Raw genomic sequence first — 72089 nt, 5'->3', positions numbered from 1 at the left:
CTTCGGTTTCAGTGGTCACTGCATAGGCGGCCACTAATTCTCCTGTACTTGTTCTCATACATGAACCATCCACATAAAGTGTCAGGTCTGGATTTGTCAGTGGAACATCTGTTAAGTCTCGTCGGGGCTTTGTTACTGCATTAATGATTTCTATACAATCATGTGGGGCTGGATCTGTCATAATTGTAGGTAACAGTGTTGCGGGGTTCAGAATGCTGCAGCGTCTGATTTCTATGTGAGGCTGGAATAGCGTCAATTCATAACCTGTCAGTCGTGCTATAGTCAAGTGTTGAGTCTGGGTTCTGTTTAAAAGAACCTCTACAGAATGTGGAACTTGTACTGTTAACTGATGCCCTAGGACAATTGAATCACTCTGTCTGATTGCTAATGCTGTTGCTGCTACAGACTTTAAGCACGCAGGGAGCGCCTGGGCTACTGAATCCAATGTACTTGAAAAATAAGCGCAAGGCTTATATGAACCTGCTTGATCTTGGGTGAGGACAGACAATGCTGTACCATCACGTTCTGTAACAAAAAGTGTAAACGGCTTGCTGTAACATGGTGTTGCTAAAACTGGTGCTTGACATAATGCTTTCTTTAGTTCCTCAAAGGCTTGTGTATGTTCTTGAGTCCAAGGAAGGACAGTCGAAGTCGCTGCCTCCTGTGTCGTTAACTGGATGAGTGGTTTAGCTAGAAATGCATATTGAGGAATCCATTGTCTGCAGTACGAGGTGAGGCCTATGAAGGTCCGCACTTCCTTTTGTGTCTGGGGTCGTGCCATATTTACAATTAACTGAATGCGGTCGGGAGTGAGCTGTCTCCCCACTTTGGACAGCAAGTGACCCAAGTACACAACTTGCTGAACACAGAATTGCAGCTTCGAAGGAGACACCTTGTGTCCCTTGTCTGCCAGAAAATGTAAGACTGTCAGTGATGCTTGTTCACATTCGGGCTCACTTCGTGCGGTGATCAACAGATCATCGACGTATTGCAGTAAAGCAGTGTTAACTGGCATTTTAATACAATCTAGTTGTCTTTTCAGTGCTTGACTATAGATGCTGGGGCTTTCTGTGAATCCTTGAGGTGCGCGGGAAAATTTGAAACTTCGTCCATTTAAACTGAAACCGAAGAGATGTTGGCTCTCTGGATCAATCGGTACACTAAAGAAGGCGTTCTTGAGATCAATTACAGTAAAGAACGTTGCTTCTGAATCAATAGCAGTCAATAGAGAAGAGATATCGGGGACCACAGGGTACTGTGGTACAATACATTTATTCAGCTCTCGAAGATCAATCACCAGCCGATATACTGGCGGTGCATTGGGATCAGTACGTTTAAGAATTGGAATGATAGGGGAATTGCAGATATTGGAGTCGGTCTCCACGACCACTCCTTGGGCAATGAGCTCTTCAATGATTTTCAGTAAAGCCACTACAGCATCGGGTGGTAACTTGTATTGTCTGATTCGTGGTAGAACAACTCCTGTCTTGAGTGTAACACGGTATGGTGTGATGTGCATACAACCTACATCAGTTGGGCCTATTGCCCACAAGTGATCTGGTACATTTTTCAATCTGACATCGAATTCTCGCAAAACATAATGACCCTTGAAATCCCGCAGAAAGAGTCTAACTCCCTCCGGGGAACAGCATATTATAGCTCCTAGAGCTTTCAATGTTTTAATTCCTAACAGATTTTCTGGACATGATTTCGTAAGTAACAAGTCTGTAATACGTGATAATGGACCCACAGCCAGGGGAACTGGTTCTGATACTTCATTTATAATGGGCTGTCCTGAAAAACCAAGGGAAACATTCTGTGAGCCTGAGAGGGGTGCCCCTGGGACTTCGTCATGACTGATTGTGGTGCGGCTTGCCCCTGTGTCAATTAAAAACTTTCTATCTTTTCCCAATACTTGACTGTGTACATAAGGACCTTCTTGATCTACATGAATTTCAATAAGAGGCAAGCCAAATTCCCTCTCTAGGCTGTTTCATGTGTATCGCTGGTAATCGGGGTAAGCAGATTGGGCATATTGGTACATTTGTTGGGAAACTTGCTGAGTCGCGGCAAGAGGCTGTGGCTGCGATACCGCTACTGTCTGTGCTGTATGGGATGAAGCATGCATAGGCTGTGTGTTCTGTGAGGTCTGTACATTCTGTGGGGTCTGTTGCTGGACCTGATCTTGTCTTGGTGGATGCGGTCTCTCTTTAGTTTTACCTGTTGCTATATTGTGTTTCAGAACTGGGCATTCATGTACGTAGTGACCTGGCTGCTTGCAATAATTGCACGTCCCTTTAACAGGACCTGCGGAATGATTTGTCTGATTCGTACCTTTCCTATTTCCGTCGGTATGTACCGACTGGGCTACTAACATTTTCATTTTTGTGTCTTTCATACGTTTCTGTTCCTGATCTTGTTCTTCTCTAATTCTATTCTGATGGTATTGTAACATTTGTAACATCTGTGATGGCGTATTTGCTTGCCATGTACTCTCGACCTTGTATACACGGTTTTTAACTGCTAACAGGGAATTCTCGACTAGCTTTGATACAAAAAGATGCGGGTACGATTCGCTACTTGGTTTAAGACCACTATTAATAATGAAACATTTCTCGAATCTTGAATAAAAGTCACTAGTATCTTCGTCGGGTTTCTGTTTACATGCTGAGATGGCATCCCAGTCTTCTTTTCTAGTTGCTAGTAATCTTGGCAGAACCTGTACTATTAAACCTGGTAATGCTTTAGTTTTGTCCCCGAGGCCTACCCCTGGGACACGCTTGCTCTCTTCGTCTTCTATTTCTGCCCATACAATCTTTTTGTCTCCCACCTCCCATTCCTTTTCCTTGAGTTTCTCGTATATGCCCGTAGGCAGCAGTACCTTTAACATTTTCATGATATCTTCATATGTGTAATCCCCCATCAGTAACATGTCTTTAAGCTCTCTGTGGAAACCTGCAGGGTCTTTATCATGGCTCGGTACTAGTTTCTTCATTTCTAACAGTTCTAACTTAGTCAGTGGCGTGTGTACATACACGCGTTTCAAGAGATGATCCTCACCCATAACTGGGTGTACTTCTCGTAAGGGGTTCTGACTTTCAATGCCACTCAGGCATTCCATACGATACATTTTTCTTTCTGGGGGTGGAGCGGGAACATATTCAGAGCTTACAAAAGTGTCATATCTATGTCGTTGTTCTAGAATTATTTGTATTAACTTGGTACTTAGACCTCTCCATCTATCCATGAGTAGTGCTTCTAGAGTTTCGTGTAAGGGACCTGGATCGGAATGTTTATTTCTGTATTTCGTGAGGAGGTGCTGCATCATGTATACACCTGCTAATTTCTGCTCGTCTGGGGAGAGGTTCAGGAATGTCTGTGCTACGGTGTCATCATTATACATATCCGGATTTTCAGCCCATAATATAGCTGACCGGGCTAATTCCTGTTCATCCATTGAATTTAGTATGTGGTACCCCACTCGGTCTCGGAGTCTTTTATCAGTCTCCTGGAACTGGTGTTCAGAAGAATTCGGGTTGGTTAAGGCAGAGAGAAAAACTTTCTTGCTTTCCGGACGGATACCTTTCCTAAGGTAAGTTCCCTTACCTACATACGCTATAGTATCTGTAGTCCTTTCTGATTCTTCGAGTTCTTCCTCCTCCTCGGAGGAGGCCCTTTCTTTCTCTTTTTCGTGCATTTCTATCACTGCTTTTCTTATTTTCTTGTACATACTGGCTATGCAAGCCCCCTTATCATGTTTTCCTTCAGATATATTTTGACCCCACTTGTTTAGTGCATCTAACTCGCTCTGATCTGTCCCAGGCCTATCTCGTTCTCTTATTAGGCAATTTATAAAAAAACGTAGTATCTGTGCTTGAATGTCAACTTTCTGATGCTCCATGGCATCCTTAACACTGTCAGGGTCTTTACCAGTCTGAATGAACTGATATATTCTATCTAGGCGCTCCTTCATCCCTGCAAATAACAGCAGGAAATCAGTAGCAGATCTTAACCGTAGTGAGGCCATCATCATTCTGTCGTTTTTGCCGGGTACTGGATCATATCTGCAAACTGAAAGTTTTTCTTTGAGTATGTCAAGACGGGGTGACTTGAACGTGAGAGGACTCTGCATATCCCTAAGGTTTACTCTGTGTGTCAATGGTGGGGTGTGAAGACCCCCAGTCGCACCTCCTGAAGCGGAAGCTTGGGCATTATCTCTCTGTGGAGTCTGTATCTGAACTTGAATTTGTCCTTTGGTAGCGTCAGGTAGACGTGGTTTCGGTAGATCTATTTTAACTGCGGGAAGTGGTGGAGGTGGAGGAATCTGTTGTGGTACTGGCGGAATATGATCTTGGGGCGGGTTACCACCCCCATCCCTGTCGTTAGGCAGGGCGCGGACAGGCAGATTGGTATAAGCGGGTGCTACATCCTCTAGATAGGAATTCAGGAATATGTCTTTAGTGGTCCTATGATTTACTTTAGTTGGCACCAATGGTGGCGGCAGATTTTTCGGTATTTCTGAAATGGCCTCAGGCGAACCCTCGGCCGCGAGATACATACCGTTTACGAGGTTATTTCGTGCACGGTCTACTTGCTCTGTTTTTACTCGGATCCCTTCAGTAACTAATTCGTTTTCTTGGGCTTTATCTGATTCTCTAAGTCTGTCTTCTCTACGTAGTGCTTTTTCAGCACGCTTATGTGATTCCTTACGCCAAAACTCTATGGCGTCCTTCTGAGATTGTCTGGCTTTCTTTTTCCATAGTGCTTCCTCTACCTTCATGATGCACTCAGCATCCCATGTTCCAGTAACTGGCCATCTGTGTCTCTCGTCTAGATGTTTTGTATAATCGGCCCATAAATCTAGATACAATATGGCATCTAAGCCATGCTTGTGGTACATGAAGTTTCCTGGAGTGTCCCTAGGGGGAATAGGAATTTCTTCCTCCAGTATCCCTTTCCTAGTTCCTATCTGCTTTAACTTGTTGAAAAACGGCATCTTGTTTCTACTTAGTACTGAAAGCTCGATCTTACCTACTTAATACTGAATACAGCTATTTATACAAGAACACACAATAATGCACATTAAAAACAGTCACACTCATACCACGACATTAATCACATGAAAAACATTTAAAACATATATCACTACCCCTTTATACTGATGTACTGCTATACAGCACAGATACACTGTCTAAAAACAGTGCAGAAACTTGAAATAACGGATGTACTGCTAAACAGCACAGATACACTGTCTAAAAACAGTGCAGACCGGACTTGTGTACCCAAACCCGTCTTGATACGACCCAGCAATGGTACTCACCGGGAAGCACGGAAATCGGAAGGCCTCGGAAAACTCGACTGGACTGGACTCGGCTCAACTTCGGAAAACTTCGGAAAACTTCGGAAAACTTCGGAAAACTGGTGGGCCTCTTGACACCTCGGACCTTGCTTCTTTCGACTAGGCTCTGGTCGGGATCCTCCGCACTCCTCACCGCCTCGTCTGGGTACTGATCGCAGTCTTCGTCACCTCCGTGGGCCAGAGGGAGATGCAGGAAATCCTGCCAGTACGCGTAGTTTCCTTCTAACTGATGGCAGGGGACAGAGCTTGCAACGCACCAACCGGCGCGTGAGGTGGGGGAGGGGTCCCTGTTCGGGCGCCAAAATGTCGTAAATATTTAATTTACTATCATAATTTCTATGCAGGTAAGTACTTAATCAATAATAACTCAATCGGAAAGAAAGAGGCAGAGTCCGTGGTGTTAGAGTTCTTAGGGGTTTTATTCCTTATAAAGGAATGGTCATGACTTGGCTATCATGTTCCCGCAACCACACAGGGTTCAGGAAGGGATAGAATGAGTGCGCTCCCGCTACATTTTATTGACAGTACATAGCTTATATACTTAATTCATTGTCATGAAAAACGTATGGTAGGCGTAACAGCTGAGAGAAGACAAGATAACAGCATCCACGTGTTAGCAATACGTAATCAGAAGGCGTGAACTAGGCGTGAATTAGAGGTGTGTGCTAGAAACGTCACCAGGTAGGTGTCACAGAAGGGGTGGCACTAACAGAAATGTTGCAATGTCAGCAGAAATCGGAAGCTTGGATGCGCGCGCAGCTGCATGACGTGTGATTGACGTGAAACTGGAGGGTGCAGGGGACTTGACATTTACACTGACGGAAAGAGACAGAAGTCTGGCATGTCAGATCAACTTGTACTTCTATCATATCTGATATCTGATGTTTGGGAACCATACTATCTGGAGGGAAAGGTCTCTGGGGCAGAAGCTATTCTATACTGACTGTGAGTGCGTGTATAAACGCCTGAGTGTCTGCATGAGAAGCGTGGGGGCATGGGCCTTCCATGGGAGCATGGTAACAGAGGCTATGAATTACTTGCACGGAGACAGGTTAGCCCTCTGCTCTGCAGATGAGGGGGATGTTTACTGAAGCTAGTAGGCAGGAATGTATTTTCGAGGAGCGGAACAGATAACTCGAAGGTTATAGTCAGTCTTGGCAGGCAGCAGGCTGAGCTGAGCACGGTGGGCCGCGCTGGAAGTAAGTCAGAGTTCACGGGTACAGAGGCAGCCTGGGCTGAGATTTTCAGAGTCAGAAGCCAGAAAAATGGCTCGATGGCAGAAATTCAGGGCCTACTTTGCCAGAGCTGAAAAACGTGTAAGGTACACTACAAAAAGACGTTGGCATAGCATACTTAGGAACGGACTATTCAACCCATTCAGGGTAGGTCTGAAAGAGGACATGTTGACGTTGGACGCAAATGTATTTGCGTCTTCGTAGCTGGCACAGGAGGGAAGTTACATGCACTTTAAGCTGGTACATGGAGTCGGTGGGGTACACGCTAGGGAACACAATCTTGACCATAAAATTTATATTTCCTCAGGAGAACGTGCAAATAAGAACGAGTAAGTGTAACAAAAGTTTTAAAATATGGCAGGTTTCCTCCCGGCTTCCGCCTCAGGAGACAGTAGGATTGTATCTAAAAAACGCTTGTATTCAGCGCTTTTTATGTCGTAGGCTGGGGGCGTGGCCTCCCGATAGTGGGCGTGGCCTAGTTTCCTCGGTGACGGCGGCAATGTTTGTTTGCAGCCCGTTACAGCGCTAATGAGGGAGGCCCGAGGTCCCTGCAAGGGACCCCCCATGGGAGGGCAAACCCCGTAGTAGGGCGCAGGGAACCGAGGACAGCCCGTGGGTGGGAAGGGGCGGGGGAGGCGGGTCATGCTAGGTCAGGCCCCCCCCCTTTCCTGGGAGGTTATAAAGGAGCTCCTCCCTCCCGGCGTCCTCTTTGCTGCTTCCCCCTGCAACCACCACGGTCGCCAGGCTGCCCCTCGCCAGCCTCAGGCCCGTTAGCCCCCTAGGCCCTCTCCCTCTCCCCCCCCACGACGTCAGACGCGAGGCCCGCGGTTTCCAGCTCACAATAAGGTAAGGGATTATCAGGCCTCCCCCCGGGCCCCGTCCTCGGAAATACCGAGTCGACAGGGCTCCGTGGTTCTTCCACGGGGGGGGGCCTAGAGATCCCATGGCCACGGGGAGGCATGAGGTCCGTTAGGGGTCGGGTGCTGGGTTATCGTGCGCGGGAGTGGGAACAAGAGCGGGAGGTTCGAGAAGTGTGGGGCACAGCAGATAAGATTCGTCGACACGAACGGCGCATACTTGCGCATAGCGATCGTTAAGGCTTTAGGGATTGTGTCGGTTTCGCTAAGGCCCCTTCCCCTCCCTGGCTGATGATCGCGCTCGTCGGGGCTGGGTTATCAGGTGAGGGTGGGGGCAGCAGGAGCAGGAGGTTCGGGATGTGGCCCAGCGGATTTGAATGGTCACCGCGGCGGCACATACGGGGCATTGTGATCAACCCCCCCCCCCCCCCCCCCCCGGCCTGGTTGCGTGGCGGAGGTCGGTTTCGCGCCAGCAGACATTTAACCCCCCCCAACCCCCCACTCCACATCCGGCTGATCTCGCGCGCGCAGCAGATGCCATCATTTCCTACATTTCCAGGGTAGAATCTAAAAAAGGATAGACTGGGCTAAGGTTAATGCACGCACGTACACAGGAAAAACAACTGGTTCACATGTTTGGGGTACAGACAGTGGACTCAACTGTACGTCATGCGGGGGACATTCCAGTCCCACCAGTTACACAATTTTAATTTATTTGTACACCATTAGTGGTATTTTGTAAGGCGCATGGCAATTGCAGCAGTGTTTGTAATGCAGAGCTGCTATTTTAAGCCGCCTTTCTTCGCCTTACTATTCGGGTCTCATTGGCAATTGTACACATTGACCCCTAAGTGATGATGCTGTAAACAGTAGCAGGCCGCACTTGAACTATGCACAGTTGTGAGGCCAGTCCACAGTACAGTCACTGTGCACACATTGTATTGCTCCCCTGGTATCAATGTGCTACGGCTGTTCCAAATCTATGAATGAGTCACATCAGCCGTCGAGGTTGCTTTTACACGACAGGGCTTAGGACCAAGGGTTGATGCGTCCACGAGAAGTGTCACTGGAAATTAGCGGCGATGGCTAATTTGTTTGCGGAGTCAACTAGGACAGCAAAAGGACACGGTGTACAAGCTGGAGAGGGCGAATCCTATGCGCGCCAACGCTCTTCTAATACGATCCTATGCTCCTTCCAGATAATGTCAATTACGCCAGGCTAAAACCAAGCGGTGAGATAGGCACTACAGATCGGGAGCGCATTCAAATAAAGTGCTTTTAAAATCTCTGATTTGGGAGGAACTCCGTGGCTCACCTGGGCAGTGCTCAGCCTCTCCAGCCCTGCAGACTACGGTTCTAGCCTCGGGTCTGCTAGATAGTTATTTTAAAATATCTGATTTCAACAGACTTTTGTTTCAGATTATTAGCGCCCACTTTCTGTCCTCGTGCTGAAGCTTCTCCCTGTACCCCCCACGTAAGTGAGTTCGCACGTCGTGCAGCATGTTTGCGCTGCTCTATGGTAATTATGGCGGGGGTGGAGGGAAGCAGTCCTGCACGCCCCCGTCTGCCCCCGTGCACCTCAGCGCTGCTCTGGAGTGACTTGCTGCACGCATCTCCCCGCCCAGTAGCTGTTAAGTGCGTTTTCTGAAATAAAGGAGATAAGGGCCACTGTCAAACTGCAAAAAATTATTTTAAATGAACGATTTCCTTACACCGAGTTGCTAGCGATATCCAGTGAGTGATGTCGCGATGCATCTCACAACACAAGGTGGCATCAATAGACAAGCATTCTAGAAAGCCTGTTGTGGGCGATTGTTAGAAATACAGGTGTGGGGAGAGAAATGCCTTTTTCCTCTACACTTAATGGTCACTTAAAAAAATGTTTGCACTGCGTCTGAAATTTGGCTCATTTAATCAATAATACATTCTTGCATGTGTTACTCTTCTATTCATGTTAATGTGAAGCTGTAGCACTTGTATCTAAAGTATCTACATAATCAATTTTGCGTGAATTAGGATCTACCAGTCGAGATTGGTTCTTGATCTATTCAACGTTAGTGCATGTGTATGTGTGTGGAAAATTCTTAATTAAATACTTTTGGGCAGATTTACAATAACTGGCGCATCCCCAGGGATGCGTCAGTTATTGTGCGCTGCAGCTCCGCCACCCATTGTGCGCCGCATTTACAGTGCGGCGCACCATGGGGCAAAACGGCACAGATGCGTGCGCATCTGCTGAACGTCATCTTCAAAGCGCTGAATGTTCATTGGAAACATAGCATTCTTTAGGCAGGAGCTGAATGTTCATTGGAAACATAGCATTCTTTAGGCAGGAGCGGATGTGATTACAGTCAGTTAAGGTAGGAATTAAGAGCCAAGTTTGCAAAACTCCATCATGGTCCCAAATCAAGCATTTTGCCAAAAGCGCTGGCTTTCCAAAAGAGCGTGTCGCAATGTATTATAGGCATGTTTATGACTCGTCACACGTCTCATGCACCCTTCGTTAGAATTCGCTGTGAAATATATGTAAATGTATGTAATGCAAAGTAGAAGCTGTCACTGTGGCAGGCCTCTCGCGTTTTTAATGGGAGCAGAGGCACTGGGGGAAACTAGGCCTAATGTATTCCCTCCAGACCACGTTTATTTCTACAACCAGTTGGGTAGCAAATGACATGCTTACGATCAAATATCCAGGATAAATATCGAATATTTTCCAGCACCAGCAGATTATTTAGCAGAACAGTTACCTGTCTGCGTTGGAGGGTGCAAGTGGTTCATTATAGACATATACATTGAAAACTATCCTTTTCTTCGATCCTTGCAAGTCTCAATGACCTATCCTGTACCCTGTATATTTTGTTTACCCTCCAGTTTTAGAGTATTCGTTTTATCCTATTATTAACGAGCCCTCGAGTTAATGAGCGCTCACATGTGGCGCATTTTTTACAACTTCACGCATCTGCCTAGATGAGTCACGTTGTAAATAGGTCACAGGGATGCGCCACGTTTGCGGCGCGTTGCGTGACGCAACGGCGGCGTAAAAAAGTTTTATAAATGGTGAAATACTGATGACATTTCTCTCTGCTGAAAATTGTCACTCAGTCAAACATGAGCATGTCTTTCACTCGTTCTCAGTTAACTGCCTGGCACAATGGCCATCGATTCTACATGTGATGACATTTAGGTGGGTACACGGAATACCCTGCAACTAGTGAAAACAGGTTAGGCTGGAGAAATGATCATCCATCAGACGTGTAAAGTAAATTCTCAAGCACATGTATAGTATGGGTCGCAAAAATTTCGAAGTTGTACAGCTTTATCTACGATTAGCATGGCGTGCTACTGATATAGGAGCTGTGTGTGAGAAACGTGCTCTGTATCGTGGAGATATCGGGCTGTTATCCAGGCAGAGTCGCTCAGCCATTTGCATTCTGGTACTCGCAGTCCTGATTAATAACGGGGAGTGCAGCCTCAGGTGTCAAAACTCGCACACAGAGAACTCGATTGGTCCAATATTGCGCCAGTATGGGAAACGTGTAGATAGGTATCGCCACTTTCCTTTCCAATTCAAAGGATTCAAGGTAGACACTGATCCTTGTTTTAAGTCACATCTCTTTTCTGCCGTTTAACTTTCATTCCGTCTTATGACGTTCGCGCCGCCCCCCATTCCTGCTCTTAAGCTACAATTATCTGCCGGCAGGGCTGGCTGCCTTTTATGGTGTTTTTAGGGATTGGTGAATGAAGAGCTCGGAAAGAAAGCAGTGTAACTCCCCACACCTGCCCGCGTGAGAGATCGCGCAGCAGACAAGGATGCCTGTGGGGTAGCAGTCGGTTTGCGGCTGGTATGTGCGGCCGCATTCTGCCGGAAGACGCGCCGTCCAGGGAAGTTAGGGGAAGACAGAGGATGCTCTGCAGCAGTACCTCCCTTCTCTGCCCCTGATTTAAGTCAACAAGAACAGTTAGAGTTCGCTCACAGTCTTGCCATTTAAGACTTAAAGCATTCAAAGTTTTATACCAACGACGCCATAGTTATTGCCATTTGTATTTTGCAGCCAACAACTACGATAAGGCCAACAGCCCTGACCAGTGGTAGGTGTCATGCTACGTGTTGTGTTATATAGCGAGAGGCAGGGACATGGGCAGCAAAAGATCAGTTGGGCGGCACACTTTGCTAAGCTCAGAAGTTCAGCTGGTGTTTCAGGCCACCCTTACTCACAGCGGCCACAACAATTTTGAGACCACCCAGTTAACAATCCCAATTTTAAGACCTAACAGGCACATGTTGCTCTCCTCTGGGCGTTAAGACAAAGATTCAGGCGAACAAAGAGAGAGTGGCTGAATCAATCACGTGCGGAGCATATAAAATCAGGCGATAATGTAATAAGGTGTCTTCATAAGTCAAATTATACTGCGGTAACACGCTTGCTCGTTTTCACCTAGTACATCAGATTAGGCCCTGCAGTTAAGAGTTATTGGAAGTGGGAGTTCTAAACAGGCACTGGTGACACATGGGAAATAGGGCAAGGCAATGACAAAACTAGCAGTCCTGCAGAAGTTCAGGTTCCCAAAAAGCGGTGGGGGAATGGCAGGTTGGGTGTGGGTTCCTTACTACGGTACGGCACCAATCCTAAAATAGGTTTCCAAAGGAAAGTTCAGGACTGAACACTATGCCTTGGCGTCAGTAGGCAACCACATCTTGCATCTATATACATTTAGGTGTCACTTTATTATTATTATATTAGCCAGATCTATGTAGTGCAAACATGGCCCAGAGTATTCGAGCACATACACGAGCTCTGGCTGCGATACACAGGGACACATTAAAATTTTGGTGGACACGGGGTGATTGCGGGACTCGCCCAGAATCACAGGAGGTGGCCGCGACCCTTAGGTTTGCCTCTAAAGATATTACATTGTATCAATACCGGTAAGAAGGATAGACACTTGCTTCAGTTTTAAGGGCTTATTAAGAACTATTACGGCAAAACATGGATTATAGCATGATGAAAATTAGCCTCAATGCAGCCTGATCATCGTAAATAGAACCCAGCAGAGTTCAATAGTAAATCCAACATAGTCCTGCCTGCCAGAGTGAGTAAGAGGGTTTCGTGTTGGTGGGAAGAAATCACCCGTTATAGGACCTCAGACAATATCTCACGCATTACTACACAAGTATATAGTTCGCAGGCGATGCAGCAATAATCAACAGACGACAAGAAGCATTTTACCGTAAAATATATTTAAGGATTATCCCAGAAGACCAATACATTGATTTAAGGGGTCCTCAGAGTGCTTCCAGGTGACGCGATTTGTAACATTATTTACTGGGCGGTTTGGGATTGATAGGTTGTCCGGGATAGGGACATCTTATTTACGAGGACTAGGAACCCTGCTATCGCCGCATCGATGTGCGACAGGCGACATGAAACATTTATTGCAGAATGTATTCAAAGATTGCCCCACAAGAACAATACATTGGATTTAGAGGTCCTCGGACTGTATCCAGGTGACGCAAAGTGTATCACTGTTTTCTTGCGGTCTGGGACTGTAGGTTGTTCTGGGATAGGGCCATCCTACTACGAAGAGTAAGAAACTTCCAACCTTTCGTTAATGACATCTTGGTTACAAAGACTAGGAAACCTTCATTCGCTCCAGGGGGACCTCACAATTATTAGAGGGAGGGCAACTACAATTCAAAGTGTTTGTCTTTAGTTCCCGGCCCATGTCTGCCTTGGTGAATAGTGCTTGTAATTCTCGTCCTTCATGGGCAACAGAGTGAGATAATTTGGGACCTCATGCAGTGAGCAGGTATCTACTAAAGTAATATCTTGTGGTGCAAAAAATCCCTCACAGTCATGCCTTTGGACGCCAGGTCCTTTAATCTTGATCAATAAAGTGTCACTGCTGAACCACAGGTCTTGCTGCAAGTATAGAATTTAATAAACTAACTTATGTACTAAAAGGGAGTACAGCTCAAACCATAATAAGAGGTCAGTACATGGGCTTTCTTAATTGCAGAGAACACAGCCCTCATGGAGGGTAACAGCAAAGAGGACTAGTATAGAGCAAATTTTTCAACTCCAGCATGCTCCTAACCCTCGGCAAGCAACACAGGGTTAATCAATACAGTAATATATCTGGCACGGCATGCCCTCCTCCTAGTTACTTAACATGACATTCATGCACAGGGGGAACATCTTGCGGCAAAACAAAATAAAGTAGTATAAAACAATTAAATATTTCAAGTTCACTGAAAACTCAGAGTATTTCAAAGCAGGTCCCCACCGGGCGTATCTAGGTATTAACATTCTAGTCCAGTTCACTATCCCGCACCACCTCATCAAAAAATTGTAACAGCAGCTGGAAGCGGTGCAGGAGATGTATAGTTTTCAGAATAAATAGAATCATTTATTAAATCCTGGTCCACAATCCTGACCTGAGGCACTTTTTAAGTAGGTGTTAGTCTATCCCGAGAAGGAGAGCTTAGACAACAATTTTAGGTAGGGAAGGACGTAAGGGAAAGACAGTAGTGTCCTATAGCTGCACATCGTGATATAGGCTCGTGTTCAGGACAGGTGGCAGGCATACACCAGTATCGGGTCCATCGAGGACAGAAAAACCTCCAGTCCACATCCAAGACACGGGCAGTAGCTGGCTGCCAGGCATTTAGTGGGGCAGGGTGCTAGACTCTGAGAAGAACGTGGGGTCAGAGCATACCTTGGCCTAATATGGTGGATGTAGGAGTGTTTGGCAACACCTGCACTCAGGAATGGCCCACCTTGGCTTCGCCAGGATAGGGATAGCCTTCTCACCACCTGGAGCAGGTAGAGGAGAAACAGTTACAAAGGTTAGAACCATTCGGCAACTGCGGGAAGCAATGAAGGGGGACCCAAGCACATTGAGCAGTGAGCTGGGTTCGTGGGCCTCAGGTGGTCAGAATTGTCACCTAGACCTATATGTAGGGCGATCCCAAAAACAGGAAATGGCGCAGGAACAGGACCTGAAGCCTCCAGTGCAAGCGCACCGTGCATAAGTAATACATGCTCCAAGGGGTCCTTCTTGGGAACTTGGGGTACGACGGCGCCCCGTTAGTCCTTAGGGCGGTTAAAGAGGGGTAGGTTTCATTAGGCATGGCTTGCTGCACGCCAAGTCCATTGGGTGCTGGGAATCTGATGGGGTCCATCTGTCCAAAGTGGGTATGGCGATCTTCCTATTGGACCTGGGTGAGGCGCTAGAGTTAGCCGGGTGTAGATAGACGAAGACTAAGGCTAAGTAGTGGGGGCCCTGGGCGCAGCGGTTGCCACGTCCAAGGCTGTGGATAAAGTGCAAGGCGACTCCCCCACACATGCGGAACAGGCACAGGAACAGGACCTGAAGCCCCAGTGCAAGGCACAACTGAGTCATATGTAAGCCGAGGGGCCCTTCTCGGGGACTTGGTTCAACGGCACCCCGTTAGTCCTTAGGGCGGTTGTAAGCCTGAACAACCGGGGGTTTGCTAATAAACGCCCCGCCTGGATGGGCAAGGTGTGAGTTGACTCTCCCTTGTCTGGAGGGCGGGGCAGGTGGACGTAGGGTCCACCGGTGGGAGGCTGGTGCCTCCCGGAATCGACACCTGGCCAGGGCCATGGTGTCCGCGTTATTGGCTCATCTTCAGGCGCCCTGCAACAAGGGGTTGCGGGCCTAGGGGGGGTCGCCTGTCAGTTAACCCACTCTGTTATTTGGATCACAAATAAACCTGCAACTTCTTACTCCCAAACTTCTTGTCTGTGTATCATTTGGGTGGTGAGGGTTGTGGGGTGAGGTGTACCGATGCAACTACTATGAGGGAGGCCCGAGGTCCCTGCAAGGGACCCCCCATGGGAGGGCAAACCCCGTAGTAGGGCGCAGGGAACCGAGGACAGCCCGTGGGTGGGAAGGGGCGGGGGAGGCGGGTCATGCTAGGTCAGGCCCCCCCCTTTCCTGGGAGGTTATAAGGGAGCTCCTCCCTCCCAGCGTCCTCTTTGCTGCTTCCCCCTGCAACCACCACGGTCGCCAGGCTGCCCCTCGCCAGCCTCAGGCCCGTTAGCCCCCTAGGCCCTCTCCCTCTCCCCCCCCCCCACGACGTCAGACGCGAGGCCCGCGGTTTCCAGCTCCCCTCCGTACCGCTCACCCGCTGGAAGGGGGGAAGTGGTGAGGGGAAAATATTAATGTTGTATTTATGTTTTCTAGGTTGCAGGAGGTGTTACAAGGGATCCCCCCCACACATGCAGAACAGGCGCAGGAACAGGACCTGAAGCCCCAGTGCAAGGCACAACTGAGTCATATGTAAGCCGAGGGGCCCTTCTCGGGGACTTGGTTCAACGGCACCCCGTTAGTCCTTAGGGCGGTTGTAAGCCTGAACAACCGGGGGTTTGCTAATAAACGCCCCGCCTGGATGGGCAAGGTGTGAGTTGACTCTCCCTTGTCTGGAGGGCGGGGCAGGTGGATGGTAGGTCCACCGGTGGGAGGCTGGTGCCTCCCGGAATCGACACCTGGCCAGGGCCATGGTGTCCGCGTTATTGGCTCATCTTCAGGCGCCCTGCAACAAGGGGTTGCGGGGCCTAGGGGGGGTCGCCTGTCAGTTAACCCACTCTGTTATTTGGATCACAAATAAACCTGCAACTTCTTACTCCCAAACTTCTTGTCTGTGTATCATTTGGGTGGTGAGGGTTGTGGGGTGAGGTGTACCGATGCAACTACTATATCCGCTGTGCGGGTTTGTCTAAGCACAATAGCTCTTGTGATATGGTGCCCAGGGGAGAAAGTGCAAATAAGAACAAGTAAGTGTAACAAAAGTTTTAAAATATGGCAGGTTTCCTCCTGGCTTCCGCCTCAGGAGACAGTAGGATCGTATCTAAAAAACGCTTGTATTCAGCGCTTTTTATGTCGTAGGCTGGGGGCGTGGCCTCCCGATAGTGGGCCTGGCCTAGTTTCCTCGGTGATGGTGGCAATGTTTGTTTGCAGCCCGTTACAGCGCTAATATCCGCTGTGCGGGTTTGTCTAAGCACAATAGCTCTTGTGATATGGTGCCCAGGGGAGAACGTGCAAATAAGAACAAGTAAGTGTAACAAAAGTTTTAAAATATGGCAGGTTTCCTCCCGGCTTCCGCCTCAGGAGACAGTAGGATCGACCTAAAAGCCCAAGCAAGATAAAGATGGAGCTGTGACCTTGACATGGAGAAAAGGGAATTCTATCCATACGAACGTGAGCAGGACAGCAGGGCCGTCAGTGAAAGTGACAGGCTACATGAACAAATGCATAGTGGAGTGCATGGAAGTTAAGAAGGGATAATAGAGTGAAGTTAGCACACGTTCAAATGTATGGACAGGTAGTGGGGAGAAAGGCGCAGGCAGAGTGAAGTCAATGAATGTGAAGAGATTGATGAAGGGTGCAAAGGGACGCCAAGTTTCAAGAGCAGGAGTGATATTAGGGGCATGCTGTCTGAGGTCTATGAAAAACAGGGCGTGAGTTACAAATGGTTAAAGCCATGGTGTGGGCTTACCAGACTGTGATGTGACCTATGTTTGAGGTGATGGAAGGCAACACATTGATTGTTACAAAGAAACTTTTCCCAAACAGGAAGCTTTTATTTTTTTTAAGCAGTGCTGTTTTTTTAAAGGACATTTTGGTGCTCTAAAAAAATGTTTGGTAGTGCAAACAGAGTGATGGTTGTCTGCTGACCCTTGCAGTCAACCACAGTGAGTCATAAACAGTGACCTGCCTCATGAATATTAGTTAGACAGCTCATTCAGCAAACCTGTGTTGGAAGCTGGCTCTCTCTATAGTGTATTAAAACAAAGTACACTGTGCAGAGAGTCTAGGGAGTCCCCTATACATTTGCAAAGGCAAAAGTAGATAATACTAACACTCTAATTGTGGTACAGTGAGCCTACAGTTAGGCTTATCACAGGCTAGTGCTAAGCAGTTGTTTGACCAATAAATGAGACAATAGAATAAAACTGAGACCAATTTGCAAAAATTATATTTTTTTAATATAATTTTTCAGGCCAAGAACTTCATTTTAAAATAGGAGGTTTTAATGTTATGAATTCTAAGAGTTTGCAAAATCTATTACTTTTGTGCACAATAATTCACCATTTAAATCAATGGGGAAAAAGACAAAAATGCATTAAAAATTATTCAGTCAACTTTCAAAGTTAACTTTTTGGTTCTCAATAGTTAGCAAGGTCAGGTCCAATATTCCACCAGTGGATTCTCCATAGAGTCCCTGGTTCGGCGGGGAGCAGGATAATGAGGTCATTGGTAGCTGGTGCATTATGGGAGAGGAAGCCACTTGAAAATGCACTGCACAAGGGACTTAAAGGTATGGCCATGTGGACCCACTCGAGGAAGCATTTCTCAAGGGGTGCAGGACCATGATAGCGTGGATGGAACCTCATCCCCAGGACTAGTCGTGCCTGGTGCAGAGCAGATAGGTTAGGCGGGCAGCGTGCATCAAGATGTCCTCGCTGTCAGGAGTAGGCAGCTTGGAGAGGTGATTTTGGGACAGCCGGGTCACTTATGAAGTGCATCTTAGGGGTCTCAACATCCTTCGATGGATGTTTGCTTCCTGGCCAGCTGAAGTCCAGAGTTGACTCTTGTCTTAATGCAGGTTGCAGGGTTCCGGTACCCCAGGTATTAGTACAGCACAGCTCTGGTAGGTCCTCGTGTCCTCCAAATTGGTGGAGGGACAGATGTGACCCTTCAGAGCTGATGTCCCACATTTGGTCCAGGCGCTGTGGGGTTGGAGTTGCCGGGGAGCAGCAAGTCTCCAAGACCGGAGTCTGCGGTCTGGTGCCTGCTGTCTCTCCTGTAAGACACGTATACCAAATGCATACCCCAGAAATAGATGGATACAATTTTGATAAGCAGGATGGGAATAGTAAAGTTGACTCTTACACATAGTAAGCCTGGCTAATCAAATTTGCAAGTGTGTCATTTGAAGGTTGTATGTTCCACATAAAACTGCAAAGCTAAAGAAAGGAAAAAAGCAGTGAGGAGGGGAGAACCTAATTACCCAATTGTAGTTGGTCTCACGTCTTCATGACCCCCTTTACCAAAAGATCTCTGAATTGGTAGAGGCCAGGCTTTTCTCAGTTTATAATACTCCTGTCATCTAGATGGAGATCTAGTCTATTACTGCGCTCTATCAGGATTTCAGGGTGAAAGGAGGTAAACTGATATTCATCCTTCAAGTAGGAGAATCTGTAAATAATGATTTGAGGGATCTTGTATCTACTGAGCTTTGGAAGTTTCTGGATTTTTATGAATGGGACAAGCTGGATATTGTTTTCTAGGAGCATTTGCCTGAGGTAGAAATTGTTTCCAAAGTCCTGAGGGGTGACTGCCTGAGCACACCGATCCACGAAAGCAGCTCAATAATATATTTTAAAGTGGGGGAGTGAAAGACCGCTATCTTGAATACACAGTTGCAAAGTTTCTAATTTGGTATGGGGTTTCTTTCCTGACCAGACAAATTTATGAAGCATCTGGTCTATCTCGTTAAAAAAGCTTTGGGAAACAAAAATTATTACATTTGGAAAAGAAAAGTGGAAGAATCATAATTTTTATTAAGATGATCCACCCAACTATAGAAAGAGACAGAAACTGTCACTGCCTTAAAAGATTCTCTGCCTAAGAGAATGTTGACACGTAATTAAGCAGAAAAATGTGTGAAAATTCATACAGAACCAAAATGTCCAGATATCTGATTGAGCACGTCTTGCAGACCAGAGTCTGCTTATGTATGGAAGGAACTTGGTCCAAGAAATAAAACAACAATATTTCAGATTTGTGTGATTAATTATGTAACCTCTAGACCTGAAAAAGTTACTAAAGGTTCTGGCAATATTTTGTTCCTCTGTTGCCAAGTACAGAATTAGCAAAACCAAAGGGGATGATGGACGGAGCATTGAACATTACAAGCACTCACCCCCAGTCAACTGATCTGGATTTAATCCATCATCATTCTTTAGCTCACTCCACCACCCCAGTTCAAACATGGCCATATGCATATCAGTCTGACCCTGTGCCACATGGGAACAGTCCAACCGGAACTGCCAAACCATGTCTTACCTGGACTGGAATCAAGCATCCTGGGACCGTTTTCTGGCTAATCAGCCATCATCAACCAGGCTAGCTTGAATCCAGTGGCAAAGTGAGCAACGGACCCACGTCTGGGCATACCCTGCCAACTTAGGGCGAACAAAGCAAAACTAAAGGGTATGATGGATCAAGTGTTAAACATTTCAAGCACTCACCCCCAGTTAACTGATCTGGGTTTAATCCATCATAATTCTTTAGCTAACTCCGCCACCCCAGTTCAGACATGGCCATATGCATATCAGTCTGATGCTGTGCCACATGGCAACAGTCCAGCCTGAACTGCCAAGCCATGTCTTCCCAGGACCGGAAGCAAGCATCCTGAGACTGGTTTCCGGCTAATCAGCCGTCATCAGCCAGGCTAGCTTGAATCCAGTGGCAAAGTAAGCAAGGGGCCCACGTCTGGGCATACCCTGCCAACTTAGGGTGAACAAAGCAAAACCAAAGGGGATGATGGACGGAGTATTGAACATTGCAAGCACTTACCCCCTACTGATCTGGGTTTAATCCATCATCATTCTTTAGCTCACTCCGCCACCCCAGTTCAGACATGGTCATATGCATATCAGTCTGACCCTGTGCCACATGGGAACAGTCCAGCCGGAACTGCCAAACCATGTCTTCCCTGGACCGGGAACAAGCATCCTGTGGCACAGGGTCAAGACTGATTTTCATATGGCAGGGTTTAAACTGGAAAGGCATGGTGAGCAAAAAAACAATGCATATAGGCCCAGATCTCTGTACTTAGGTAAATGTATGTCATTGTTCTGCATTCTGTCCAGCAACTGTTGTTTTTACATTTGTCACCCCGAGTGGGACGGGTATGCTCAGACGTGAGTCCCGTGCTCTCCATGCCACTGGAATCAAGCTATCCTGCCTGATAAGGGTTGAAAGCCTGAAACCGGTCCTAGGATGCTTGTTTCCAGTCCAGGGAAGACATGGCTTGGCAGTTCAGGCTGGACTGATCCCATGGGGCACAGGGTCAAGACTGATTTGCATATGACTGGGTTCAAACTGGAAATGCATGATGAGCAAAAAAACAATGGATTTAGGCTAACCCTGGGCAAAGCACTACGCTACGCTTGCGTAGTTTGCAAAGTTTGCGCTACTTCGCACTACGCGAACTGCACGTAGCACAGTGCAAATACGCGTAGTGCAGCAGTCATTTTTTGCTTGCTCGCAGTCCTCAACGTCAAGTTGGCGACCGCGAGCAAGCAAAATTACATCCTGGCAAGACTTTTTCCTCGTTCGAGATCAGCAAAGTCAAGTTGCCGATCGCAATTGTGGAAAATAAACCTTCCGGCGAGATGCTCAACGAGGGAGGTCAGGTTTCTCATTGCGAGTGGTCGCGTATGTTCGCGACCGCTCGCGATGAGAAACTACCAGTCCGCGTTGAGAAAACTGTTGCTCGAATAAAAATCTACTCGAGCGGCAGAAAACTACAGCTCGCACTGTGCAAGATGCCGTTTTCAATGACTGCACAGTGCTGGATGCTTGTCCGCACTGTGCAATCATTGAAAACGGCATCTTGCACAGTGCAAACAGGGTACTACGCAGTTCGTGCAGTGCTACGCGTAGCTCGCGTAGTGCGAAGTGCACTTCGCGTAGCTACGTGTAGCGCTTCTTCATGAACTACGCCCAGCCCTAATTTAGGCCTAGATCTCTGTACTGGGGTGAATGTATGACATTGTTCTGCATTCTGTCCAGCAAATGTTGTTTTTTGCATTTGTTACCCCGAGTGGGACGAGTATGCTCAGACGTGAGTCCCATGCTCTCCATGCCACTGGAATCAAGCTATCCTGGCTGATGAGGGCTGAAAGCCCGAAACCGGTCCTAGGATGCTTGTTTCCAGTTCAGGGAGGACCTGGCTTGGCAGTTCGGGCTGGACTGTTCCCTTGGTTCACAGGGTCTAGACTGATTTGCATATGGCTGTGTTCAAACTGGAAAGACATGGTGAGCAAAACAACAATGGATTTAGGCCCAGATCTCTGTACTGGAGTGAATGTATGACATTGTTCTGCATTCTGTCCATCAACTGTTGTTTTTGCAAGTGCAGAATTAGGTCATCTGCAAATAGTTTAAGCTTGGAAGCCCCTAACAGAGGTGTCCTGATTTGAGAGTCTTGACGTAGCAGCGATGCCCATGGTTCTTTCAACAGTGCGAACATCAATAGAGACATAGGGCACCCCTGCCAAGTGCCACGTCTAATTTCTAGCATTCCTGCCATGTGGGATTTAAATTATTGTTGTTGCTTCTGCTTTACTATATAGTAAGTATGGGCAAAATTTGCCACCCTCTGGTTCAGCACTGTCACCCTCTGGTTCACCACTGCCACCCTCTGGTTCACCACTGCCACCCTCTGGTTCATCACAGCACCTCTGGTTCACCACTGCCACCTTCTGGTTAACCACTGTCACCCTCTGGTTCAGCACTGCCACCCTCTGGTTCACCACTGCCACTCTCTGGTTCACCACTGCCACCCTCTGGTTCACCCATGCCACCCTCTGGTTCACCACTGCCACACTCTGGTTCACCCCTGCCACCATCTGGTTCATCACTGCCACCCTATGGTTCACCCCTGCCTCCTTCTGATTCACTCCTGCCACCCTCTGGTTTACCCCTGCCACCCTCTGGTTCAGCACTGCCACCCTCTGGTTCAGCACTGTCACCCTCTGGTTCACCCCTGCCACCCTCTGGTTCATCACTGTCACCCTCTGGTTCATCACTGCCACCCTCTGGTTCACCACTGCCACACTCTACCAAGACCTTTTGTGACGCAGCGGCAGCACAAAAGATGCGTCATGGTGTTGGGTATTAACAACGTGACGCATCTGACAGATGAGTGACGTTGTAAAGCCCTGCCCCATCAGGAGACGTTCCGGCGCAGGGGAGGGCGTTCCTTCGCAGGAACGCCTTACTAAAAGTGGCTGAGTGAAATCTACAAGATTTCACTCAGTAACTTTTAGGCCAATGCTGCGTCAAAACCCTGCACCTGCTTGAAGCAGGGGCAAGGCTTGATGCAGCATTTGGGAGATAGGGCCCCCCAGAGCATTTCTGGCGCTGCGTCGCAAGCGCGATGCAGCTCCAGCAATGCGCTGCTTTTACGGCACAGATGCGTGACGCATCTGTGCCGTTTTTGCCACATGGTGCGCCGCATTGTAAATGCGGCGCACCATGGGTGGCGGAGCTGCGGCGCACAATAACTGGCGCATCCCTGGGGATGCGACAGTTATTGTAAATCTGCCCCTATACATTTAGCCAACGAGGGAGCACTTACTGATTAGACAGTAGAAAGTACTCCAGCTACAGTAGAGGTATTGCACAAAAAGGTGGCATATTCGTGGACAAACACGCAGGGCGGGATTCATTCTGCCCCCTGTTAGACTCGTTTTTGTGCCTCCTGCCCTCTGTTAGACTCGTTTTTCCCTTGTTTTTCTGCCCTTCTGCCCCCTGTTAGACTCGTTTTTTGTGCCCTTTTGCCCTCCGTTAGACTCGTTTTTGTGCCCTTCTGCCCTCTGTTATTCCCTTGTTTTTGTGCCCTTCTGCCCTCTGTTAGACTCATTTTTTGTGCCCTTCTGCCCTTAGGTCTCGCCTATTCCATTCCGCAAGGAATGAATATGCGAGTCTAATGCCGTCAAACCAAGACTTAAACCCAAGGCTCCCAAAAAGCAAATTTCCAACAGTTCACGTGAATCACGTTACCACAAGCACGCGCATTTCCCCACATGAAAGGCATCAGCCTCCCTCCTACAGGCTTCCCCAGCGTGCGCTCGGCCGGCCTCTGCCAGTTCTCCTCCCCTAATTCTTCACTTCACTTTTCATGGCCGCAGGCCGTGACTCGCATCTCTACTCCCCCCTGGTCTCACATCAAAGGCATCAGCCTCCCACAGGCTTCCCTCCCACAGGCTTCCCTCCCCGCCCCCCCGCCTGCACTCCCCAACCAGGCTGCCTCTCAGAATTGCATCAGACCCGAGCCACATGCCATCCTCTTCCTTTTCATGCCACCATCTCCTTTACACTTCAGTGTTTACCCCCGTCTTCCTCTCCTCTCGCTCACTTACGCTCTTTGTTTATTCTCTCCTTTTCCCCTATTGTTACTCACTATATTAATGCGTCACTTCCTTTTCCACGAGCTCGTAATGCGGTGTTTTGTGAGCTTACATAAGCCGACAGGTTGCCAGTGCCAACCTTCCTTCCCTCGTGCACTCTGCAGGGGACGCAGACCGAGCCTTATTCACTTCACTTTTCACGGCCGCAGGCCGTGACTCGCATTTCTACTCCCCCCTGGTCTCACATCAAAGGCATCAGCCTCCCACAGGCTTCCCTCCCCGCGCCCCCGCCTGCACTCGCCAACCAGGCTGCCTCTCATAATTGCATCAGACCCGAGCCACATGTCATCCTCTTCCTTTTCATGCCACCATCTCCTTTACACTTCAGTGTTTACCCCCGTCTTCCTCTCCTCTCGCTCACTTACGCTCTTTGTTTATTCTCTCCTTTTCCCCTATTGTTACTCACTATATTAATGCGTCACTTCCTTTTCCACGAGCTCGTAATGCGTGTGTTTTGTGAGCTTACATGAGCCGACAGGTTGCCCGTGCCAGGCTTCCTTCCCTCGTGCACGCTACAGGGGACGCAGACCGAGCCTTATTCACTTCACTTTTCACGGCCGCCCGCCGTGACTCGCATTTCTTCTCCCCCCTGGTCTCACATCAAAGGCATCAGCCTTCCACAGGCTTCCCTCCCAAAGGCTTCCCTGCCCGCCCCCTCGCCTGCACTCCCCAACCAGGCTGCCTCGCATAATTTCATCAGACCCGAGCCACATGTCATCCTCTTCCTTTTCATGCCCCCCTCTCCTTTACACTTCAGTGTTTACCCCCGTCTTCCTCTCCTCTCGCTCACTTATGCTCTGTGTTTATTCTCTCCTTTTCCCCTATTATTACTCACTATATTAATGCTTCACTTCCTTTTCCACGAGCTCGTAATGCGTGTGTTTTGTGAGCTTACATGAGCCGACAGGTTGCCAGTGCCAGCCTTCCTTCCCTCGTGCACACTGCAGGGGACGCAGACCGAGCCTTATTCACTTCACTTTTCACGGCCGCAGGCCGTGACTCGCATTTCTACTCCCCCCTGGTCTCACATCAAAGGCATTAGCCTCCCACAGGCTTCCCTCCCCGCCCCCCCCCACCTGCACTCCCCAACCAGGCTGCCTCGCATAATTGCATCAGACCCAAGCCACATGTCATCCTATTCCTTTTCATGCCCCCCTCTCCTTTACACTTCAGTGTTTACCCCCGTCTTCCTCTCCTCTCTCTAACTTACGCTCTGTGTTTATTCTCTCCTTTTCCCCTATTGTTACTCACTATATTAATGCGTCACTTCCTTTTCCACGAGCTCGTAATGCGTGTGTTTTGTGAGCTTACATGAGCCGACAGGTTGCCAGTGCCAGCCTTCCTTCCCTCGTGCACACTGCAGGGGATGCAGACCGAGCCTTATTCACTTCACTTTTCACAGCCGCAGGCCGTGACTCGCATTTCTACTCCCCCTGGTCTCACATCAAAGGCATTAGCCTCCCACAGGCTTCCCTCCCCGCCCCCCCACCTGAACTCCCCAACCAGGCTTCCTCGCATAATTGCATCAGACCCGAGCCACATGTCATCCTATTCCTTTTCATGCCACCATCTCCTTTACACTTCAGTGTTTACCCCGTCTTCCTCTCCTCTCTCTAACTTACGCTCTGTGTTTATTCTCTCCTTTTCCCCTATTGTTACTCATTATATTAATGCGTCACTTCCTTTTCCACGAGCTCGTAATGCGTGTGTTTTGTGAGCTTATATGAGCCGACAGGTTGCCCGTGCCAGGCTTCCTTCCCTCGTGCACGCTACAGGGGACGCAGACCGAGCCTTATTCACTTCACTTTTCACGGCCGCCCGCCGTGACTCGCATTTCTTCTCCCCCCTGGTCTCACATCAAAGGCATCAGCCTTCCACAGGCTTCCCTCCCAAAGGCTTCCCTGCCCGCCCCCGCGCCTGCACTCCCCAACCAGGCTGCCTCGCATAATTTCATCAGACCCGAGCCACATGTCATCCTCTTCCTTTTCATGCCCCCCTCTCCTTTACACTTCAGTGTTTACCCCCGTCTTCCTCTCCTCTCGCTCACTTACGCTCTGTGTTTATTCTCTCCTTTTCCCCTATTATTACTCACTATATTAATGCGTCACTTCCTTTTCCACGAGCTCGTAATGCGTGTGTTTTGTGAGCTTACATGAGCCGACAGGTTGCCAGTGCCAGCCTTCCTTCCCTCGTGCACACTGCAGGGGACGAAGACTGAGCCTTATTCACTTCACTTTTCACGGCCGCAGGCCGTGACTCGCATTTCTACTCCCCCCTGGTCTCACATCAAAGGCATTAGCCTCCCACAGGCTTCCCTCCCCGCCCCCCCACCTGCACTCCCCAACCAGGCTGCCTCGCATAATTGCATCAGATCCAAGCCACATGTCATCCTATTCCTTTTCATGCCCCCCTCTCCTTTACACTTCAGTGTTTACCCCCGTCTTCCTCTCCTCTCTCTAACTTACGCTCTGTGTTTATTCTCTCCTTTCCCCCTATTGTTGCTCACTATATTAATGCGTCACTTCCTTTTCCACGAGCTCGTACTGCGTGTGTTTTGTGAGCTTACATGAGCCGACAGGTTGCCAGTGCCAGCCTTCCTTCCCTCGTGCACGCTGCAGGGGACGCAGACCGAGACTTATTCACTTCCATTTTCACGGCCGCAGGCCGTGACTCGCATTTCTACTCCCCCCTGGTCTCACATCAAAGGCATCAGCCTCCCACAGGCTTCCCTCCCACAGCCTTCCCTCCCCGCCCCCCCCCGCCTGCACTCCCCAACCAGGCTGCCTCGCATAATTGCATCAGACCCGAGCCACATGTCATCCTCTTCTTTTTCATGCCCCCCTCTCCTTTACACTTCAGTGTTTACCCCCGTCTTCCTCTCCTCTCGCTCACTTACGCTCTGTGTTTATTCTCTCCTTTTCCCCTATTGTTGCTCACTATATTAATGCGTCACTTCCTTTTCCACGAGCTCGTAATGCGTGTGTTTTGTGAGCTTACATGAGCCGACAGGTTGCCAGTGCCAGCCTTCCTTCCCTCGTGCATGCTGCAGGGGACGCAGACCGAGCCTTATTCACTTCACTTTTCACGGCCGCAGGCTGTGACTCGCATCTCTACTCCCCCCAGCACACCCGGCCTCACTTCTCCTCCCCCTAATTACACTTCTTTCACGGTGATCCGCTCCCCGCCCCCAGGCCGCTTGTTTTGCTTCGGCTCCTCTCCGTCCACTTCATTTAATAGCCCTCCCTCAGTGCTCGTCCTGCAGTTTTCTCTGCCCACCATCTCCAAACCTTGTTCCTTTAGCTGTTCCCACTTTAATTCCCTCCCACCCTCCCTGCCTCTCCTCTTAAGTCTACTCACCCCTTCCCCTCCTCCGTCCTCGTTTCCTTCCTTCTCATCCTCCTGCCTCTCCTCTTAAGTCTACTCACCCCTTCCCCTCCTCCGTCCTCGTTTCCTTCCTTCTCATCCTCCTGCCTCTCCTCTTAAGTCTACTCACCCATTCCTTCCTCCGTCCTCATTTCCGACTGTCTTCCTCCTTCACCTTCCTTTCTCTACACCTTTTCCTTCCTCCTGTCTTTTTCCTTCTGCTTCTTTCATTATCCTGACCCCTTTCAGTTATAATTCGCCTCATCTGCATGATACCTTACTGTCTCTGCCAGTGACTCACACCAACCATCTACGACCTCGAAACACATCCATGCACAGCTGAACAAAGTTAGCATTTCAAATAGGATCCTCCTGCCAGGTTTCTTCACACTTTCCTCTCACTCGTCAACCCCAAAAACAACCCAGCATACCCTATCACTCCAGATTCGATCACATAAACATGTATTAGCAAGGCTACTGGACTTTACACTGCACATTGGCAGAAAATATATCACATCATACCACATGGCTCAGTACACACTGCACAAGGACTACTAGACGGAGCCATCCTGCTTAATGAATGGTTTGAAATTCCCATTTTAACAGTATAGCGCCTACTTTCTTTTCATACACGCCTAGCTCACCATCTCGCCAGGACACTATACATACAACCGTCCGTTCCTGCTGCCGCACGAGGCACGTCGCTTTACATTTAAACAGCGTGGGACTAAGTAATTCTAGGGGCATGTTTGAAAGAAATACTACAAACTCCAATTCTTTAGGCAACTTGCACTCTCTCTCCCCAGCTTCAGATCCTGCCCTCACAGAAGTATAGTGCCTACTTTCTTTTCATACACGCCTAGCTCACCATCTCGCCAGGACACTAAACATTGGGCCCAGCTCTCACTGACTCTAGTTTTTTTAACTCTTACAAATCCACTTGTTAAGTCTCATTACAAGGTACGTTCATTTGTAAATGCGAATGAATGGCTGGGGCCTAGACGCAACGAGCAGGGTGTGTACTTTAGAATCTGCCTCGCCCCGGGCGTGTGCACCAGCAATCAAAGTTTACCCACCTCCAGCCACGAGCACCCAGTGAAATCTTATCAGCTGTCCATGAACAGGGAGGATTACTGAACTCCCATGGAAACCAGGCAAAGAATTCCACTGATTTCGACATCGGAGTGAAAAACACAAACATCACAGTTTAAGGTGACATTTCCTTGTGGGAAAACACAGGTATCTGCTTTAAAAGCCGACTTCCCATGGGAATTGTTTCTTGATAAATCTAGCTCCTTGATTTTATATAGCGCTAAATTGCGCACTGCTGTTGTTTCTAAGAACTGAAAATAATACAGTTCGTGACCACGGCCTCACTTCGCAAGTTTACAAATGCTAAGCGCTGCGAATAACTGGACTAAATCCCAACGTAGCGTGCGCTGAAGGATGGAAGGCAGAGCTGGCCTTGTGCGGATTCATACTTGTGAGCTGAAGCATACTTACATTGTTTACATTTAAACAGCGTGGGACTCGGTAAACACATCTTTATATGGCAGGGGAAAGATATTAAAAGGATCAGCGACTTAATCTGTGTCCCCAAAAAGAAATGCAGAGAAGTCAAAACATAATTCTAGGGGCATCCGTGCAGCCCATGGCTAAGAGTTTGTCGCCGTAAGTTATACCCTAAAACACTGACTTGCCCGACATACCAAGCTTCTAAGCCAGGTACAAGCCCCCTCTCTCTCGCTCTCTGCTCTGGCTGTCACTACAGAACCAAGACAGGGTGTGCCTTAACGCTCAGAATTGCCGGCTCCGGGCTTTGGACGTCTGCTGTAATTCAGCGCAAATCACTTACTCACCCCTTGCTTGCTACAAAAGAATGTGTCCCTGTATGACATAACTGCTGCAGCACCACTCAGCACTACCCCAGCATCACTCGTGGCTACCCCAGCATCACTCAGCTCTACCCCAGCATCACTCAGCACCACCCCATTATCACTCAGCGCTACCCCAGCATCACTCAGCCAGCACCACCACATTATCACTCAGCACCACCACAGCACCACTCAGTACCACCACAGCATCACTCAGCACCACCACAGCACCACTCAGCACCACCACAGCATCACTCAGCACCACCACATCATCACTCAGCACCACCACAGCCCCGCTCAGCATCACCACAGCATCACTCAGCACCACCACATTATCACTCAGCACCACCACATTATCACTCAGCACCACCACAGCACCACTCAGCACCACCACAGCATTACTCAGCACCACCACAGCATTACTCAACACCACCACAGCACCACTCAGCACCACCACAGCACCACTCAGCACCACCACAGCACCACTCTACACCACTCAGCACCACCACAGCACCACTCAGCACCACCACAGCATCACTCAGGGGCACCACAACATCACTATGCACTACAACAGCATCACTTGTCCCCAAAACAACATCACTCAGCGCCACCACAGCATCAATCTGTGCAACTATTCAACAACAACTGGTTCAAATATTTACTGTCAATGTTTCAAGCTTTATTACAAATGTCATAATAAGATTTTAAATGTTTTCACTTCTGTTCTTGTTAAAACATTGTGATTTGTCAGATCAATACATGTAAGAAAGGGAAAACTAAACATGTACCTTTACTAATGCTATAGATCTAACATTTGCTAACTTTATAACTATTGGCATTTCTAATAACAAAATTAATACTTTTATATTTTGAAAAACATAAACAATAATTAAAAATATTTACATTTTACACACCAAAAGCTCACACTTTTCTATTGCGAGACCTATTGCAATGCAAATGCTTGTTTCCCTTGTTTTTCTGCCCTTCTGTCCTCTGTTAGACTGTTTTTTTGTACCCTTCTGCCCTCTGTTAGACTCGTTTTCTCTTGTTTTTCTGTCCTTCTGCCCTTTATTAGACTGCTTTTTGTGCCTTTCTGCCCTCTGCATCACCACATCATCACTCAGCACTACCCCAGCATCACTCAGCACCACCACATTATCACTCAGCACCACCAGATTATCACTCAGAACCACCACAGCACCACTCAGCACCACCACAGCACCACTCAGTGCCACCACAGCATCACTCAGAACCACCACAGCATCACTCAGCACCACCACAGCACCACTCAGCACCTCCACAGCACCACTCAGTACCACCACAGCATCACTCAGCGCCACCAAAGCATCACTCAGCGCCACCACATTATCACTCACCACCACCACAGCACCACTCAGCACCACCACAGCATCACTCAGCACCACCACAGCAACACTCAGCACCACCACAGGACCAATCAGCACCACCACAGCACCACTCAGCGCCACCACAGCATCACTCAGCACCACGACAGCATCACTCAGCACCACCACATTATCACTCAGCACCACCACAGCACCACTCAGCACTACCACAGCATCACTCAGCACCACCACAGCACCACTCAGCACCCTCCCAGCATCACTCAGCACCACCCCAGTATCACTCAGCACCACCACAGCACCACTCAGCATCACCACAGCACCACTCAGCACCACCACAGCACCACTCATTGCCACCCCAGCATCAATCTGCGCAACCATTCAACAACAACTGGTTCAAATAGGTTCTCTCAATGTTTCAAACTTTATTACAAATGTCACAAAAAGATGTTAATATTTCACTTCTGTTCTTGGATTTTCGTCACAATAAAATACACTGAACATAATCGTCACAAAAGTTATTTACAAAAGTATAAGCTATTGCCATTATAAAATAAAATCACTTTTATTTAAGTATTAATTATTTTAAAAAAATTAAAAGCCATTGTAATTTGTAATATCAATATAGCTAAGTCACGTAAATACAAAACATGTTGCATTACAAATGCTATAGGTGTCACATTTGCGAAAGTTATAACTATTGGCATTGTAAATGACAAAGCTATTAATTTAGCTATTTTTTAAAACCAACACATAAATGAAAAAAATTATCATTTACAAGACCAATAGCTCAAACTTTCCTAATGCGAGACCTATTGCATTGCAAATGCTTGTTTTTATATCTATCAGTGCTTCCTGTTGAGGTTTAATTTTCGTGACAGGCGCCTCATTGCCTACTTGTCACTATTCTCTGACCCTGCTTCAAGGGTCAAAGCAGGGTCAGAGAATAGTTGCAAGTAGGCAACGAGGCGCCAGGAAGCACTTACAGGTTAACAGCAGCAGGTGCCCAAGTTTAAGTTAATTTCTTTATAACCCTTTTGTAAAAGGTTACAAAAAATTAGCTTAAACTTTTGCACCTGCTGCTGTAACCATGTAAGTGCTTGGCTGAAAATTCGTCCCCGCTGATTCGCGGATTTTACCGCGATTTCGCGAGATTCGCGGATCGCGAAATCACGGAAAATCTTCAAATTTTCAGCCCATGCTTACTATATAGGGTCTGTAGAAGATTCTCAAATTTCAAAGGGAAGTTAAACCTCTGTAAAATAACGATCAAAATGTCCAACTGGACGAAACCAAAGGCTTTTTTCCGCATTAATCACAATAATCACTGCGTCTAGCTCATTTGTGAAATAATTGGTCGCCTGAATTAAAAAATGAATGTTGTTTGCAATGATTCTCCCTTGCAGGAAGCCACTTTGATCGCTGTGCACCACCACAGCACCACCCCCGCCACCACAGCATCACTAAGCACTACCTCAGCATCACTCAGCACCACCACATTATCACTCAGCACCACTCAGCACCACCACAACATCACTCAGCACCACCACAGTATCACTCAGCACCACCACAGCACCACTCAGCACCACCCCAGCATCACTCAGCACCACCCCAGTATCACTCAGCACCACCACAGCACCACTCAGCATCAACACAGCACCACTCAGCACCACCACAGCACCACTCAGTGCCACCCCAGCATCAATCTGTGCAACCATTCAACAACAACTGGTTCAAATAGGTTCTCTCAATGTTTCAAACTTTATTACAAATGTCACAAAAAGATGTTAATATTTCACTTCTGTTCTTGGATTTTCGTCACAATAAAATACACTGAACATAATCTTCACAAAAGTTATTTACAAAAGTTTAAGCTATTGCCATTCTAAATTAAAATCACTTTTATTTAAGTATTAATTATTTTAAAAAATTAAAAGCCATTGTAATTTGTAATATCAATACAGGTAAGTCACGTAAATACAAAACATGTTGCATTACAAATGCTATAGGTGTCACATTTGCGAAAGTTATAACTATTGGCATTGTAAATGACAAAGCTATTAATTTAGCTAATTTTTTAAAACCAACACATAAATAAAAAAAATATCATTTACAAGACCAATAGCTCAAACTTTCCTAATGCGAGACCTATTGCATTGCAAATGCTTGTTTTTATATCTGTCAGTGCTTCCTGTTGAGGTTTAATTTTTGTGACAGGCGCCTCATTGCCAACTTGTCACTATTCTCTGACCCTGCTTCAAGGGTCAGAGCAGGGTCAGAGAATAGTTGCAAGTAGGCAACGAGGCGCCAGGAAGCACTTACAGGCTTACAGCAGCAGGTGCCCAAGTTGAAGTTAATTTCTCTGTAACCCTTTTGTAAAAGGTTACAAAAAAATAGCTTAAACTTTTGCACCTGCTGCTGTAACCATGTAAGTGCTTGGCTGAAATTTCGTCCCCGCTGATTTGCGGATTTTACCGCGATTTCGCGAGATTCGCGGATCGCGAAATCGCGGAAAATCCGCAAATTCCGTGAGCGGAACGAATTTTTAGCCCATGCTTACTATATAGGGTCTGTAGAAGATTCTCAAATTTCAAAGGGAAGTTAAACCTCAGTAAAATAGCGATCAAAATGTCCAACTGGACGAAACCAAAGGCTTTTGTCAGCGTCAATCACAATAATTACTGCGTCTACCTCATTTGTGAAATAATTGGTCGCCTGAATTAAAAAATGAATGTTGTTTACAATGATTCTCCCTGGCAGGAAGCCACTTTGATCTCTGTGCACCACCACAGCATCACTTAGCGCCACCACATTATCACTCACCACCGCCACAGCACCACTCAGCACCACCACAGCATCACTCAGCACCACCACAGCATCACTTAGCACCACCACAGCATCACTCAGCACCACCCCAGCATCACTCAGCACCACCTCAGTATCACTCAGCACCACCACAGCACCATTCAGCATCACCACAGCACCACTCAGCACCACCACAGCACCACTCAGTGCCACCCCAACATCAATCTGCGCAACCATTCAACAACAACTGGTTCAAATAGGTTCTCTCAATGTTTCAAACTTTATTACAAATGTCACAAAAAGATGTTAATATTTCACTTCTGTTCTTGGATTTTCGTCACAATAAAATACACTGAACATAATCTTCACAAAAGTTATTTACAAAAGTTTAAGCTATTGCCATTATAAAATAAAATCACTTTTATTTAAGTATTAATTATTTAAAATAATTTAAAGCCATTGTAATTTGTAATATCAATACAGCTAAGTCACGTAAATACAAAACATGTTGCATTACAAATGCTATAGGTGTCACATTTGCGAAAGTTATAACTATTGGCATTGTAAATGACAAAGCTATTAATTTAACTATTTTTTAAAACCAACACATAAATAAAAAAAATATCATTTACAAGACCAATAGCTCAAACTTTCCTAATGCGAGACCTATTGCATTGCAAATGCTTGTTTTTATATCTGTCAGTGCTTCCTATTGAGGTTTCATTTTCGTGACAGGCGCCTCATTGCCTACTTGTCACTATTCTCTGACCCTGCTTCAAGGGTCAGAGCAGGGTCAGAGAATAGTTGCAAGTAGGCAACGAGGCGCCAGGAAGCACTTACAGGCTTACAACAGCAGGTGCCCAAGTTGAAGTTAATTTCTTTGTAACCCTTTTGTAAAAGGTTACAAAAAATTAGCTTAAACTTTTGCACCTGCTGCTGTAACCATGTAAGTGCTTGGCTTAAAATTCGTTCCCGCTGATTCGCGGATTTTACCGCGATTTTGCGAGATTCGCGGATCGCGACATCGCGGTAAATCCGCAAATTCCGTGAGCGGAATGAATTTTCAGCCCATGCTTACTGTATAGGGTCTGTAGAAGATTCTCAAATTTCAAAGGGAAGTTAAACCTCAGTAAAATAGCGATCAAAATGTCCAACTGGACAAAACCAAAGGCTTTTTTCAGCGTCAATCACAATAATCACTGCGTCTACCTCATTTGTGAATTAATTGGTCGCCTTAATTAAAAAATGAATGTTGTTTGCAATGATTCTCCCTGGCAGGAAGCCACTTTGATCTCTGTGCACCACCACAGCATCAGTCAGCGCCGCCACAGCATCACTCAGCACCACCACATTATCACTCACCACCACCACAGCACCACTCAGCACCACCACAGCATCACTCAGCACCACCACAGCACCACTCAGCACCACCACAGCATCACTTAGCACCACTACAGCATCACTCAGCACCACCACATTATCACTCAGCACCACCACAGCAGCACTCAGCACTACCACAGCATCACTCAGCACCACCACAGTATCACTCAGCACCACCGCAGCACCACTCAGCACCACCCCTGCATCACTCAGCACCACCCCAGTATCACTCAGCACCACCACAGCACCACTCAGCATCACCACAGCACCACTCAGCACCACCACAGCACCACTCAGTGCCACCCCAGCATCAATCTGCGCAACCATTCAACAACAACTGGTTCAAATAGGTTCTCTAAATGTTTCAAACTTTATTACAAACGTCACAAAAAGATGTTAATATTTCACTTCTGTTCTTGGATTTTCATCACAATAAAATACACTGAACATAATCTTCACAAAAGTTATTTACAAAAGTTTAAGCTATTGCTATTATAAAATAAAATCACTTTTATTTAAGTATTAATTATTTCAAAAAATTAAAAGCCATTGTAATTTGTAATATCAATACAGCTAAGTCACATAAATACAAAACATGTTGCATTACAAATGCTATAGGTGTCACATTTGCGAAAGGTATAACTATTGGCATTGTAAATGACAAAGCTATTAATTTAGCTATTTTTTAAAACCAACACATAAATAAAAAAAATTATCATTTACAAGACCAATAGCTCAAACTTTCCTAATGCGAGACCTATTGCATTGCAAATGCTTGTTTTTATATCTATCAGTGCTTCCTGTTGAGGTTTAATTTTCGTGACAGCCGCCTCATTGCCTACTTGTCACTATTCTCTGACCCTGCTTCAAGGGTCAAAGCAGGGTCAGAGAATAGTTGCAAGTAGGCAACGAGGCGCCAGGAAGCACTTACAGGTTAACAGCAGCAGGTGCCCAAGTTGAAGTTAATTTCTTTGTAACCCTTTTGTAAAAGGTTACAAAAAACTTAGCTTAAACTTTTGCACCTGCTGCTGTAACCATGTAAGTGCTTGGCTGAAAATTCGTCCCCGCTGATTCGCGGATTTTACCGCGATTTCGCGAGATTCGCGGATCGCGAAATCGCGGAAAATCTTCAAATTCCGTGAGCGGAACGAATTTTCAGCCCATGCTTACTATATAGGGTCTGTAGAAGATTCTCAAATTTCAAAGGGAAGTTAAACCTCAGTAAAATAGCGATCAAAATGTCCAACTGGACAAAACCAAAGGCTTTTTTCAGCGTCAATCACAATAATCACTGCGTCTACCTCATTTGTGAATTAATTGGTCGCCCTAATTAAAAAATGAATGTTGTTTGCAATGATTCTCCCTGGCAGGAAGCCACTTTGATCTCTGTGCACCACCACAGCATCAGTCAGCGCCGCCACAGCATCACTCAGCACCACCACATTATCACTCAGCACCACCACAGCACCACTCAGCACTACCACAGTATAACTCAGCACCACCACAGCACCACTCAGCACCACCCCAGCACCACTCAGCACCACCCCAGCATCACTCAGCACCACCTCAGTATCACTCAGCACCACCACAGCACCACTCAGCATCACCACAGCACCACTCAGCACCACCACAGCACCACTCAGTGCCACCCCAACATCAATCTGCGCAACCATTCAACAACAACTGGTTCAAATAGGTTCTCTCAATGTTTCAAACTTTATTACAAATGTCATAAAAAGATGTTAATATTTCACTTCTGTTCTTGGATTTTCGTCACAATAAAATACACTGAACATAATCTTCACAAAAGTTATTTACAAAAGTTTAAGCTATTGCCATTATAAAATAAAATCACTTTTATTTAAGTATTAAATATTTAAAATAATTTAAAGCCATTGTAATTTGTAATATCAATACAGCTAAGTCACATAAATACAAAACATGTTGCATTACAAATGCTATAGGTGTCACATTTGCGAAAGTTATAACTATTGGCATTGTAAATGACAAAGCTATTAATTTAACTATTTTTTAAAACCAACACATAAATAAAAAAAATTATCATTTACAAGACCAATAGCTCAAACTTTCCTAATGCGAGACCTATTGCATTGCAAATGCTTGTTTTTATATCTGTCAGTGCTTCCTATTGAGGTTTCATTTTCGTGACAGGCGCCTAATTGCCTACTTGTCACTATTCTCTGACCCTGCTTCAAGGGTCAGAGCAGGGTCAGAGAATAGTTGCAAGTAGGCAACGAGGCGCCAGGAAGCACTTACAGGCTTACAACAGCAGGTGCCCAAGTTGAAGTTAATTTCTTTGTAACCCTTTTGTAAAAGGTTACAAAAAATTAGCTTAAACTTTTGCACCTGCTGCTGTAACCATGTAGGTGCTTGGCTGAAAATTCGTTCCCGCTGATTCGCAGATTTTACCGCGATTTTGCGAGATTCGCGGATCGCGACATCGCGGTAAATCCGCAAATTCCGCGGGCGGAATGAATTTTCAGCCCATGCTTACTATATAGGGTCTGTAGAAGATTCTCAAATTTCAAAGGGAAGTTAAACCTCAGTAAAATAGCGATCAAAATGTCCAACTGGACAAAACCAAAGGCTTTTTTCAGCGTCAATCACAATAATCACTGCGTCTACCTCATTTGTGAATTAATTGGTCGCCTTAATTAAAAAATGAATGTTGTTTGCAATGATTCTCCCTGGCAGGAAGCCACTTTGATCTCTGTGCACCACCACAGCATCAGTCAGCGCCGCCACAGCATCACTCAGCACCACCACATTATCACTCACCACCACCACAGCACCACTCAGCACCACCACAGCATCACTCAGCACCACCACAGCATCACTTAGCACCACCACAGCATCACTCAGCACCACTACAGCACCACTCAGCACCACCACAGCATCACTTAGCACCACTACGGCATCACTCAGCACCACCACATTATCACTCAGCACCACCACAGCAGCACTCAGCACTACCACAGCATCACTCAGCACCACCACAGTATCAATCAGCACCACCGCAGCACCACTCAGCACCACCCCAGCATCACTCAGCACCACCCCAGTATCACTCAGCACCACCACAGCACCATTCAGCATCACCACAGCACCACTCAGCGCCACCACAGCATCACTCAGCACCACCACATTATCACTCACCACCACCACAGCACCACTCAGCACCACCACAGCATCACTCAGCACCACCACAGCAACACTCAGCACCACCACAGGACCAATCAGCACCACCACAGCACCACTCAGCGCCACCACAGCATCACTCAGCACCACGACAGCATCACTCAGCACCACCACATCATCACTCAGCACCACCACAGCACCACTCAGCACTACCACAGCATCACTCAGCACCACCACAGTATCACTCAGCACCACCACAGCACCACTCAGCACCCTCCCAGCATCACTCAGCACCACCCCAGTATCACTCAGCACCACCACAGCACCACTCAGCATCACCACAGCACCACTCAGCACCACCACAGCACCACTCAGTGCCACCCCAGCATCAATCTGCGCAACCATTCAACAACAACTGGTTCAAATAGGTTCTCTCAATGTTTCAAACTTTATTACAAATGTCACAAAAAGATGTTAATATTTCACTTCTGTTCCTGGATTTTCGTCACAATAAAATACACTGAACATAATCTTCACAAAAGTTATTTACAAAAGTTTAAGCTATTGCCATTATAAAATAAAATCACTTTTATTTAAGTATTAATTATTTCAAAAAATTAAAAGCCATTGTAATTTGTAATATCAATACAGCTAAGTCACGTAAATACAAAACATGTTGCATTACAAATGCTATAGGTGTCACATATGCGAAAGTTATAACTATTGGCATTGTAAATGACAAAGCTGTTAATTTAGCTATTTTTTAAAACCAACACATAAATAAAAACAATTATCATTTACAAGACCAATAGCTCAAACTTTCCTAATGCGAGACCTATTGCATTGCAAAGGCTTGTTTTTATATCTGTCAGTGCTTCCTGTTGAGGTTTACTTTTCGTGACAGGCGCCTCATTGCCTACTTGTCACTATTCTCTGACCCTGCTTCAAGGGTCAAAGCATGGTCAGAGAATAGTTGCAAGTAGGCAACGAGGCGCCAGGAAGCACTTACAGGTTAACAGCAGCAGGTGCCCAAGTTGAAGTTAATTTCTTTGTAACCCTTTTGTAAAAGGTTACAAAAAATTAGCTTAAACTTTTGCACCTGCTGCTGTAACCATGTAAGTGCTTGGCTGAAAATTCGTCCCCGCTGATTCGCGAATTTTACCGCGATTTCGCGAGATTCGCGGATCGCGAAATCGCGAAAAATCTTCAAATTCCGTCAGCGGAACGAATTTTCAGCCCATGCTTACTATATAGGGTCTGTAGAAGATTCTCAAATTCCAAAGGGAAATTAAACCTCAGTAAAATAGCGATCAAAATGTCCAACTGGACGAAACCAAAGGCTTTTTTCCGCATTAATCACAATAATCACTGCGTCTACCTCATTTGTGAAATAATTGGTCGGCTGAATTAAAAAATGAATGTTGTTTGCAATGATTCTCCCTTGCAGGACGCCACTTTGATCGCTGTGCACCACCACAGCACCACTCAGCGCCACCACAGCATCTCTCAGCACCACCACAGCATCACACAGCACCACCACATTATCACTCAGCACCACTCAGCACCACCACAGCATCACTCAGCACCACCACAGTATCACTCAGCACCACCACAGCACCACTCAGCACCACCCCAGCATCACTCAGCACCACCCCAGTATCACTCAGCACCACCACAGCACCACTCAGCATCACCACAGCACCACTCAGCACCACCACAGCACCACTCAGTGCCACCCCAGCATCAATCTGCGCAACCATTCAACAACAACTGGTTCAAATAGGTTCTCTCAATGTTTCAAACTTTATTACAAATGTCACAAAAAGATGTTAATATTTCACTTCTGTTCTTGGATTTTCGTCACAATAAAATACACTGAACATAATCTTCACAAAAGTTATTTACAAAAGTTTAAGCTATTGCCATTATAAATTAAAATCACTTTTATTTAAGTATTAATTATTTTAAAAAACTTAAAAGCCATTGTAATTTGTAATATCAATACAGCTAAGTCACGTAAATACAAAACATGTTGCATTACAAATGCTATAGGTGTCACATTTGCGAAAGTTATAACTATTGGCATTGTAAATGACAAAGCTATTCATTTAGCTATTTTTTAAAACCAACACATAAATAAAAAAAAATATCATTTACAAGACCAATAGCTCAAACTTTCCTAATACGAGACCTATTGCATTGCAAATGCTTGTTTTTATATCTGTCAGTGCTTCCTGTTGAGGTTTAATTTTCGTGACAGGCGCCTCATTGCCTACTTGTCACTATTCTCTGACCCTGCTTCAAGGGTCAGAGCAGGGTCAGAGAATAGTTGCAAGTAGGCAACGAGGCGCCAGGAAGCACTTACAGGCTTGCAGCAGCCGGTGCCCAAGTTGAAGTTAATTTCTTTGTAACCCTTTTGTAAAAGGTTACAAAAAATTAGCTTAAACTTTTGCACCTGCTGCTGTAACCATGTAAGTGCTTGGCTGAAATTTCGTCCCCGCTGATTCGCGGATTTTACCGCGATTTCGCGAGATTCGCGGATCGCGAAATCGCGGAAAATCCACAAATTCCGTGAGCGGAACGAATTTTCAGCCCATGCTTACTATATAGGGTCTGTAGAAGATTCTCAAATTTCAAAGGGAAGTTAAACCTCAGTAAAATAGCGATCAAAATGTCCAACTGGACGAAACCAAAGGCTTTTTTCAGCGTCAATCACAATAATTACTGCATCTACCTCATTTGTGAAATAATTGGTCACCTGAATTAAAAAATGAATGTTGTTTACAATGATTGTCCCTGGCAGGAAGCCACTTTGATCTCTGTGCACCACCACAGCATCACTCAGCGCCACCACAGCATCACTCAGCGCCACCACATTATCACTCACCACCACCACAGCACCACTCAGCACCACCACAGCATCACTCAGCACCACCACAGCATCACTTAGCACCACCACAGCATCACTCAGCACTACCACAGCACCAATCAGCACCACCACAGCACCACTCAGTGCCACCACAGCATCACTCAGCACCACCACAGCATCACTCAGTACTACCACATTATCACTCAGCACCACCACAGCACCACTCAGCACTACCACAGTATAACTCAGCACCATCACAGCACCACTCAGCACCACCCCAGCACCACTCAGCACCACCCCAGCATCACTCAGCACCACCCCAGTATCACTCAGCACCACCACAGCACCACTCAGCATCACCACAGCACCACTCAGCACCACCACAGCACCACTCAGTGCCACCCCAACATCAATCTGCGCAACCATTCAACAACAACTGGTTCAAATAGGTTCTCTCAATGTTTCAAACTTTATTACAAATGTCACAAAAAGATGTTAATATTTCACTTCTGTACTTGAATTTTCGTCACAATAAAATACACTGAACATAATCTTCACAAATGTTATTTACAAAAGTTTAAGCTATTGCCATTATAAATTAAAATCACTTTTATTTAAGTATTAATTATTTAAAAAAATTAAAAGCAATTGTAATTTGTAATATCAATACAGCTAAGTCACGTAAATACAAAACATGTTGCATTACAAATGCGATAGGTGTCACATTTGCGAAAGTTATAACTATTGGCATTGTAAATGACAAAGCTGTTAATTTAGCTATTTTTTAAAACCAACACATAAATAAAAACAATTATCATTTACAAGACCAATAGCTCAAACTTTCCTAATGCGAGACCTATTGCATTGCAAAGGCTTGTTTTTATATCTGTCAGTGCTTCCTGTTGAGGTTTACTTTTCGTGACAGGCGCCTCATTGCCTACTTGTCACTATTCTCTGACCCTGCTTCAAGGGTCAGAGCAGGGTCAGAGAATAGTTGCAAGTAGGCAACGAGGCGCCAAGAAGCACTTACAGGCTTACAGCAGCAGGTGCCCAAGTTGAAGTTAATTTCTTTGTAACCCTTTTGTAAAAGGTTACAAAAAATTAGCTTAATCTTTTGCACCTGCTGCTGTAACCATGTAAGTGCTTGGCTGAAAATTCGTCCCCGCTGATTCGCGTATTTCACCGCGATTTCGCGAGATTCGCGGATCGCGAAATCGCGGAAAATCCACAAATTCCGTGAGCGGAACGAATTTTTAGCCCATGCTTACTATATAGGGTCTGTAGAAGATTCTCAAATTTCAAAGGGAAGTTAAACCTCAGTAAAATAGCGATCAAAATGTCTAACTGGACGAAACCAAAGACTTTTTTCAGCGTCAATCACAATAATCACTGTGTCTACCTCATTTGTGAAATAATTGGTCGCCTGAATTAAAAAATGAATGTTGTTTGCAATGATTCTCCCTGGCAGGAAGCCACTTTGATCTCTGTGCACCACTTCTTGTGCAAGGTGGATTGTTCTAGATGCCATAATTTTAGTGAATATCCTATAGTACTTTTTGAGTAAGCTAATTGGGCAATATGAGCCCACCTTATCGGGTGGCTTGTCTTTTTTGAAGAAGCTAACTATAACTGCTTTCAAAAAGGATTTTGGCATCCTGCAACCATCCAGGATTTCCTTAACTAGTAACACTAGTAAATTCGCTGATTAAGGCATGAACGTTTTATACAGTTATATTGGAAATACATTGCAACCACAAGCTTTCCCATTAGGGGAGCATTTGATGACCTCCTGAATTTCATTAATCATAATGGCAGCCACTGCCTGAGCCTATTGGTTGCTACTAAGTATAAGTAGATTTATTGTTCGAAGATAGTCCTTGATGGATTTTGAAGATGCAGGGGATGGAGAACTATATAGTTTTTTATAATGTTTGAGAAATACCCCATCTATATCTGCCAATTGGTCTAACTTTTCATCCCTGTTTTCATCGCGAACGGACTTAATTGCGTCTTTTTTTGACCGACCAGTCCAAAAATCTCCCAGCATGTTTGCTTTCCACATAATGTTCTTGGATGTATTTATTCTGATTACCTATTGTTCGGGAGTCATAATGTTTCTTTAAATTTTGTCTAGCTTTTCTCAATCTGGATTAATTCACTTGAGAATAGTGGACTAGGTGCATCTGGGTTGCAGTAGTGCCATTATGTTGTCCTTCCTTTATTTAGATATATTAGCTTTAAAAGATATTTCCCCCACGATAAAGGCTTTACATGATTATCAGATAGAAAAAGTTGGAGTTGATCCTATATTCCTCTCTAGAAATTCATTAAGATTGGCTCGCATAACCGTGACCCTTCTGTCCTTAGTTAGGAGAGTCCTGTCTAAAGTCTATCGAAGGCACTCAGCCCGGTTGCCCTTAGTTGTAATTTCAGACATTGAGACGGAGTGGTCTGAGAAAGGATTTAAAAGGATGAATGACTTCCCTCTGTCTCATTGATAAGAGATAAAAAAAATCTATCCTTGACACTGGGTTAAATCTCTTGGAAAAACAAGTGCACTCCCTGACTGTGGTTGTTGAACTCTCCAGAGACCAATTAAAGCAATATTTCGACTCAATCAGGCAAGACCCCTGGCTGCTCTGGGTTTCTTTTGGGCTTTGTTCTTACGAGAGGGATCAAAATTTTTATTCTGTAAAATATTTAAATCCCTCCCATGACTATATGGCCAGGCAGTAAGCGCAGCACACTCTCGAGCTCCTTGAGGGTAATTATATCATCTTCTATTGAACTTAGAAACTAACTATTTAAAAGAATGGATTTTTCAACTTTCAAGCTCACTACTATCCCTCGTTCTCTCGGATCCCTAATGAACTGAAAGACTTCCCCCTGGCAGTGGCTCATAAGCAAAAGCACAACCCCCCCTGACTGCTGCCCCAGTGCATGCAAAAAAGGCTTAGAAAATAAATCTTGGCAGACTAGGGGGAGTGGAGTGTTTTTGAGGTGCAATCAAATTGGTTATCTGTCATTACATCCTTGAATACTCCCTCTCTATAGCTTACCTTCTTTCAAACCTTGTTGACCAGTCCCCCTTAAAGCACGTAGTCCCAAGCTAGACCTTATGACATATAGAAACTTGTTGCCCGAGACACCATCATTCTTCCTGTCCCATCTATCTGTGAATTTTCTATGTTTTACCCCATCCAAACCCAGTGACCCCAAACCTCCCCCCTCCCGTCTTCCGTATCCCTACCCATCATTAGCTTATCCTCCACCCTCACCCCAACCCTTTGCCCCCCAGCCCATCTCCCCTTCCCCACTACCTCGGAGCGGTGCCCTCTGAACTCTTTCCCATGAGGAGCAGCAAGACGGCCTTGGTACATTACAAAACTTAATTAACTCAATATTAAACAAACTGTACCCATTAAATTCTACATGATTTCATTTTAGCAAATTTTCTTTGGTACTGCAATTATCATAGTAAAGCGGAAATAACATTGTTGCCTCTGCCTCCCTCCTCCTTAACTGAAAGCAGGTACTCTTTAGCCCGATCAACCGACTGAAAAATGTGGGACCAGCCCTTAAAAAGAACTTTCAATTTCGAATGGTGCACAATCCCGGCTGGAGCACCAAAATGTTTGAATTCATCAATCAATTCAACTAATTCTCGACGTCTTTCTGCTGCTAGGAATTCGAAATGAGAAGTTGTCCAATGTGGAGAAGGATTTCTTTGTAATTGCCTGAGTTAAAACCAATTCTTTAATTCAGACTTTGCCAAAATTGACCAGAAATGTTCTGGGTACTTGGCATTGATGAACCAGACTGCTGGAACCCAATGTGTCCAAGCAATGGTTGGCTCTCCCCCTTCAGCTGCTCTTTCAGGAAGCACATATTTGTGTATCAGATCAGTTATCAACTTGGTGGCTGATTGGCCTGCCTCCAAGTCCTCTAGTATGCCAACAAATCTCAAATTGTAGCGCCAAACTCTATGCGACGTTGGAGGGCACCACTTGATTTATGAGAGTACTCTTTGGGACCCCAGTGTTATTCTGAAGCATAGCTCCAGCGCTGCAGATCACTTTCAGTGTTTCCAATTGGAAGACCTTTTGTTTATTTGTTTAATCCAAAACATCCAGATTGGTGGCCATGGCCTCTGGTAATCATAATCCAGTGTTTTACCTTGAAAAGTGATTATCATGACTGTAGGTTCCACAAGGCTGAATTTAACATCCAGTTTACGAAAATAAGGGCGTAGGGCCAGAAAACATCTCAACTTCACATTAGTATCGCTTAAGAAGTCTGCTGAGATTTCAACTGCATGACCATAAAAGTCAAAAGGCCCTCTCTTATGTTTTCCACATGTCAATATGTTTCTGACATGCTGATGACTTTGAAGGCATGCTATCATTGGGGGAGGTCTGTTGGCTTATCTCTATTGCCATTACCTTATCGTATGTGCCCTCTGGATCTCCAAAGGCCTGAGCAAGTCAATGTGGTCATGAATCCCATGATGTCATCCCTTTAAGGATGTGTCCTCCGTATTAAACTGAACAGTGTCCAAACACTAAATACATTGGTGGTGTTAATGAATTGTGATCTGGGTAGACCTAGCAATGCTGTGGCTCATGAAATAAATGTTAATGTCTCTGTGATCAGATAATTTAGTTCTAGTGGTTAAGCCCATATCGCATATTTCATCAGCCTCCTAAATTAGCGAACGAAGATTCACTTGATTCAGCTGGTGTAGGCATCAGGCTCCCTATCCTGCCAATGGTGTAGGTAATTATCTCAAACCTTTAATGGCACCTTGGAGCACTGTCAGCATCTCACACCTCTGTCTTGCACAGATGCTGCAAACTGAGATGGATCCCAAAATGTCCTTAACCTCTTTTGCATCTGCAACTCGGGTAAGGCGGAACAGAAAGTATGACTTCTCCTCTCCACAGCTACGTAGATTGGATCTCTGCCCTCGGTTTCTCTTTTCCACCAGCGTGCCAGGCCAAATGCTGATTCCCTGCAGCTCCGCATCTGGGAACAGGGCAGTTTACTGTGCAGCTGTCCTTCTGACCTTCCGCACACCGGAATAAGTTGTTGACAACAATCCCAAATGTCTCTGGGTGATCTGAGATGAATCTAGTGGGAGCACTTCTACAGATCTTCGTTCGAGATCAGCCATTTTTCCCAAGGCTAAGCTCTTCCCCAAGGCCAAAGTAAAGTAAGTAAAAAAAATACTTTATTTGATTTGGTTTAAATCATACAAAGAGCGGGATGACCGCTAAAAACACATAAGCACCTGTGACTTAAAATTTTATATTAATACTGGTTTAGTAAGTAAGCTTTCTTTTAAAACATTTTAATCAATAAAACAAAGGAAGCGAGGGTTCCATTAGCTATTTTTAGTCTCATGAGGTAATACTAGCTCAAGGAGTCCGATTCTAGTACTTATGTTTACTTGAGGTAAATGTCTAAGCATTTCCTAAATCCTGTTCCGTATCTTTCTTTTCTAGCGCTTTTGCAGCTAGACTTAAAAGTTTTAGTGATTTGCATGCCAGTTGCACTGTTGACCCTCCTAAACATTTTATTACTGCTGATCTGCATGTCCTTATCTGTTCTTTTATCAATAACGGCCGCAGCAATCTTTTCCGTTCGGATAGTAATGCCGGACAAATACAGAGTAAATGGAGCACTGATTCATCGCCTTGACCGCAAAGGCGACAGTCCATTGAGGGCCATATGCATTTCCATTTGGGAGTTAAGTCCCAGAGGCCAAGCTTCACCCAATATTCTAAGTTAGATAATAGGATGGACTGATTGACGGTCTTGAAAGTTGCTGAGAGATCTAGGAATATCAGCGCTTGAGATCATCTCTATAGAGTTCCATTCTAAAGTCATGCAAGATTGCTGTGACATCTATCACTGTGTCCTAATCCAGCATAAAGTTCATCTGTATTTTAAAAAGAATATTATTTCTTGTTATAAACCGCTCAAGGTGCTAAGACAATTTTACCAGATGGGAGAGTTTGGAACAAAGAGAGAACCTGCAAACTATTCATTGCAATGGGACACATCACATGCTTATGATGGTACCCATGCTGGAAATGTACTGTCCTTTATGATACTACAGAAGGCTCATGACTCATACGAAATTTGACAAACCATATTAAGATGCCTGCAGTGCTTAATTTGAACTAGTGCTTCACAATGCTGGCACCGGTACATAAATGTCTACACTAGTTACCTAAGTGTCTACACTAGCACTTATGACAAGTCTGCCATACCATGGCGGCGTGTGACTAATTTGGAGAGCAGCACAACTACAGTTGTTTTTTAATTCAATATACATTGAAATGACTAATACCTGCAGCCGAAGCCTTGTTTATATCTTTGGGGCCCTGGACTAGTCTGAACTGTCACACTTTTAGGAGTGTGATAGTAGTTGTGTTGGTAATGTAATTGGCAGCGCTGGCAGTGGCAATGGTTGGTGCAAGCTGCAGTGGCCTACTGAGAAGACCCTGGCACTTATTTTATTACAAATTAAGAACTGGTTAGACACCTATTAACCCCTGTCCTTTCCACCTGATTTAATACAATTAGGACACCCAGGGAAAGAACTGCGTTCCAACACCTTTGTTAGATTGAATTATTTCAATAATATAAAAGTAAATAAAATAAACTAACAAAGTGTTTGCATTTATTTTTAGCGAGCAGTTCTGCAAGTAATGGGATATGCTAGACATGTATTAAAAATCCATTTATGAACTTAAAGATGTATTTTGATCTTATATCGACTTTGTGTTGCATTTTTGTATACAGTCTGTGTATTTGGGATCAGTGCTAAAGTCGAGAATTTCAAGTCATATATCTTTGGTCCTCATTTCAAATAAGACCTGTCTAGGTGTCTTATTTAATGTCTCATTTAATCACAATCTATACTGTGCTGGATGTGTCAGATGGGGTGTCAGGCACCTGCTGAATTTGGATAATCTGTTTTGATGGACTGAAGTTGTGAACCTACGTCATGGTGCCACTGTGGCTTTTAAATCTGAAAATCAGAAAAGGCTTTTTGTTAAACAAAAAAACAAAAAGGGGGAAAAAATTAAGAAAAAGGCACTTACCTTCCTTGCGGCCGTCTCTCCTCTGTCCTGTTTGTCCACGCCCAGGATGCACGCAGGAACAGAAAGGACTCAGGTTCCTCTTGCCAATCACATTGCTGCCTTATAGCAGTGTTGTGGTTGGTCTGAGCACCGTGATTCGGTCCTCAGACAGGGACCGGGATCCTGTGCATGTTCCCTACCAGGCTTGTAATGCAGCCTGGTGGGTAACATGCAAAGTGCGCATGACTGTTTGGCCGGCCCTAAACGACTGGTCAAACAGTCATGCACACTTTAGAGTGTGCTCTCCATTCCTCACCCTGTTTTGGGGATGGCACAGCCCTGCCCCAACCATCCCGACCGCACCTTTACGGCACACAACAATAGAGAAAAATAAAATGATAATGACAATGTTATTATAATTTTATGTTTCTTGTGGGGTGACACTCCTCCCACTGCTTGCAGGTTATTTGTCATCCCTGTTTTTCTTCTTCCTTTTCTGACTCTCTTTCTTTGTCAAGGTCTACGGATGAAAAATAAGTTCCGGACCAATGAGTGACAGTGACTGCCACTATAATCACCGGCACAAATTAAGCACTTGAGAATGCAAGGCAAAATTTCAATATGAACTTCTCAAGAAACATGATTGGTCCTCTTAGGTGCACGTAGGCCTGAAGCACAAAACTGTAGCATCTGAGGACTGCATCAGCGAAAGGATATATCATGCTGGAGGACGATAACGTGTTAAACATTTGACTGTTTTGTGTGAAAGGGTAATTCACACAAGATCGCAGGGACCACGTGTTAATAGTAGTATGTTTGTGCCATGACAGCAAAGTCTTTATTTATTATGAGATGTTCAATGAATGGTGACCTCGACTGTATGGTGCAAGCAAAGATCAAGGATAAAACTGTAGCTTCTGAGAAATGGAGCGGAGAAATGATGCGTCATGCTGCGCGCGATCACCTTTAGAAAATGTACACTGTTGGCATGAAAGGGTAATTCTCTTTGGATAGCAGGGATCACATTAGAACGATAATTAGCCGGTATCGGATTGAGGCAACAGTTTCCACATTCACTAAGAGATGAAGAGATGTTCAATAAACAGGGACCTAAGCTGTATTGTGCCCACAGAGCTCAAGGATAAACCAGCTGCTGACAGATGGAGAGGCAGAAAGATATGTCATCCAGCACATGCACATCATGCTAAACATTTGTGTTAAAGAGTGGTTCATTCATGTTGGTGGGTGCATAAAATGGAGTTATTAAGCTGGTCAGGATGTGAGGCCTATGCGAGTAATAGGTCCACAATTTTCCCATTACTGGGAACCAGGTACCCCATTGTAGCACTTGACTCACTCATGGTAGCGAAGCAGAGCAGTCCAAGGTCTACTCAAGGGAGGTGATGTGGGCTAGTAATCTGCAATTACCAGTATGTGGAAAAAAAACTGTCAGTCAAGGATTGCCAGTCAGTACTTTTTCTTTGATAAAGGAAAAGTACATTTATTACACACACTCTCCAAAATAACATGCATTAAAATACAAATATGTACATTACCTGGATAAAAATATCTTTGGTGACATTCTGAAATCACATTTAATCCTAGTGGGTTATGTCCCCCAAAATCACAATACCCTCCACCTATACCAGTTGCAACATCACAGTGGGTGTCATTCAAAATAAAGCTGGCCTAATGGCTTTGTCACAGGGTCTTCAAATCACTATAAGGTAAGTCTATTGGCTTTGACAGAGAGTTGGCAGATTAAAATAAATAGAATAACCACATTTAAGTTTTCACCAGTACAACCAATGGGCTCAGGAACAATGTTCTGTGCATTGACTATCAAGAAGCATTGCATTGTTCATCAAAAAAAGTTAACAAACCGTTTGTATTCATAACATTGAAAAAGAATTACTTTCCCACGCTATGTCAATAATGCTATTATAGATCTAAGTCACTGAGGATCCCTGCACTCCCAAGCTGAAAAACATTGATCTCCACCTCCAGGAATGTTTGAAATGTATTGAAAAGTCTCTCCAAACCATTCATTCTATGACCTAGAAGAAAATGGGTTAATTTACTAAATCTGTCCTATTGGGCCGCTGCAGTCTCTACAGCCCCCATAGTACTTAAAATATATGATGGCGGTCCCCTCTTCATTAGGCACCAAAAGGAAGAAAACATTTCTAAATGAAGCCCCTCAGGACATTATGGGGCACTACAGGTGGTTAAATTGATTGTTTAAGTAGACGTTCTCCTGTTGTGTTTGGGTCTGCGAGTGGCTTAGGTAAAAGGATTTGTGAGTGTTTCTTCTTTTACTTTAATTTTTTATGGGAGACCCATTTTATGGAAAGCACAGCTGGTCTTGGGCAGGAGTGACACTTCATTGCTTGCGCACCCACCCTTGATGGGGATCCCTGCTTGGGGTATGTGGTCCAATGGCAGGTAAGAAGCTTCTGCCTTTTTCATTTGTCTTCCTTCATCTTGGGGTCTGGGGATGGGGGTCAAGCCTCAGCATTAGTTTTGCATAAGGCCCAGGGTGATGGAGTTCCCAAGGCCAAAAGAGCCTCAGGGGAGGGGGCCAGACATACTGCTCCATCTCCATATAAAATGATAACTGGGCTTGCGCTGACCCCCGGGGGCTTGGTACTCCTCAGAGAAATATTTGGAATTGATACAGAGTCACATGCACTCATCTGTCCATATGAATGGCCAATAATCCAGGGTGCATAACTTGCATAACTCTAGCCACCAAGAGTACTTTTCAGTGGCTTATTGGCCTTTAAAGGGTGAACTTTATGGGTTGCTGGAGTCATTGGCTCCCTGCACTAGACTTCTATTCTCCTGGATCCTTGTGCTCCTCTCTTGCTGGTGGGGGCTTCTAGTACAACCCCACTGCTACTAGCCAGCAGAATACCCTCATGCTCACACTTTCAAATCCCTAAGTCACCAGGCTGTCTTGTAGGGCATCTGGAGTGGCAGTGGATGGCAGATCTTCCCCCAACTGGTTCTCAGTGGTTGTAAGAGGGCCATCACCACTAACTCTGGAAACCCATCTAGGTGGGTGTCAGCTGCAGGAAAAGTCCTTAGTCCTTGAGGGCATCTCTGACCTACTCCTTTCAGCTGTCCATCATTCTGCTGTTACCAACTTGCAGGTCCAGGGTCTTGCTCACTATGTCTTCCTTGTGAAGAGATTTTAGGTGGGGTGGAAAGCGCTAGATGCCATAACACCCCAGCCAGGTCTAGGATGCCACATCATCCCTTCACCCCTGTCCCAACACTCCTCCACAGCATTTTGGGATAATCCAATATGGCGCTGTCAAGTTTTCTATGTGCAGAGCTTCTCCTAGGGCCTCAGCTCCACATCTAGCTAAATTCACTTCCAGATATTTTCCAACCAAAACCTCAAAAGAGAGTCCTCCCAGTATTGGCTCCAAATATCTGGGCTGCCTCCTCTGTTCAGTTGGCCTGAGCTGTCACAACCAAGCTGCTGTGTGAGAGCTAATTACCCTCCTAACCTCTTTCATCTCAGGTACATATGTTAGCCTGTAACCAGCCTAGAGCCCCTTACTCTAGCTGCACTTCAGCAGCTTTATCTTAAACGGTGGACACTGGCAGTAAACATGCTCAGTCAAATTACCTGGAAAATACTGTAGGTGAGACTCATATAGTGACACTCATTCCCAGTAATGGCCCAAAAAACAGTGATCAGAGGCTAAAAATATACATGGACTAAATGAGCAGGAATAATCAAAAAGGAGGAAGGTACCCCTATAAAATTTACAGGGAGGGGGTAATCTAAACAAGCAAAAGTACAAACCCTGCTCTATAGTGACCTCTTTGACCCCAATACATACTCTATCTATGAGCCAAAGTACTTAACCTACTTTTCACAAGTTACATAACTCACAATCACGGGTTTCAACTATTATCACAGTATTATGGGTATCACAGTATGTTACGAATCACATTCAAAATGATAGTTTAAAAAGATTTTATTCACATAAATCGTATAAATACCTCCCTAGGGGTTACAATCTAAAACATTTCTTTGTCTGTAGCAATGAAAAGACAAATATCATTAAAAAAACAGTTGACGCGCTGTTTCAGTGTACAATAAGTCTTTTCCACCTTCATCAGGACGAAAATATTTTCTTTTATTAAAATCTTCTAGTATTATTAGGGAATATGTGATGTATGTGTGAAATCATGAAAGATTCTTGTGCAAGCAGTTGAAGCTGAGGGTCACTGATAGCTGTAACACAATAAACAAGCTCTTCTACTAAATTGGATTTCAAGTGTGATTACTACACTTTTCATGGCGACGAGGATGGGATTTCATTGTTTCCTTTGGCAGAGTACTGCTCAAAATTTGTGTCTAATTTTTCAGATTTTGTTGAGCCGATGAGTGCGTTGTTAAAAAAAGGTGTTGGATTTGAGTGGAATCAGGCATGTGAAGAAGCCTTTAAGAAGGTCAAAGTTTCTTTGGTTTGTGCTCCTGTGTTGAGTCATTTTGATATTCAAAGAGTTGGGAAGCCAAGTATCAAAGCATCAGAAAAAGATTATGTTGGAATCGATGTGGAGGAGGTGAAAGTCAAGAAAGAGATTAAGACATTAGAAAATAAGACTAGTACAAATAAATTGCCTGAAAGAAGGACAATTATTTGTTATAGGTGTGGTGGGCCTGGGCATATTGCCACAAGTCCAACCTGTGGAGCGAGAAATTCAATCTGGAGAACTTGTGGAAAAAGGGGCCATTTAGCTAAAATGTGTAGGACAAAATTGCAGTCTGTGCAACAATCTAATGTTAAAGTAGTAGAAAATCTTGGTGAAATTCCTGAAGATGTAATTGTTGCAATTGATGAATGTGACGTTTTTAATGAAGCTAGTAATCATAACGCAGTTAAGTGTCACAATATTGATAGTAAGTATGTGTTGTGGGGAGTGGCCCCTTCCCACTAACAAGTGCGCGCAGTAATCAATGAAACGTGCTAGTTTCTTCACTAGTTTCCATTCATTTTCTCCAAATTTATTGCAACATGTAGACAAATCAAAACTTCATGTATTTTCAATTTCCGTGATTCTTGTGAACAACATTTTCCATGTTTGTCTCAATTTATCTCCAGTGGGCAACAAATAACATCCACCCAATGCATTTCGGGTCAAATGAAACTGACCCTTCGTCAGGGGTCTATAAGAAATGAAACAGGACCAATTAATTCACTGTCCTACTATTCCATATCACAGTGCTGATAATATACAACGACAAAAAGGAAAATGAACCAATGAAAATAAAGTTTCAAAGTGATGACTATTACAATGAAAAGTTAACATAACATGAGTAACGTTCCTGTGCGTGGTAGGTGATGCCCAACATATTCAAAATCTTTATCTAGTGTCGCTACAATTTCAACCAATAGCAGTAACTCGCATTCAAGATGTCTTACTAATTACATGCATTACGCGCAAAATTGCTAACTGGCATACATCGGTACTATCAGGTCTACTTACGAGAGACCGGAGGGTCTGAGACAGCGGATATACAAACGTCTCTATTTCCAATAGTTAGGTTACGCGCCAAATGTTACGGATTTACAAGAACCAAATGTCCGGTCATGTGATCGGCAAAGGAACCAATCAACGGCGACCTAGCAGTAACACAGATCACGTGGTGAGGTATGTGAAGGCTTCACGGAAGTGAAAACGCTCTAGTCCTTGAAATGACAACAAATGTTGCATATTGCGAAAACGGGAATGTAAGCGCACATAAATTAAAATCCTGAGTATAACGAAAGAAACATGAATGCGCTATGATACGTTTAAAAAAATAGCAAAAAACAACAAGTATGTAATGCGAATACATGACATTATAACTATTACTTAATCAGGCCCAGAATGTGTTGAAGGACAATGCTGGAAAATTTTCATTCTATAAAAAACATGAATATTCTATGCGATCATTAAGCCCAATGGGATGGGCGGAGTTCAACTTTTTTATCCAAAAGTATTCTGATCTCAGTCTTTGTTTGATAGGATCCTGGTCTCAGCGTTGTGTGATCTTCTCTAGTACCATGAAACGTAGTTGAGCAATTTGATGTCTAGCTTCCATCCAATTACATGCCATAGTGGATTTAGTGTTCATTAATCTTATATTTTGCCACACGGGCATTTGATGGCGTAAACACAATTCATGGTGTCACAAGTACTGTTATGATTGAGTGCAATTTGGTGTCCTTTAGTGGGAAGAGTGAATTGGTTTCCAACACTAACATTCCCGCAATGGATGCAGTTTTGGCATTTTTGCATGCCTCGATAAGTTGTGTTGTTTCTCTTTGGAGTGTTCAGTAGTTCTTTTATGTTTTTCGATCGCTGAAAGGCAAATGTGATCTTGTCATTATATAAATCTTTTAGCTCAGGTTCTAATTGAATTAGTCTCCAATGTTTGTTAATGATCTTTTTGATTTTGGATGAGTCAGTAGAATATTTTAGTACACATACCATTTTAGTTTCTTGAGATTTTATCTTCTCTTTCAAAAAAATGTCTCGAGATTGTGTGGCCACTTTTTTTAACGACGTTTCCAGGACATCATCTGGATAGCCTCTTAAACGATCTTTGATTGTTTGTTCTTGTAAAGTGGTTGTCAAGTCTGCCTCATTGGAGGTGATGCGTTTCATTCTGATATATTGCGATTTTGGTAAGTGTTTTTTGAGCGATTCAGGATGGAAACTCTGAAATAGTAATGAGGAATTTTTATCTGTCTTTTTGATGTGGACATTGGTGATGATGGTATTTTGTTGAATTCTCACTTTCACATCTAGAAATGCAATGTACTGTTCATCAATAGTATGGGTAAATTTGATACGGCCATTATGTGAATTCAACATCATGATGTTGTTTTCAAGCTTTTGACGACATCCTCTCCATATTATGAATAGGTCATCTATGTACCTTTTGTATGTGACCAAATGTTCCGCCCATGCTGGATTTTCCAAGATGAAATCGGTTTCAAATTTGCTCATGAAGATATTGGCGTACGAGGGAGCCCCCCCCCCCGAACCCCATAGAAGTTCCACTACTTTGGTTGTAGAATTTTCCTTCCCACTCAAAATAACTGCAGTACAGTGCGAATTGCATCACTTCCATGATTAACAATTTTTGTGACTCCTCTAAGTCACTGTTGACTAGGCTCCATTCTAGTGCTTCAATCCCTTTGTTGTGGGGAATGGAGGTATAAAGGGCCGTGACGTCAATGGTACATAATAAATATGACTCATTTCTCTCGAGTTCAATGGTCTTCAACAGATTCAAAAACGAAGTAGTGTATTTTATGTATGTTGTGCTCTTTTGTACAATAGGTTGTAGAAACTTATCTATAAATTTCCCAATGGGTTCAGAGATCGACCCACACGTCGAGACGATGGGTCTGAATGGAGGATTTATGGGATCTGTATGTATTTTTGGCATCATATATAATTTTGGCCATCTGGGATATTTCATGTCAAAGAATTGTTTGGTTTTTTCATTAATCCATTTCATGTCGTATGCATGATCGATGATTTTTTGAAGAATAAGTTGGTATTCGCTTGTGGGATCTGATTCTAGAGGAAGATATGTGTCTAAATTGTTGACATGGTCGTTCACATTCTTGATATAAAAATCAGTGTCCATAACTACTAAGGCACCCCCTTTATCTGCCTTCTGAAATGTTAACTGTTTGTCATTGCTAAGATTTTTCAAAGTGTTCCATTCTCTGGCGGATAAGTTGCTTTTTTTCGGTTTGGCAAAAGTTATTTGTTGGACCTCTGTGAGGACCGACCGTTCAAAAGCTTCAAGGGCCTCATGTGTGAAAGGCGCACAAAAATAACTTTTTGGTCTGAAATCTCTTTCCTAAGCATTATCTGGCTGAATATCTTTGCTATCTTTAAAGAAATATTTCAATTTTAAAGATCTAAAAAATTTGAATAGAGCAATATCAGTTTCTGCTGGATTGGAGCGATACGTGGGTACAAATGTGATCCCTTTGTTCAGAAGCTTAATTTCTGCTGTGGTAGGTTTTTTAGATGAAATGTTCACGATAAGTTGACTTTCGACTTCTGGCTCCTTGTCCTTTCTGCAATGCTTTTCTCTGTTTCTGCGTCCCCTTCTTGTAGTTCTGTTGTTATCGGTGGAGCTTTTGCAGCTGGGCTGATGTCTAAAAAACCCACTTGAGGGATCAAACTGCTGGTTCATGGTCTGTCTATTGGTGTGTTGGATTTATCTGCTGGTATATTAGGTTTAGTTATAGGTCCTCTCGATGGGGCTATGTCTGAATCTGACACAATGCTCTCTTGGGATGAAGTTGTTGTGGCCTTTTTTGATTGTTGTTGTTGTTGCGGTTGCCATTTCCTTTGGGTATAAATGTCAGCCCAAGTATAAACTTCTTCAAGTTTATAATCCAAAGTGTCTCTGCGATACTTACGTACTTTTCGATCATTAACTTCCTTGGCATATTTTTCAAGTTTACTGTTTACGTCTTCTAGCGTTTTTTGTATATCTGGAACTTTATTGATTTCGGTGTGTAAGATCTTGATTTCTTCTTCCAATTCTATCAACACTTTGGAAAGTTCCTCCACAATTAACAGAATCAGGTCTAAAGAACATTTGTTCAAGATGTGGTACCAACGTTCTACGAATTTTTTGCTATTTTTGCACAGCATTGGCTTACGAGCTATCCTGAGGCCTCTAGGTATTCTTTTGTTCTTATGGTAGTGGATTAAAGTGGTGGCGTTGAGGTTCCGTGAGAATCGTAATGACGTTTTGGACTTGATCGAATATGGACGAGTTTGGTATCTATGAACCGCAAATGACGAGTTTAGTGGGTGTACGCGTTTTTCGCTACTCTACTTTGCAGCGTTCGTCCTATTTGTGGCTTTTTCCATATGAACCCACGGGTTCCATTTTAGATACAGCATCCATTTTGTTTCTTGCCCTCACGTAGCCGGCGAACGGACAGTGTTCGCTTCGTGACCCTGGGATTCCCAAACCCTTGCGGAAGACACATGTTCTTTTGAGTGTGTCTTTATGACTAGGGGATGATACGGAAAAGGCAGATGGCTCCGCTCGAGGCTCATCTTGCTGTGCCGGTCTATTGTTTCAGCCTAGCAAGTGTTAGGCTCGAATCCTTTGATCCTGTGATCACGCTTCCGATATTGCCCCCTACACTCTTTTCAATCTGTTGTCTGTCTTTGTCTACCTTGCACCTGTTTCTGTCTCTTCTCTTAGCTCGTTTACGACTAGAGTGGAATGTGCTTAATGGTGGGATAACGTACTTTTACAGTTGGGAATCGGCGATGTTACTGTAATTATGTTCCGGGCTCCTGAAAACATGAATGCAACCCTTTTGAAGTTTACTGTGGGAACTGAGTTGTAACCTTTTGTTCGCCATGTTGTGGAATGACGAAGAAGTGTATAAAAGGAGCGATCCACTTTTGCAATTCGAAGCAGACTCTCAGAACCTACACTTTGCTGTACTTCTTGCGATCTCTGTATCCCTGCAGTAAATAAACGCTGATCTTTGACGCCGAAGGAAGTGTCCCGTGTCTCTGTGAATTGTATGCCGGAACAGGTAACCCACGAAGGTTTCAGGTGTTGTCTCCTGGCACCGCTGGGCCTTAGAATAGCCCAGTCCTTCAGTTGGCGCCCAACGTGGGGCGACATCAGCGGTACCGGTCCAAAGCCCGACGATCGTAAGGAACTTCGTGTGAAATCTCCGAGGGAAGGTGCACCCCGCTTCATCGATCCTGTTGTCGAAATAAGTGGTCCGAAGATTTTTCCCGCGAAGATTCCCGCCTCCTGACGGCTGCGACGGACTGATGCCCTGACTGTCGACCTGTTTTGGCGCCCGGCGTAGTCCTTTGTACGGCGAGACGATAGACGGGCCTTCCTGGTGACGCCATTGTTCTCTCAGTTAAGTATTTGTGGGTCGCTCCCAGAAACCTTGGTTGTTGTTGTTGAAACTTGGTTGTTTGCATGGTTCCATTGCATTTGTGGTTCTTAGTTGTTGGTTCTTAGTTGTTGGGTTTTTATTTGACGATTGCAATTGCCAAAAACCGAGGGTCTCGTATTTTTGCGAGGATATCATAATTCGATAACCCTTGAAGTTTGTAAGCTCGGTTAGTGTGCACGATGCCTGGCCATAGTATTTCGTTTGGTTTCTTTAAATGTTGTGGCACGGATTCCCGGTTGGAGGACTCATGTCCGATACCTCCAGTTGGAACTCCGGTTTACGAGCTCTATAGTCGACACGGAGTGGGTCCTATTGCTTAAAATGAATGTTGGATCCGCTATACGAAAAATGACGGTGTCCTTAGTTGGCCACCCCATGGTAATTTCGAAACTGAGATTTTAGATAATCTCGAAGCAAAATTGTTCAAGAAGAAAGCTAGGCCAGCAATGTTTGATTCCTTTCGGTTATGGCGCAAAGAGGAAGAAATCAAGCAAATAAAGAAAAATAAGAGAGACGGTATCATTACAATGATGCAAAGTGCAGAACAATATCAGCGAGACAAAGACGAGAAGGAAAAGAAAGTTTTTACTAGATTGCATCGTATGGCGGTGGATAAATGTTATCCGGTTTTACCGTCAAGTTCTGATAAAAAGGAAGAAGAATCGAGAGAGGATCCTTTGTTATCTTATTTATTAAAGTCACCACCTCCTTATGTACAGGCTACTGCAGCCCCTGTTGTTCCTCCTGTCCCTCAACCTGTTGTTCCGGCGGCTGCTGGTCAGCCTGTTGTTGGTCCTGTTCCTCTGAATCCTCTTGTTCCTCAAGTTGTCCCTGCTCCCTTACCTGCCCTTCTTCCTACTGCCCCTTTGCCTATACCTTCTCAGTCTCTTGCTCCTGCTATCTTGGCTATTCCTACTGCTCCTACATTCAGTCCTCATGTTGTTGCTCCTGTACTTCTCTCCCCTTCTCCTTCTGTTCGTAGTCGTATACCTAATGCTGTTGCTAATCTCTATTCTCCGCTTTTCGGACCGATACTTGGGTCCGATGTCTCTGACGTTTCTCAGAGACGGAGTCAAATTCCTGGTGGAAGGGAGAGTGAGACGTTAGTGACTATGGCGCGTAGGTGGATTAGACATCCTGCTAAGTACACTCCGCGCATAGTTTACGATACGTTCTCTCAGTTCAATGAGCCCACACAAAGATTTGTGTTTGAGGAAATGTGTAAATCCTGTAAAGAGTGGGATAATGATGAGGTAGATAATGTACCGCCCGATATGACTGAACTTCGGAGTCAGTTTTCGGACTGTATGATTGTAGGCGGTAATGTACGTCGTGCATTAGAGCGTTTGTTAGCTTTTAGATCTACAGTGCCTCCTCGAGTGCCGTTTGACGACGACTCCGATGATTCGAAAGCACAACCTGGTCAGTATCTTATGCGTGAAGTTCCTCCAGTGTGGATGCCAGGTAATGCTGCTGCCAATCCTCCAATTTTGCCACACTTCCAGAGAGTTTGGATACACCTCCCATGGAAGCGGTCGGAAGTTTTGCAGGTGAAACAATCTTTACCTGACCCCCGGAAAAATCCGGCAGGTTATTATAAGGAGTTATCCCAACTTGTGGATGCTACTATTATGAACCTTGCTGATATTGACATGTTGTTTGGTAACGTAGTACCGCAACCGATTTGGGTGAAAATCTTTCAAGAGAATCACGCAGCTGAGCTAGGTGGTGATTGGGCTGCTCTTGCGGCGGCTGATGGACGACAAGTTGGTGGGGCTAAGCCTGAACAGTTAATCACGGATCTGCCCCAAAGAATCATCACGCTCATGAAAACACTTATGCCAGCGATGAGGGTAAACTGGGATAAATTGTCTGCTTGCAAGCAAAAGAAAGACGAGAGTGTCTCTGATTTCTTTACTAGATTTGAGGAGGCATTTATCGATCATAGTGGTCAGGATATGAGCACTGAGGGAGGTCAGCGGTTGTTTGTCGATAAGTTTTTGTTAAATCTGTTGCCTGAGCTATGCAACAAATTGAAAAATTCTGAAAGTTCATGGGCTGTTTCGACCACGGCTCAAATCTTAGCAACGGCTCAATACTATGAGAATAGGGAAAAAGAAGAGAATAATCGTGCAGATAAGAAAACGAAGGAGCTTTAAACTAAGGTCTTATTGCAGCAAGCATATCCTCCGCGCTCGAATCAAAATGACTCGCAACAGCAGTACCGACCGCAGGCGCAGTCTTCTAGGACGCAGTCGCGTTCTGACTCTTCTGCATCTAGATCTATGCTTGGGTATAATCAATGCGCATATTGTAGGGGTGAGGGCCATTTGAAGTTTAATTGTCCTGTTTTACGTGACCGGAATAATGGTGTTTCGGCTCGAGGTCGTAGTGGTCCTCAGCAGGCATCTCGAGGTAGAGGTCGTGGTACCTCTCAAAATCAGAATGAGCGTTCTACTTCTTCATCAGACTCGAACAATTGTTTTGATCAGCGCAATTCATCGTCCGGTAGAGCTGCGCAGTATCATGTGGATGACTATTACGTCGAGCATGACATTGGTGCAGACAGCAATTACTAGGACAGCCATAGACAAAGAGAGGGAGTAGTATCAGTTCCGGTTGATCAGAGAGGGCCTTACGTTGCAGTTGCCACATCGGGCGTAGTTGAGCCTTTTCTGTTGGACACTGGTGCAGCGAAAAGTTCCATCATGCATTCGAAACTCCCTGGCGCATCTTTGTCTGGCTTAACGAATGTTTCCGTTGGATTCTCTGGCGCCCCGGTTAGCAATCCAGTTTCTAGCCCTTTGCCCCTTACAATTGGGCCACGTGAGCTAGAGGCTCCTTTGATTTTGCCCACTGGTTGTGGTGAGAATCTTTTGGGTCTGGATTTGTTGAAACGGTTATATGCGACTTTGTACTGCTCTCCTACGGGAGTGGAGCTTACATTAGGTCAAAGAGTGATCTCTCCTATGTACTTGTCAACTGATAAGCTCCCACCGGAATTGAGTTCTCTTCCTGAGTCTTTGTGGGCAACAGGTCCCAATGATGTGGGCCTGTTGGACATATCACCTTATGTCGTCTACTTGAAATCAAATGTGCGATTACCACGTATCCCCCAGTATTGTATCTCTCTTGATGGTGAGCGAGCGCTATTAGCGATTATTTATGACTTGATCAAGAAGGATGTCATTGAAGAAACTCGGGGAAATGTGTGTAATAGTCCTGTGTTACCTATTTTGAAAAGAACTGACCCATCCAAGCCTTCTGTGTACCGTTTTGTCATTGATTTGAGAGAAGTCAATAAAATTGTGATCCCACAGTTTCCCGTGGTGCTTGACATTACAGCTTTGCTGACTCTGATTCCAGCCTCTGCCTCTTGGTTCTCGGTGATCGATCTGAAGAATGCTTTCTTTAGCATTCCAATTGCTGAGGAAAGCAGAGATCTATTCGGCTTCTCATTAGGTGGTCGTAGCTTCAGGTTTAAACGCGCTCCTCAGGGCTACTGTGAGAGTCCATCGATCTACAGCCAAGCCCTTAAGAGTCAACTTGATGCGTTTGTATTACCGGCTGGTGCGGCCTTGATTCAATACATTGATGACCTGTTGGTGGCTGCTGACACTGAGCAGATTTGCAAAACTGCTACAGTATCGCTGTTACAACATCTATGTGACTTACATCACAAGGTGTCACCTTCTAAGCTACAGTATTGTTGTCAAGAAGTAACCTATTTAGGTCACTTATTGTCAAAGGAGGGAAGAAGGTTGACCCCAGAATGAATTGCAGCAATTGCTCGAATGACTGTGCCAACAACTCATCACGTCATACTGCAGACAATGGATTCCAAATTTTTCATTGTTAGCGAAGCCATTGTTAGCTCTCACGTGCAAGGATGTTCCGACTCCTTTGCCTTGGACTGAAGAGTGTCAGAAAAGTTTTTCTGAATTACGTGATGCGTTGTGTTCGGCTCCTGTGTTAGGTACTCCTGATTACAGTAAGCCGTTTACACTATACGTTCACGAGAGAGAAGGTTGTGCGTTGAGTGTTTTGACGCAACAATTTGGTGGCAAACAGCGTCCATGTGCATATTTTTCCTCGACCTTAGATCCAGTAGCTAGAGCGTTGCCGAGTTGTCTAAGAGCAACAGCGGCAGCTGCGGTGTCCATTCGACAATCCGCAGGCCTGGTCAAGGATAATATGCTTACGGTGATGGTTCCACATGCAGTTGACACTCTCTTGAATCGAACAAAAACTCAACACTTGACGAGCGCAAGGTTGTCCGGTTATGAGTTGACGCTTTTGGCAAGTCATATACAGATAAAGCGTTGTAATGTGCTCAATCCAGCGACATTATTGCCGACTAATATGGAATCAGATGATGTAGCACCACATGACTGTTATTTAAGAACTGAAGAAGAAACGAAGGGTCGTATTGACCTGAAAAACACCCCATTGGTAGATCCTGATGGCACTTTGTATGTTGATGGTTCATGCTTCAAGTTACCGAATGGTGATGTGACGACTGCGTATGCTGTAGTGACGTTGAGTACGGTTGTGGAAACTGCGAGATTGAGTCAGAATTCAGCGCAAGCGGCAGAGTTGATTGCGTTAACGAGAGCGTGTGTTTTGTCTAAAGGAAAGCGAGTGAATGTGTTTACTGACAGTCAGTATGCATTTGGCGTAGCACATAGCTTTGGTCGATTGTGGAGAGAAAGAGGATTTATGACATCGCATGGCACGAAGATCCAACACGGACAGCTCGTGAACGATCTTTTGGATGCACTTACATTGCCTAAGCAGGTGGCAATCATTAAATGCAGCACGCATCGAAAGGTTACGGATTATGTGGGTCGTGGTAACGAGTTTGCAGACGAGATTGCTAAGGAAACTGCCAAGAATTTGATGAATCGAATGTATGTTACGAGTTCGGTGAGGTGGCCGTCGGAGACTGGTATGTGTGAGGACACTGTGGAGAGTGTTAAAGCAATTCAGAATGAGGCTACCGAGATTGAAAAGACTAAGTGGAAAGAAAGCACAGGAAAATTAGACGCGCATGGATGTTGGGTTGATTTGTCAGAATGTCAGAGGTGGATGTTACCGGATGCATATGTGCTTGCCGTTGTTACTATGGCCCACGGCTTGTCACATATTAGCGCGAAAGGTATATGTAAGTTGTTGTCTCCTGTATGGAATAATGATGGGATTGCTAAGTGTGCTGAGAGGGTGATTAAGAATTGTATGGTATGCTTGATGTATAATCCTGGCAAGGGCACCCCCACTCCACCTGGTCATTTTGCTCCTCCTACATGTCCCTTTGAAGTTATCCAATTGGACTTCATCCATATGGAGAGATGCAATAACCTGAAATATGTTTTGGTTGTGGTTTGCGCGTTCTCCAGATGGATTGAGGCCTACCCTCTTAAGGATAATACTGCCCTGTCTACAGCAAAAGTCCTACTGAAGGAATATTTTCCTCGGTATGGAATGCCACGGATCGTATGGTCGGATAACGGAAGTGAGTTTGTGGGAAGTGTGATGAAGAGTATGTGTAAGGGCCTTGGAATACGTCAAAAATTCCATAGCGCTAATCATCCTCAATCGGCGGGTTTAGTGGAGGGGTACAATGCTACTCTGAAACTAAAACTTGCCAAAATTCAAGCCAAGACTGGTCTGTCATGGCCTGATGCACTGCCCCTAGCTCTCTTATCGACCAGGGCGACTGTGCACTCTCGAGTAGGGCTTTGCCCATATGAGATTGTGTTCGGCCGTCCTGCGAACATTTGGGGAGTCCCGAGGCCTAAGCATTTTGACAGTCTTGAATATCCAATGTTGATTGACTATCTTCATGATCTGACTGCTAAATTGAGTTTGATTCATCAACAGGTTTTTGAAGCTCTACCGGTACAAACAGAAGGTCCTGGACATCGGCTCCAACCTGGTGACTGAGTTGTCACCCGGAATTTTGGGAGAAAACGTAATCTCGAGCCAAGATTTGTGGGACCTTACCAAGTTTTGCTGGCAACAAGGACTGCAGTTCGGTTGGAAGGCAGGAAGCACTGGGTGCATGCCACCCATACGAAGAAGGTTCCACTTCCTTTGCCAGCAGAGAACTGGGTAAAAACTGGAGTTGCCCCAACGGAGACCGAGGCCCTTCAACGCTACGTGCCATTCAGTGATGCTCAACCTGTAGAGGACAATTCAGTTCAGTCAGATACACCTGTTGAATCATCTGGAACTGTACCTTTGTCTTCAGCATTGGAGAATTCAAGTTCTGAACTGTCATCTGAACGATCGAACACTGTTTTGCCATCTGAACCGTTATTTGACGAGCAAACTCGACCTGGAAAAAGTCGATATTTTCTTCGATCGCGTGACAAGGACTAATAAAATTGTTTTTTTTTGTTTTTAACTTCACATTACCCCCTCACTGTTGCTACGAACATTGTGAACATTTGCATTTTTTCATTGATTTTGAGTTTTTCAATTCTTGTTTTATACATCACGTGTGTTCCTTTTCTGTGCAGCTAGGAGATTTATATTAAATTGCATGTTTATTTGAGAAAACCTATCATCCGGGTTGACCGTAGGGCCGTGCGGGTACCTCCTTATGTTTAGCAGGTTTCTCACACTAGGTCGGTTACTTTTGTCGATTCCTGGGAACTCCTGGGAATTGATAATCGCTACTCAGAACGAAGTGCGTCAAGAACGTTACGGACGGTTTTTAGAGGATGGAGTTTTCTAAGCTGTCGGAAATAGAGAGGATGTCGGCGCAAAGATCCAAATTGCATAAGGTTTTGCAAACAAAATGTTTTCTGTTTCAGGTTTTCATGATATTCCTAACTGTTTCTATGCTACTGGTGGGTGGAGTGTATTTTGGAATTCAGTCGTTATTGCCTTCCACTTCACCTACTTCTCCTTCTCATGATCTGAATTCTGTTCCCACTGTTTCTCCACATTCCTTTCATCTTCTGCCCCAACATGAGCAGGTTAGACGTGCGGAATTTATGAACAACTCCTTTGTCCAACTTCTTCATCAACATCAGTTGGTGATGAACACTACCAACTGTTGGGTGTGCGGGTTAATGCCACATACCATGGATAAGGGTATTCCATATTTGGTTCTTCCTTACAGCTCCCAGGGGTCAGCTCGACCATTTCAAACCATGTTTCGTAGTGCACTAGATTCCTTCCCCCGTCGAGAGCCACGCTTTACAGACCTTGGTCCCGGCCCATACCACAAGTCTTTGGCGATAGCGATTGCTGATTTAGATAGAGATATTTTTGATGCATCGCTTATTCCAGAGGAAGAGGTGCGAGCATACAAGGATCTGAGTGAGGCTGAGTATAGTATGTCAGTGGGTGATAGACAGCTTAAGAGCTCGTCTCCGATCTGGATCGTGCCCCACCTCGGTAATTTCTGCTTGCAAGGTCTTGGTCATAATCCGAGAGCTCAGCTTGGGAAAAGTGCTTGTACTGAGACGTATGTTTTACCGATGCTCTCTTCCCCTGTCTTTCTAACTGCCAAGGGTACCTATTTTGTATGTTATGATCGCGCTTATAGGTGGTTGCCTCGTGACTTCTCGGGCACCTGTTATACCGCGAATCTTTTGCCACCGACTTCCACAGTTGCCTCAGACTATCACAAGACTAGAGTTGTGAGAGGCGTTATTAGCAAAGAGGACACTGTCGGTCAAGAAGCAGGAGATTTCTTTAAGGGTTTCTTGCCGTTTTGGGGACCTATGGTCAATAGTAGGAACCTGAGACAGTTGACTCGTGTGGTAGAATCGACTGCTAACATAACTGCAAGTGCTCTTGGTAATCTGACAGCAGAGCTTCAGGCGGATAGACTTATGACGTTGCAGAACCGAATGGTTCTAGACGTTGTACTCGCAGATAGAGGTGGTGTGTGCAAGGTGATCCATTCGAGCTGCTGTATTTTCATTCCTGATAACGCTCCAACTGTATATCAAGCCATCTCGAAGTTGCATAAGATCTCCGAGTCCATACACGTGGACGAAGGTGATTGGACGCTTCTAGGATGGTTTTGGGGTCTGATGTCGACTTGGGGTTGGAAGATTCTGATGATCGTAGGGGTTGTTGTGACATTTCTGTTCACGTGTTGTCTTTGTGTACAGTGTGGTCCAGCCTTATGTGGCCTCTGTGCTACAACGTGTATAAGACGGCCATCTGTTACCAAGGAGACATTGATGGATAGAATAATGTTTCAGCAACAACTGAACGATCTGATGAATATCGAAATGGATTCTGATATCGACTAGTGCTTGCCTACATGAGGGCAAAAGGAGCGTCTGAGGTTCTGTGAGAATCGTAATGACGTTTTGGACTTGATCGAATATGGACGAGTTTGGTATCTATGAACCGCAAATGACGAGTTTAGTGGGTGTACGCGTTTTTCGCTACTCTACTTTGCAGCGTTCGTCCTATTTGTGGGTTTTTTCATCTGAACCCACGGGTTCCATTTTAGATACGGCATCCATTTTGTTTCTTGCCCTCACGTAGCCGGCGAACGGACAGTGTTCGCTTCGTGACCCTGGGATTCCCAAACCCTCGCGGAAGACACATGTTCTTTTGAGTGTGTCTTTATGACTAGGTTATGATACGGAAAAGGCAGATGGCTCCGCTCGAGGCTCATCTTGCTGTGCCGGTCTATTGTTTCAGCCTAGCAAGTGTTAGGCTTGAATCCTTTGATCCTGTGATCACGCTTCCGATATTGCCCCCTACACTCTTTGCAATCTGTTGTCTGTCTTTGTCTCCCTTGCACCTGTTTCTGTCTCTTCTCTTAGCTCGTTTACGACTAGAGTGGAATGTGCTTAATGGTGGGATAACGTACTTTTACAGTTGGGAATCGGCGATGTTACTGTAATTATGTTCCGGGCTCCTGAAAACATGAATGCAACCCTTTTGAAGTTTACTGTGGGAACTGAGTTGTAACCTTTTGTTCGCCATGTTGTGGAATGACGAAGAAGTGTATAAAAGGAGCGATCCACTTTTGCAATTCGAAGCAGACTCTCAGAACCTACACCTTGTTGTACTTCTTGCGATCTCTGTATCCCTGCAGTAAATAAACGCTGATCTTTGACGCCGAAGGAAGTGTCCCGTGTCTCTGTGAATTGTACGCCGGAACAGGTAACCCACGAAGGTTTCAGGTGTTGTCCCCTGGCACCGCTGGGCCTTAGAATAGCCCAGTCCTTCAGCGTGCATCCTCTGGTTAATCTCTTTTTTGCTCATGTAGTCAAATTGTCTTATTAATTGCGCAGTTGTGGTTTTTTGTGGAGTGAATTGTCTGGTCTCCTGGATCAAATCATATATTTCAAGTGCTGCTTCTGGAGTGAAGCCTAAAGTTTCAGCTTTGTTGGTTGTTAATAGTGCAATGTCGTCTAGTTAAATGGTACCAATACTAATGGGGTAAAAAAAGAAAGCACTGACAAACTCGAAAAACCACATTGTGATGTCATGATTGGAAAATCTATAGTAAGAGTCCTAGTTGATTCTGGAAGTTTATTCACTATTATTAGTAAAACAGTTTTCATAGATCAACTAAAGGGACTAATAAATGATCTTTTACGATCTGATATAAAGGCGGTTGGCTATGGAGGGAAAACTATCAATATCATGGGTATGTTGTGGAATGATATTGGTATTTAAAGGGAATGCTGTTCATGGGAGAGTATATGTATCTGAAGATGGTTCTAACTTATTAGGTTGGAGACACCAAAAATATCTAAACATAATTCTCAATCCCAACAGTCAAGAGCCAGTTATGGTTGTGGAAAGAGTGGGTGAGGTTGAGACAGAGTGGAGTGAAAAATTCATGTCCAAATTTCCAAATGTTTTTACTGACAAATTCGGTCTGCTAAAGGGGTTCACACATCACATAATCTTGAAGAAGAATACAGTGCCGGTAGTACAGAAAGTTAGGCCTATTCCTTTACTTATGAGGGAACCTCTTCAACAAGAACTGAATAAATTGTTGGAAAGTAAGATCATTGAGCCAATAGAAGCGTCAGAGTGGCTTGCCCCCATCGTTGTCGCACCCAAGGAAGGTAACAAGATTCTTTGTGCATCGATCTTAGAGATCTGAACAAAAATATCTGGGTGGATCGGCAACCTCTGCCCAATATTGGGGAAATTTTGAGTGGAATGAGTGGTGGTAAATTTTTTTCAGTTTTAGATATGTTGGCTGCCTATCACCAAGTAAACTTGCATGTGAAGTCGAGAGCTTTAACATCCTTCATTAATCCGCTGGGCGCCTTCAGATATTGTTGCATGCCTTTTGGCTTAGCTTCTGCAGTTTTCCAAAGGATTACGCACAATATTTTTAAGGGGATGGATAAGATCTTGTGTTTTCAAGATGACATTCTGGTGGTGGGCGAATCTTATGAAAAACATGATGTGCTTTTAAATGAAGTGTTAAAAAGGATTGATGAACATGGCATGACCATAAAGAAAGAAAAGTGTCAATTGAGGAAGGAACAAGTAAATTATTTAGGACATGAAATATCTGGTAAGGGCATCAAACCAAAGAATAGCATTGTAAAGGCTATTGTGGAAGCTCAGAGGCCTGTAGACAAGGATTTGTTAAGGTCATTTCTAGGTTTGGCAGAGTACTGCTCAAAATTTGTGTCTAATTTTTCAGATTTAGTTGAGCCGATAAGGGCGTTGTTAAAAAAAGGTGTGGAATTTGAGTGGAATCAGGCATGTGAAGAAGCCTTTAAGAAGGTCAAAGATTCTTTGGTTTGTGCTCCTGTGTTGAGTCATTTTGATATTCACAGAAAAACTGTATTGACGATGGATGCTAGTAATGTAGGTCTGGGTGCCATTGTGACACAGTATGTTGATGGGGAGGAAAAGATAATTGGATATGCATCACGTCATCTACAAGGTGCGGAAAAGTCCTATTCAGCAATAGAAAAGGAAGCATTAGGTTGTTGTTGGGCCATGCATCATTTTAAGTTCTATCTTTGGGGCTTGCCTTTCATGCTTAGAACAGATCATAAGCCACTATTGTGTATCTTTAAAGGTGGTAAAGGTCTAGAAGGGAACGTGACTCCTAGAATTTCTAGATGGCTTTTATCAATCATGGACATGAACTTTTCAATTGATTTTGTGAGAGGGAAGAAAAATATTGTGGCAGACTGTTTGTCTCGTATGCCAATTGTAGAAAAGGATAAGATTTCATCTTTGGTTGAGGTATATGTTATGTCAGATTTATCTGGAGATGGATTGGCTCTGAGAAGTGAGGATTGGAGTGTGGCCTTGGAAGGTGATGTGTTGTATGAAAATTCAAAGAGTGCCATAACAAATGGATGGAGAAATATGTCAGATTTGGATGAAGATCTGAAACAATATGTTAAGGTGAAGGATCAGTTAAGTATCCACTCTGGGAAGGTTTTAAGATGCAATAGAATTGTACCGCCAAAGATGTTGAGACCAAGATTGATTAAACTGGTGCACGAGGGTCATCTTGTCAGAAGTACGTGTAAGAGAAGGTTGAGGCAAAGTTTCTGGTGGCCAGAAATGGACAAAGAGGTAGAAATGGTGATTAAAGACTGTTATGCTTGTAGTAACAGTGACAAATGCAAAGTTATACGTGAACCACCCTTGGGGTGTGTGAAGGTTCCTGACCGTCCATGGGAGAAGTTAGCATTGGATATTTTTGGGTCCTGTGGAGAAATTGGGTAATAGGAACAGGTTCTTGATGGTCTTAGTAGATTACCATAGTAAGTGGTTCACTTTAAAGCCAGTTGAGAATATCACAGCAACAAAGGTAATAGAGTTTTTAAGGGAAGTGTTCATGGAAGAAGGGATTACTAGAACACTGGTTACTGACAATGGAGTGCAATTGGTGTCTCGCATGATGAAAAGATTCCTTGAAAATTTTGGGATTGAACATGTTCAAGTAGCATTGTTCAGACCACAGGCTAACGGCCTTGTTGAAAGGGTCAATAGGATCATAATGGACAATATCCAATTATCATTGGCAAATGGGTTAGCTTGGAGAGAAGAATTAAATAAGATGATGTGGGCTCATTGGGTAACTTCTCATTCTGTTACGGGAATTTCTCCTTTCATTGCATTGAAAGGAAGCGAACCTGCCACTAAAGAATCACCTGTTTGGTTGAGAAAGAAAGATCAGGTTTGGGTGGATCGTGAGTGTATGGCAGAAAGGATGGAATATTCTCATGCTAGCAACAAGGAAAGTTATGATAAAAGGAAAGGAGTGAACGTTGTGGATATAGAGAATGGTGATTGAGTTGTTGTGAGGAAGACTGGTTTTGTAAAAAAAGGAGAAAGCAAATATTCCCAACCTCGGAAAGTGATTAAGGTCATGGGATCAGTTGCAAAGCTTGATAATGGAAAAATCTGTAGTTTGGGAAGTATGTGTAAAATCAATCCTCATTTTCCTGAAATTGTAACTTGAACAACTGTAGATTAAAATTTCTACATTTGTTTAACTAATTTGAATTGAATGTAATCTTGCTACGAAATTGTATATATGGTTAAATGTATTCGATAACAACATCTTATTATTAATTTAGGAAGTTGTGTTATTTATTTATATTTAGTTATGAGGGGGAGATGTGTGGTGATGTCTTCTTTAAGAGAGAACTTTCTGATGTATGTGTGACATCATGAAAGATTCTTGTGCAAGCAGTTGAAGCTGAGGGTCACTGATAGCTGTAACACAATAAACTAGCTCTTCGACTAAATTGGATTTCAAGTGTGATTACTACAATATGATTCATCAATTTCATAATTCCTGGGGTATTCAATGTATCTTCCAGCTACTTTATTGGTGCCTTTTTTTCTTTTTTTGTTTCTATTACAAAATAGAATTACACTTCCGGTTGCGCACGCTGGAGCGGGGAGGCCGCATTGATTCTAACAGTGCCCGAAATCAGAATTCAAGCGGAGGATGACTGCCTAACAGAAGACGAAAAGCACATACATTGTATGGTCATGCCGATGCTTTAGTGTTTTTTAATCAAGACCAGTGAGCTGCCTTTTATAAAGTAATATACAAAAGACGGTGGCTCCAACGTGCAACTTTAATAAGGATGTGCAATTTTTCGTAATAGAAACAAAAAAAGAAAAAAAGGCTCCAATAAAGTAGCTGGAAGATACATTGAATACTCCAGGAATTATGAAATCGATGAATCATATTCCCTAATAATACTAGAAGATTTTATTAAAAGAAAATATTTTCGTCCTGATGAAGGTGGAAAAGACTTATTGTACACCGAAACGCAGTGTCAACTGTTTTTTAATGATATTTGTCTTTTTATTGCTACAGACAAAGAATTGTTTTAGATTGTAACCCCTAGGGAGGCACTTATACGATTTATGTGAATAAAATCTTTTTAAACTATGATTTTAAATGTGATTTGTAACATACTGTGATACCCATAATACTGTGATAATAGTTGAAACCCGTGATTGCGAGTTATGTAACTTGTGAAAAGTAGGTTAAGTACTTTGGCTCATAGATAGAGTATATATCGGGGTCAAAGAGGTCACTATAGAGCTAAATGAGCAGGACCCATTTTGCTATAGCACAGATAACTAATGGACAGAGGCCTAATGCAATAATAGCTCTGAGCTACATCCCTAGCACGGTTTGCAGTTTCATATCACCATGTAACAATGACAGCACAGAAAGTGGTCAGTGCTAGTGAGGTGTTGTAATAGCGTACTCCTCCCTCAGACTACATTCATTGGAGCTCTTGTATTGCTCGATTACATCCATGTGTGAGGGGGTTATATCCTACTGTTCTGGAAACCATAAAAAAGGATGGCTTCCATGAGGGAGCAAGCATCCTAGTGCACAGGTTGGGGGCCTCAAGGAAATTAGTAGCTACCCCCAAGTCTTAGCAGTACTACAAGACCAACTTAAGGCAAAGTTGAGTCTTAAAGTACACAAGCAGCAAACACCAGTAACTGCAAGGATATACCTCAGGAGTCTTAATGACAGGTGTTTGGGGCAAATGTCACGACTTTCTATATCCATCATGAGAGTTAGAATTAGTGAGTGATGGCAGTGCCAGCTGGATAATGCACTATCATGTCAATAATACCAGTTTTAGAACACAATTAAGATCCAAGAGGTAGTACAATTCCATCAAACATTTTGGTTAACCTGAGAAGCGAATGGTCAGCTAAACTTGACTCACCTATGTCCCAGACTACCTTTGAACCACCTGTAAGTTAAGTTAAAAATGAGATAACATGTATTTCCCCAAAATATGACACTGTGGTCTTGTTTAGGGATTTAGACAAAATATCAAAAACACAATCATTGTGGGACAATATATTGTGTCAAAAATATCAAGTACTAAAATATTGTGAAGGTAAATTTTGATAAGTAAGTACAGTTTTACTATATATAACTGCACAAATATGTACCTTGATATATATATATATATATATTCACAGAAAAAACCATAGGTTATAGACCATATATAGTTAGGAATTTGCATTTACAAAACCTTGAAAATTCACTGAA

The sequence above is a fragment of the Lissotriton vulgaris genome, chromosome 7 (assembly GCF_964263255.1).
Source record: "Lissotriton vulgaris chromosome 7, aLisVul1.2, whole genome shotgun sequence".
Classification (NCBI taxonomy): Eukaryota; Metazoa; Chordata; class Amphibia; order Caudata; family Salamandridae; genus Lissotriton; species Lissotriton vulgaris.
Note: the sequence above shows the minus strand (reverse complement) of the source record.